The sequence below is a fragment of the Corythoichthys intestinalis genome, chromosome 16 (genome assembly GCF_030265065.1).
Source record: "Corythoichthys intestinalis isolate RoL2023-P3 chromosome 16, ASM3026506v1, whole genome shotgun sequence".
Lineage (NCBI taxonomy): Eukaryota > Metazoa > Chordata > Actinopteri > Syngnathiformes > Syngnathidae > Corythoichthys > Corythoichthys intestinalis.
Window position 1 is genome coordinate 46,617,015 of NC_080410.1, and position 72,089 is coordinate 46,689,103.

The following is a 72,089-nucleotide window of genomic DNA, read 5'->3' on the forward strand; positions in this document are numbered from 1 at the left end:
GATATAATGGGAACGGATTGGCTGCGGCGCTATTTTTTTGCCGGACCTGGAAGGAAGATACATTTTGCGTAGTTGGTAACAAGGAATCAGAACTTTTAAAGGGATTCTCTATTTTTAAGACAAGTAATTCTTAAAAGATAACTGTTAGTATGAGTTATAATAATTTGATATTAAAACCCCTCTTAATGTTTTTGTTTTAATAAAGTTTGTAAAATTATTTTAAGTGATAGGTCGCCATTCTTGTTACGTTGCAGTGCGTGACGTCACTGGTCCCGTTGACGAGATTCCAGCGTGTCATTCGTTAGCTTTCCCAACATGTCGTCAGTTCTACCCTTCCTATTTGAACCAGATCTGAAAAGTGAAGCGCAGGACAGCACTGTCGGTCGTTCACAAGACGAGCTTCAGGGAAAAATGCGTGCAGCAAATACCTGATAAGACAAAAGTTGGGTAAAACTGGTGATGCGAGAGAGTCCTGTTGGGAACTCCGGTTGGGAGCGGGAGTGTATGCTGTCCGGTTTTTTTAGCAGATATTCAAGGTAAGCATTTTGCGTTTTCAAACTTATCCCAATATAATTATGTAGATTGTTAGCATCCAGAGCTGTTGTGTGCTTTACATACAGTACAGGCCAAAGAGCACACCTTGTGTAATCCATGTCTTGTACATTGTAACGCGTGGTAGCTAGGATACGTGTATAAAAGTACCAAAAACGGGAGAAGCTTCCACTATGCACATTTATTCACAAAAAATATTTCCACCTTGACCACTCTTCACTCGGGAGCTCAGCAGTACACAAACGCGCCTTCCCTGATGAAGGTCCACGTCAGAGTCACTGTCGTCACTATTGCATGCCATAGTGCTTTAATTATTTAGTATGATTTGGGGAAAACTCCCACTAAGAATAGTCAACAAAAAAGATAGCAATAGTAATCCAAATCCGCGTTTTTTTAGGGAATTGGACCGATCCCATAGTAATATCTTAGCTGCAATCAGGCCGTCGATTCCACAAAATAGACTGATCCTAAAAGCCGCTGTGGGACCGACGAATAAAAAAAATGGACAGATTCGAAACCAATGTTGCAGACGCGGTGGGACCGTCGGATCCAAAAAAATAGACTGATCCCTTACTTGACTGAGGATCCAGGAAAAATGTTCGGGCGCCAGTTGTAACGCGTGGTGGGTAGGATACGTGCATACAGGGACCGAAAAGGGGGAGAAGCTTCCACTTATGCACATTTATTAACTAAAAATAATAATTCCACCTTGACAACTCACTTCAGTCCCCTTGTTTCCATTTGACTGGAAATTGCATCCAAAAGCAGCGCATTGTGGCTTTTTACTTCGCGAGTTTAGGCAGCAATAAGCAATTGTTGAACACGCTACACATTTGGAAAGATACCAATGACGTCATCACTGCGAGCCCGCAAACCATGGCGCCAACTAACGGTCAAAATATGGACTAAATATTATAAAATATTGCCATTGATTTAACATTTTATGTGTTTCTAACAACATATTTTTGTACAAGAGAACAATTGTGGTTTATTAGAGCCTACATGTCTTTAAGTTAGAGGATCACTTTAACAGCACGTCTGCTGCACAAACGCACACACGTGCACGCGAGGCGATAAATCGCAGCGGAAAAATTACCGCCTTCATTTGTATTTATCGTGCGATAAATGGAATGAATTGCATATTGCGACAGGCTTACATACAGTGCCTTGCAAAAGTATTCGGCCCCCTTGAATCTTTCAACCTTTCGCCACATTTCAGGCTTCAAACCTAAAGATATGATTTTTTTTTTTTTTGTCAAGAATCAACAACAAGTGGGACACAATCGTGAAGTGGAACAACATTTATTGGATAATTTAAACTTTTTTAACAAATAAAAAAAATGAAAAGTGGGGCGTGCAATATTATTCGGCCCCTTTACTTTCAGTGCAGCAAACTCACTCCAGAAGTTCAGTGAGGATCTCTGAATGTTCCAGTGTTGTCCTAAATGACCGATGATGATAAATAGAATCCACCTGTGTGTAATCAAGTCTCCGTATAAATGCACCTGCTCTGTGATAGTCTCAGGGTTCTGTTTAAAGTGCAGAGAGCATTATGAAAACCAAGGAACACACCAGGCAGGTCCGAGATACTGTTGTGGAGAAGTTTAAAGCCGGATTTGGATACAAAAAGATTTCCCAAGCTTTAAACATCTCAAGGAGCACTGTGCAAGCCATCATATTGAAATGGAAGGAGCATCAGACCACTGCAAATCTACCAAGACCCGGCCGTCCTTCCAAACTTTCTTCTCAAACAAGGAGAAAATTGATCAGAGATGCAGCCAAGAGGCCCATGATCACTCTGGATGAACTGCAGAGATCTACAGCTGAGGTGGGAGAGTCTGTCCATAGGACAACAATCAGTCGTACACTGCACAAATCTGGCCTTTATGGAAGAGTGGCAAGAAGAAAGCCATTTCTCAAAGATATCCATTAAAAGTCTCGTTTAAAGTTTGCCACAAGCCACCTGGGAGACACACCAAACATGTGGAAGAAGGTGCTCTGGTCAGATGAAACCAAAACTTTTTGGCCACAATGCAAAACGATATGTTTGTCATAAAAGCAACACAGCTCATCACCCTGAACACACCATCCCCACTGTCAAACATGGTGGTGGCAGCATCATGGTTTGGGCCTGCTTTTCTTCAGCAGGGACAGGGAAGTGGTTAAAATTGACGGGAAGATGGATGCAGCCAAATACAGGAACATTCTGGAAGAAAACCTGTTGGTATCTGCACAAGACCTGAGACTGGGACGGAGATTTATCTTCCAACAGGACAATGATCCAAAACATAAAGCCAAATCTACAATGGAATGGTTCAAAAATAAACGTATCCAGGTGTTAGAATGGCCAAGTCAAAGTCCAGACCTGAATCCAATCGAGAATCTGTGGAAAGAGCTGAAGACTGCTGTTCACAAACACTCTCCATCCAACCTCACTGAGCTCGAGCTGTTTTGCAAGGAAGAATGGGCAAGAATGTCAGTCTCTCAATGTGCAAAACTGATAGAAACATACCCCAAGGGACTTGCAGCTGTAATTGGAGCAAAAGGTGGCGCTACAAAGTATTAGCGCAAGGGGGCCGAATAATATTGCACGCCCCACTTTTCAGTTTGTTAAAAATGTTTAAATTATCCAATAAATTTTGTTCCACTTCACGATTGTGTCCCACTTGTTATTGATTTTTGACAAAAAATTAAAATTTTATATCTTTATGTTTGAAGCCTGAAATGTGGCAAAAGGTTGCAAGGTTCAAGGGGGCCGAATACTTTTGCAAGGCACTGTACATTCAACATACGGTACATAAGTACTGTATTTGTTTATTATGACTATAAATCAACAAGATGGCATTAACATTATTAACATTCTCTTAAAGCAATCCATGAATAGAAAAACTTGTAGTTCTTAAAAGATAAATCTTAATAGAAGTTATAGAAATTTTATATCAAAACCCTTCTTAATGTTTTCGTTTTATTAAAATTTGTAAAATTTTCAATCAAAAAATAAACTAGTAGCTCGCCATTGTTAATGTCAATAATTACACCATGCTCACTCCCCAAACCCATAAAATCATTTGGACCCAAGCGCCAGCAGAGGGCGCCAAACAACAAAAAACAAGTAACAAACGGACATTACACTGCTGTCATTTTAATCTGTTTGAGCAGGGCATGTGCATTAATTACGTCAAATATTTTAACGTGATTAATTTAAAAAATTACCGCCCGTTAACGCGATAATTTTGACAGCCCTAATTTGAAGCTTTTTTCCTAATCGAATTACTCCAGTTAATCGATTAATCGTTGCAGCACTAGTTGCCACTGAACCCTTTACACTCGCCTGCCGATATTTTGAAACAACCTTAAACGTCAATAGCCGTCAATGGCACTGAAACATGATCGTTCACTGCCACCGTCAATATTTTACAGTCATCCACAATTTATGAGCTTTTGCAGGCACGTTTGATTTCGTTTATTTTTAGCGCTCTCCGGAAATATGTTTATCCGTGATGCACTTCAGCTAAAACGTGCGGGCAAAAGGTCGCCACGCAAATGAGGTATGAGCCCCGTCTATTAACAGGCAACCTTTATTTAACGCGTCAGGCAAATGCCCTCATTTACCTGGGGCTGCCAGAATTGATGAAGCGAGTCTCCCTAGTGGCAGACGGGCAGGCACGCAAGCGGTCTGCCCAGTCAGGAAGCTGCCCCCCACTGCAATTACATCCATGAAGGCGGCCCGTGTAATTGCCAGGCTCCCGACTGAGGAATTGTTGTTAGCACACATCCCTGCGGGCGCTTGTAAGTGGAGCTGTTTTGTTTGGAGGGTTGGTAGAAGACAAGGAAAGTAGACACCTGGCAGGCTGAGATTGCACACATCCACTTGGCAGGCGTCGGGACAGCTTAATAATAAAGGGACAATAAAACCAGGCGCACGCGGATCTCTTTAAACCGAGAGAATGTGTGCGGGATCAAGTAAGATTTCAATGAAATCTATTCAATCAACAAAACCGATGTGTGCGTGCACATGCAATATGATCAATTATACCGTACATGTGGTCGAGCTAGTTTGATATAGACTATGAAAACTAAGATTTGGGAAGATGAGCGACAGGTTCTGAAAACAGGAACTCAAAATCTCTTGACTGCAGTGGTGGATGCTGAATGTGTGTCCGCCCGTGAGTGCTTAGTGGCTGTGGAGGCACTGCTGAGTCGGGAAAGAAACTAGAGTGCCAGAAGTCAAGTCTCCAAACACAAGTAGCTACAATTCGGCCTGTCGAGATAACAAATTTTAGTAGGCGATATATTGTCTCATAAATCATTGCTTCTGGAGTGAGTTTGCTGCACTGAAAGTAAAGGGGCCGAATAATATTCCACGCCCCGCTTTTCAGTTTTTTATTTGTTAAAAAAGTTTAAATTATCCAATAAATGTTGTTCCACTTCACGATTGTGTCCCACTTGTTGTTGATTCTTGACAAAAAAATTAAATTTCATATCTTTATGTTTGAAGCCTGAAATGTGGCGAAAGGTTGCAAGATTCAAGGGGGCCGAATACTTTTGCAAGGCACTGTATATATATATATTTTTTTAATATCACAATATAATATCGCAATATATCGCAAACCCCCAAAAAATCGCAACAATAGTTTTTTTCCAATATCGTTCAGGCCTACTATGTACACATAAAACATGTACACCGTGCGGTCAAAGATGAAATGCATACAGTACATTATTGTTTCATCTTGTTGGTTCCACTGCGAGTCGCTTGAAACACACATTAAATTGTATCACCTGGTGAGAAACCTGACTCTGTCAGCAGGTGTCATGTCAACAGCAGTGGCAGAAAATGCCTCCTAAAAACAACGAATGGCACTGCGATAATGAGCTCGCCGGCTCCATAATGTGCAAGATGTCCAATTATAACACAGTAGCACACCTTCGCGTCACAATGTACAGACGAAAAGAGTGCTGAAATTGATTAGGACGAATCTGAAGTTTCAAACAGAGACGAGAGTACAACAGTTTTGCAAAACAGATTTATTACTTCATCAAAACAACACCATTTGACCTGCTTCATTTCAATGTTCAAACAGCAAATAGGGAATGGCAATTATTTGATATTTGTATGTGTTGACTAAAACTCAACCATACGGTCTTATTTTTATCCCGTAGCATCGCTGTCTCATGCTGTCACCTGTTCTAAAAATGTTATGCAAAATGATGCATTACAGGCTTCTGGGTGCAGCTCAACTAGCTTATGAAACGTTGGCTTACAAAGGGGTGTGAAACGGCTCTTTGGAAAACAGGTGCAATCGTTCCAAAATGAGAGATGGAGCCGCGAAAAGACAAGAGACACCAACATTTTGCAGAGGAAATGTGAAATTATGATATGAATAGGGCTTAAAGGTCAGTCGTAACCTGACGAGCATTAATGGAAATGGGTTTTATTTGAGCAGTCTTGGTAGCGCCATCCGTCGGGCCTAATTGACGTGATTGCCGTATTGATCCAGCGAGCCCAGTTGACGCCAGGTCATCGGAGGCCTGCATCGACCTTACTGAGTGAGTCTACTGAGGGTCAAGCAAATGTTAAGGGGGTATTACAAGGCAGGTTGAGGTGAGAGAAGGTTAGGGACAGAAAGAACTGACATCCAACCAGAAAATCAAAATGGCGTCGCTTGACATACCCGTAACGTCAACTGTGCTTTGAGGAATTTAATTGTTTGGTCAGTATAAAGCAGCCTTGACTACTAAAGTCTGTAAAACACAAACAAAAATCAGTTTAAAGACCATGTAAAGTGAATTCAGGGATGTGGCAATTTCAGTTTCCTAGATTTTTTTGGGCGCGTAGAACACGACTTATTAGTTTTTAACAATTTTGAGGCCTCATTTACATATGTACTTTTCTTTTAAAGGGACAGACAACACCTAATTTAAGTGAAATTAATGTCAAATATGGTTGATTAAAGTATTGAACTCAATTGAAATATCATAGACCTCTGATCCATAGACTTCATAATTGTATTGACGGGTCAGATCGGTCATGCACTGCGCCTCGCATTCGAGTAGCTATTCACAAACACGCACGCAGCGATCTAACGCCGGATTTCTGTTGAAAAAGTACGAAAGCAGTACCGCATACATACAGGAAGGATTGTCTCAGGAGTGATTTGTTCGAGGATTCAAGGTAATTATTATATTTTTTTGTACCAGGCATGCATTTCGAAACGTGAAAAAAATCAATGGCAGAAATTAGCGCGACTGCATTGGCATCATAGTTCGCAATATTTATGTAAAATAAATGCTAACTGCACGTTTTTTTTTGCTATGAACCAAGAATCTAGACTGTTTTACGTCCATATCTATAAAAAAATCGGGGATTTAAGCATTTATTCACAAGAATTTTCACTGGAGAAGCAGTGCAGCCCCCCTATTTATTGGCCCCAAGTCCTGTGTCCTGTCAATACATTATGAAATCTATGTCTGATCATAAAGAAAATAATAACTCGAGCAATTTGATTTGAAAAAGGATCGACTCAAATTTTGCTGCTTCAAGGATTCGTTTTAATTAAAGTGACGTTGCAATGGTTTGTTTTGAATGTGTTGCATTTAGTTTTATTGATTTGGGTGGATACATTGTCCTCTAGTGTCAGCGGGGAAGATGCCATAACTCATCTAAAGGCTCGGTACAGCTGCTTCCTGTTAAGACCAACATAAGGGTATTCAAGTTTTTGTTTGAGCTAATCTGATTCTTTATGCATTTGTAATTTTTTTTCGAGGTATAGTTAGCAGTTTTTCTTAGGAAATGTGTGTTTGAACAATTTGTTATGTATTCGTAATTTAGTTTAGAAGTATAACAGTTTTTATGGGAATATGTGTTTGAACGATTTGTTAAGAGCATTGTTTAAATTTTTTTTTAAAAAAAGTTAGCATTTGATAGCATTTAAGATAGTGGACTTTTGCTATGCAAGTTGGCCAATTGTTCTTTTGTTGTACTTAGATCCTCATTTATTTATTTATTTATTTATTATATTTGAGGCTAACCTAAGGTATTCTAATTTACTTTAAATGCATTTATTGCTCTTGTGAAATAAAAGTAAAATTCTGCATAATTTGAAGAAACACTAGGGAATTTTATATTTCGTATTCGCAGTTAATCTTAGCAAGCCTGTGTTACATCTCCTAAAATTTATTCTGCAACCATTTAAATGTTCCCAATCTGATTACGCTATTATTCAAACTGACAATTGATAGATTAATCGAACACTTAGTAAACGATAGCTGCAGCCCTAATATTTTCCCCACCGTTACACCTCTAAAAAATGAAATTTTGTGAGATGTAAAGGTGTTGTCTGTCCCTTTAAATCATTCAATTGTATAATTTTCTGTGATGTGCCAAAGTTAGACAGCATTTATTATCACTTTACAGGGATTTTGAACACAGCCAAGTCCATTTGAAAGCGAAACAGTTGACATAATCAATTCAATACATATAATTTATATAGTCTACTATAAAATAAGCACACAGAGCTAGATGGTTGATTTGTGGGGATGACTGGCAGCAGCTGAGGTATATTTGGGGTAAAGTTTATACCCTCACCACCTCCCGACAAATTGGCGTCTTTAGCAAAAATGCCCTGCGAAAAACACAATTGTAATTATTAGAGTTGTCCGTAGCCAATAATATCGGCTGATAAAAGCATTTTAAAAATGATATCAGAGAATATCAACATCAATTTTTCATTATCGGTTTTGCGCTAACATGCATGTTGCCTTCAAAGAGAATGTAGAAGCTTGAGCTTTTGTACAAGGGCTGGTCACAGCTTAACACAGCAGTTATGCTTATTGACCATTAGATGTCTCCAAACTCAGAATCTTGGGATTTGTTATTTGAATTTTATCTTTATTAAAGAATTCAGTGGGGCGTCACAATCCAATTAGCCATAAATGTTCACGACCGCATCTATCGATATCAAATTTTTGGAGTTGGACAATATTACGATATAGGTTAAAAAGTCATTATTAGACAACTCTAGTAATTATTATACCAGACAAGACAGCGTGGGAATCCCTGATCTAGAGTAAACCTGCTTACACAACTTAGGACGTTCAAATCATAGCAATAAATTATCATAAAATAGACCTCTGTACTCTGTACATATCTGGCAAATATACTCTCTAGACCTTCTGGTTGATACAATTCTATAAAAAGCACACAAACATTCGCATATTCATCTCAGTCCCAGCCAAAATTTTGCCCAGTCATCTGGTAAAACTTCCTGTTGAAGGGTTTGTAAAACTCCCGGAGTCTCTGCACTACCTCCGGGTCAATGTTCGGATGGGTTCTGCCTTTGGTTTTGCCCAGGCAGTGGGGTTTGCTGTTGCCCTCCGGTCTCTTTAGACAAGGGAAGCCCTTGGCCGGGTTAAAGTGAAAATGCTTCTGGGTGACCACTCTCCTGAGCCCGAGAAAGTCCTGAACCCGCGCCAGCTCCCCGGCGGGGTCGGCGATGAGCCGCTCGCCGCTGACAAACAGCAGCTGCTCCATTGGGAAGTACTGGAGCCAACGTTCCAGGTGCTTGGCGTACATGCCGATCTGAAGGGCGCTCCAAGACGTGTCGATGGCGCCCGACGACGCGTTCTTAAAGGTCAGGCTCTCGAAAGACGGGATGTCGGGCTTCTTAGAGCGGGTCTGCGTGTAGTCCGAGATGGCTCGCGTCACGGGGTCTCGCACCACGACGATCAGCTTGGTGGCTTTTGACATGGCGTAGATGCGAGAGGGGACCTCCTTGGTGATGTAGTAGCTGGGTGTCTTCTCCATGGTCAGCTGACCTTCAGAGGACTTTGGCATCAGTTCCCTGTAAAAAAAGAGAATTGTTTTCATACATTGGCCATTAATTGCAGTATGGGGTGCTGACTAGGCATGTGCTGGTTACTGGTTTAAAGGTTGTCCGTGGTAGGAAAAAATCAGTTTCGAAACCACTCAAATTTTCCGTCATACTGTAGAAGTTTTATTAGCAATGTTTTATGTCCCAAAAATGCAGCGAGAAATCCGTGGCGTGGAGCGGCAGTGCTCACTGCTCCTCCTCCAGTGTTGCACTTACCTGTGTCGGTGACACTACTCTGTCGCTGAGATTTTTTCCCCCAAAAAAAGACAAAGTCGCTAGTATGGGAATACTTCGGCTACCGAAAAGAAACAGACGCCCGCGGCTTAGAGGAGGAAGGACAGCAGGACCTCCGACATGATTTCACATTTACGTGTGAAGGAGTTCGGCCCCCCCTGCCAAGCCGCGGAAACACCGCCAGCCGAACGAAGTGCCGCTCCGCTGCCGCATTAAAAGTTGTCCGAGCAAAATGTGATGCTTAGAGCTGTCAAAATAAACGATTACTCAAGGTGAATAAAATTACTCGGATCAGTTTTTAAACTCCAGTTACTCGAGTTGCTCCAGTATTCGTTTCAGCTCTATGTACTGACTCCATGTTCCAAAAGTCTGAAGAAGGCTCAGCGAAAACAGGTTGACAATTAATTCGTTGACAGTGATCAAAAAACAAGGCAAAACAGACGACAGAGGAACAACGCTGGATCCAAAACAAGGCTACATAGACATGTTCCCGAGTAACAAACGTTTGTTATCCCAGTGTCCAGTCTTTTTGAAAACTGCGGTGGAGTGGGCCGGGCCGAAGGTGTGGCTGGGTTTTGTCTTGGGATCATTCCTCTGTGGCCGGTTTTGGGCAGTTAGGTTCATGCGTCATCCTTCGTGGCTGGGACGTGGTTGCTATAGCGACCGACGCCGGTCTTGACGTCCCAAGCGCCTGCTATCAACTTGTTATCCTGGCTGGGCGAGACGCTACTTGTTTTAGGACAGAGCGCCCCTGCTCTTTGTCCTTGGAGTCGCCGGGTGAACTGATTGCGAGAGTTGGTGCATCAGTCTTGCTCATGACGCACACGTTGGGTTTCTGTGATAAGATGGCGTTGTGTATCTATTCTGCTTCTTTTCATTAAACTACGGTGTGCTACTTATTTTATATTAGGTGTTTTAGAGTAGTACAAACAATCGTACAGTACATATGAGAAACGATACTATTCCCTGATTGATTATATTAAGTGTATATTAAGTAATGCAAACAGTTATATGGTGTGTGCGAGAAAGGTAACTATTCCCTTCACGTGACCATCATCTGTCACTTTACACAAAACTTAAGGTAAATTATGAACGATTCCTAGCAGCAAGAGTTCACTCCAGCGTGTTTTGTGTGTCAAGCGATGGTTAAACAAATACTATAACGTAAGCTTGTTAACGAGGCAAATAACGTGGCTCGTTAGCATGCTTAGACGGCTTAATAGTTTTTCATCTCTATAATTATACTACTTTTGTAAAAGTCTTCCGCCATTGTAAACATCTGTTCAAAATACCATTTTCATAAAACGGCCCGTGATGTTTTTTTTCTCTCTGGCGACTTTCTCTGTTGAAAGAGGGTGGGTTTGTGTGTGTATAATGTGTAAATAATGATACGAGTCATACACCCGCGCACTGTCTCCTTCTCTAGCTCCCCATTAATAGTCAACCAATTAATATTAACTGCATGTGTTTTCCATCAAATCAATTTGATCATATATTATTTAAATCCAGTTCTTTTTTTTTTTTTATTATGTTCTTGTTCTATTGTTGATCAACCAAGCTGTGGCCCTGAGTTTAGTCTATAAGTTCTATTTATTTTGACTTTATTTAAAATATTTCAGCTATTTTTAGAGATGTCCCGATCGATCGGCATCCCGATCACGTCATTTTCAAAGTATCGGAATCGGCAAAATAATATCGGACATTTTTATATATGTATATTTTTTAATTAAATCGTTTTCTAATTGTATTTAACGTTACAGACATAATATGTTACACTCATCCAGAGTCTTTAGTTTAGGCTTAAGGTAGGGTTATCAAATTTATCCCGTTAACGGCAATAATTTTTTTTTTTTTTTTAACTTATCACGTTAAAATATTTAACGCAATTAACACATGCGTTGCACGACCCAGTCACGCATTGTCGCGTTCAATCTGTAATGGCGCCGTTTTACCTATATTTAGACCTATAAGGCAGCGTAAAATGAGTAGAGTGAATTTTGGCAGCCATTTTTTAATTGGGTAAAGTCTTACAATCCCTCTCCCTACGATTAGATATATCGTGGGAAACAATGTGGGGAAGAAAGGTAGTAATTGATTTTTTTCTTAACACCCTATGTTATTTCCCAACGCAGAGAATATATATCAATTGGTACCACTACGCACAGTATTGGTTGCACTTCCCATCATGCATTTGGGCAGAACAGATGGCTACAGTATCATTTACTGAAAGCTCAACAAATACACTAGATGGCAATATTTAGTCACAATATACAAAGTCACATTCATCCTTTAAGAATTACAAGTCTTTCTATCTGTGGATCCCTCTCACAGAAAGAATGTTAATCATGTAAATGCCATCTTGAGGATTTATTGTCATAATAAACAAATACAGTACTTACGTACTGTATGTTGAATGTATATATTTGTCCGAGTTTTATTCTTTTTTTTTTTTTTAATGCATTGCCAAAATGTATATGATCGGGAAAAATGATCGGGAATAATTGGAATTGAATCGGGAGCACAAAAGCTATCGGATCGGGAAATATCGGGATCGTCAGATACTCAAACTAAAACGATCGGGATCGGATCGGGGGCAAAAAAACATGATCGGAACAACCCTAGCTATTTTTTGTTTTACCGGCACGTGCCTAGTGCTGAAACACCCCAACACACATGTATGCACATACACACATACAACAGATTCCTTTTATAAAAATCTTTTTTATGAAATAATTGGTTGTATGCACTGCCATAGGGTTTTTTTTTTACATGACAAAAAAATACTCATAAACCCTATCCAGGGCAGTGTTGTTATATTTCGTCAACGAACAGTTTTTCTTTTTATTATGATGATGAGACGATAATGAGCTAAAACGTGTATTGGAAAAGGCCAGTTATCATCTTAAGAGACCAGAATGAGCAATAGTTTGTCACATGCTCAAAATGTGTAACGTTTTATGTATAGTTAGCCTGCATCTACCTGACTCACCAGTGTCGTCTGCAGCAGTGTTTTCGTCAACAATGATGATAAAAAGAAAATATTTCGTCAACAAAGGATTTTTTTCATGTCAATGACATCACGATGACGTGCTAGAAACGTGTCATGGGAGACTAAAACAGAACAAAACAGATGCTAATTGTTGTCTGACGAGATAGAACGAGACGAAAATTTGCCAAAGTTTCCGTTAGAGATGTCCCGATCGATTAGCATCCCGATCGATTGGGACGATCACGTCATTTTCCAACTATCGGAATCGGCAAAAAAATATCGGACATGCCTTTTTTTAATATATATATATATTTTTTAAATAAATCGTTTTCTAATTGTATTTGTTACAGATATAATATGTTACATTCATCCAGAGTCTTTAGTTTAGGCTTAAGGTAGGGTTATCAATTTTATCCCGTTAATGGCGATATTTTTTAATTTATCACGTTAAAATATTTAACGCAATTAATGCATGTGCTGCACGGCCCACTCACGCATTGTTGCGTTCAATCTGTAATAGCGCCGTTTTACCCAAATATAGTGCTAAAAGGCAGCGTAAAATGAGTAGAGTGTATTTTGGAAGTCTTTGGAGCCTTTTTTTAATTTATTAAACCCTTACAACCCCTCTCCCTACGATTAGAAACATCATGGGAAGCAATGTGGGGAAGAAAGGTAGTAATTGATCTTTTTCTTAACACCCCATGTTATTTCCCAACGCAGAGAAGATACACCAATTGGTACCACTACGCACAGTCATGGGTGAACTTCCCATCATGCATTTGGGCAGAACAGATGGCTACAGTATCATTTACTGAAAGCTCAACAAATACACTAGATGGCAATATTTAGTCACAATATACAAAGTCACATTTATCCTTTAAGAATTACAAGTCTTTCTATCCGTGGATCCCTCTCACAGAAATAATGTTAATAATGTAAATGCCATCTTGAGGATTTATTGTCATAATAAACAAATACAGTACTTATGTACTGTATGTTGGATGTATATATTCGTCCGAGTTTTATTCATTTTTTTCTTAATTCATTTCCAAAATGTATATGATCAGGAAAAATTATTGGGAATGATTGGAATTGAATAGGGAGCAAAAAAAAAATCAATCAGATCGGGAAATATCGGGATCGGATCGGGAGCAAAAAAAACATGATCAGAACAACTCTAGTTTCCGTCATAAGTATATAATGTGTGATATTTTGTTATTGTATGTGTAGTTAGCATGCATCTTAGCAGTGTTTGGTCGTGTCACGCATGTGGCGTGCTGCGCCTCACTTTCGATCCCCTGCCATTCGAGGCTGCTTTTGTGAAACACGTATGTCAGGTGCTGCTTGATAAGTTTTGTTTTGTTTTTTTATCTTAGCTATGCCATGTGCTTTAGCCTTTAAAGTTGAGTGATCATCCCACACTTAACGGAGGAGTAGCAATTTTAGAAGGCATTCTTCTCAAGAAGAACAGAAACAGCATCCAGGCAGTCTCAAAACCTCACTTCGTTGAATCTCGAAAGGGACGCCGATGTTCAAATTAACTAAATGAACACTGACAATGCCACTCCGTACAATGTTCGAGCACGCCGGCCTTCGTCAAGAAGACAAATACGGACATAATGTAAAGCATTAACAGAGTATACGCATGTTGATTGGAATGACAAGGACTCGCGTGTGAGCGCCAAGGCACGCCTAAAAGAAGACATTCATTTCCTGCTGCTGCGTTTTAATCTAGCGCGAAACCTCAATCATCTTCCAGATCTCCTATTGAAATACCGTGCACCTTCATTACCGCGCACAATGGATGGTTTAGCCTTGAATAGGTGGCATTACGCTCCTTAATGTCACGCCAAGACAGGTGACGGCGCCCACGTCTTTTCATCTCATATTTCTCTGTAATTCCGTGCAAAGATTGTCAAGATTTGCAAAAGAAGAAGAATCTTCAGAGCTGTTTAGCAGCGTGACGACGTGCTCTTCTTGACCTCGGATGCCTCAAGTTGATCATAATGTAGCCTGTTAACTCCAGCCCTGACTGGATAATGGCTCAAGTTAGACAAGGTGGATTAGGTTTAAACTAAACACGATGGTGCATTAGGACCAGACTGGGTGGATGAAAACTCCATTAATAGGATCTTAAGTTTTACTTAACGTATTTGTCAGATTTTTAAGTCGCAGTTTTTTTTTCATAGTTTGCCTGGAGGTGCGATTTATACTCTGGTAGCGCCTTATGTGGGTGGGATTATTATACATACAGTGGGGAGAACAAGTATTTGATACACTGCCAATGGGTTTTCCCGTAGGCAGTGTATCAAATACTTGTTCTCCCCACTGTACATATACCGTATATGTGTGTGTGTAAAGAGGAGGACCCTGAGGAGCTATCATGGAAGGACAAGTCTCTGCATGGTATGTACCACCGACAAATTGAGGGGGTAGCTGACATGGGAAAAACATACCAGTGGCTGGAAAAGGCTGGACTGAAAGACAGCATGGAGGCACCGATCATGGCAGCACAAGAACAGGCCCTAAACATAAGATAAATAGAGGCCTTGGTCTCACACCAGACAGGACCCCAGGTGCAGGCTATGCAAAGAGCCCCCTGAGACAGTCCAGCACATCACAGCAGGGTGTAAGATGCTGGCAGGCAAGGCATACATGGAACGACATAACCAGGTAGCAGGCATAGTGTACAGGAACATCTGTACCGAGTACGGACTGGAGACCCCAGAGTCAAGGTGGACAACACCTCCAAAGGTAGTCGAGAACAACCGAGCCAAGATCCGTGAAACTTCCAGATCCAGACAGACAAACTGGTGATGGCCAACCAGTCTGACATAGTTGTGGTTGATAGATGTCGCAATCCCGAGCGATAGTTACATCAGGAAAAAAGAACACGAAAAGCTGGAGAAATATCAAGGGGTGAAGGAAGAGTTGGAAAAAATGTGGGGAGTGAAGGCAACAGTGGTGCCAGTAGTGATTAGGACACTTGGGGCAGTAACCCCCATGCTGGGTGCATGGATCCAACAGATACCAGGAACAACGTCCAACGACTCCGTTCAGAAGAGCGCAATCGTAGGGACAGCTAAGATCCTGCGTAGAACCCTCAAGCTCCCAGGCCTTTGGTAGAGGACCTGAGCTTGAAGGGAGAGACCATACCGCCCGGGTAGGCGAGACGACAATTTTTTATATACATATTAGGGCAGTCAAAAATATCGCGTTAACGGGCGGTAATTAATTTTTTAAATTACGTTAAAATATTTGATGCAATTAACGCAAATGCCCCGCTCAGACAGATTTAAATGACAGTACAGTGAAATGCCTACTTGTTAATGTGTGTGTTTTATGGAGTTTTGCCGCCCTCTACTGGGGCTTGGGTGCGACTGATTTTATCAGCACCCATGAGCATTGTGTAAGTAATTATTGACATCAACAATGGCGGGCTACTAGTTTATTTTTTGATTGAAAATTTAACAAATTTTATTACAACGAAAACATTAAGAGGGGTTTTATAATAAAATTTCTATAATTTGTACTAACATTTATCTTTTAAGAACTACTGTCAAATGATTAATATTTTAATCGAGTTAATCACAGCTTAAAAATTAATTCATCGGAATTAATTGCAATTCAAACCATCTATAAAATATGCCATATATTTCTGTAATTTATTGTTGGAATGTAAAAGACACAAGATGGATATATAAATTCAACATATGGTACATAAGGACTGTATTTGTTTATTATAACAATAAATCGACAAGATGGCATTACCATTATTAACATTCTGTTAAAGCGATCCATGGATAGAAACGATTGTCCTAATACATATATGTATGTATCTAATGTATGTATATAATGTTGTTCCCAACGCAGAGAATATATATCAATTGGTGCCAACACGCACAGTCATGGTTGCACTTCCCATCATGCATTTGGGCAGAACAGTTAAATTGCTACAGTATCATTTACTGAAAGCTCAACAAATATACTAGATGGCAATATTTAGTCACAATATACAGTCACATTTATCCTATAAGAATTACAAGTCTTTCTATCCGTGGATCCCTCTCACAGAAAGAATGTTAATAATGTAAATGCCATCTTGTGGATTTATTGTCATAATAAACAAATACAGTACTTATGTACTGTATGTTGAATGTATGTAGTCCTCTTGTCTTATCTTTCCATTCCAACAATAATTTACAGAAAAATATGGCATATTTTAGAGATGGTTTGAATTGTGATTAATTACGATTAATTTTAAGCTATGATTAACTCGATTAGAAAATTTTAATCGTTTGACAGCCCTAGTATATATCCGTTTTGTGTCTTTCCATTCCAACAATAATTTACAGAAAAATATGGCATATTTTAGAGATGGTTAGAATTGCGATTAATTACGATTAATTAATTTTTAAGCTGCGATTAACTCGATTAAAAATTATAATCGTTTGGCAGCCCTAATTTTAACTCTTTATAGCCATGTTATATTATCCTACCAGGCATGTTCTCAATTCGTTGTTTATCCATCATGAAATGTTAGTGTACGTTATACTTATTCAGTCTGTTGTTCTCTATTCTGATTCTATTCTATTTTAAATTGCCTTTTAAGATGGCTTGTCTGTTCTAGCTGTTGTATTTTATTAAATAAATGTTCTTTTCCTTTCAGTATGAAAAATACGGTGTGTATAATCTTTCCATTTGGAAAATTTGAAGGTAAAATACTGTAGTTTAATGGAAAATGGCTTAACATAATCTTACATAATCTTGGCTAGTGCGTTTTACAGTCCGAAAAATACGGTACTTTACTTTAAAAACTGGCGCGGTTTCAGCTCCATGGCAGGAACATTCCTGATCTGTCACCTTTGTAGTGTTAATTTTAGCCATAAATCAGAAAGTGATGTGTTTATGAGCTTAGGTTTCTAGTGTGCCAGATTTTTCAGAAATTCAGTCATTCTATAATGACTTTAATTGTTGCTACTTTTGATACAGAGTTAATGATCAACAGAGCAGGGAGTAGAGCCGAGTGATTATGGTGATTAACTGTCATTCATAATTATCTGTCAGTACACGCTCAAGCAGCGTCAGTCCCTCCACTTCAAACAACAAATTTCATTTTGAAGATCTTATTTCACCTAACTGAGAATTGTCTTTTTGCCTGAATGGGAATAAACATGCATCAAACGTGTAGGGTGTAACACGAGCAAGGGCGGATCCACCAGGGTGGCAAATGCCACACCAGTTGCCATCTCAGTCGGCACCGTTGGAAAAACAAGTTTTAACCCCTTCAGACCTGCATTTTTTCTGCTGGGGAAAAAAAAAACACGCTGATTTTGATTCAACTCAAACACCAGAGCAAAGTGCAAATTTTTTAGTCGGGGATATTTCATGCTTTTATTGGTTATTTTAATGTTAATGTGTTTTTAATGATAAATGAGCAATTTACGTTCCCCTATTTGTATGAATAAATAAATGTATATTGGAATAAATAAATGTTGAAATAGATAAATAAAAATGGAAATAAAACTAAATAATAAATAATTTGAAATAATTAAATAAAAATTGAAATAAATATAAATTGGAATAAGTAAATAAAAAGTGAAAAATATAAATAAAAAATGAAATAAGTAAATATAAATTGAAATGGATAAATAAACATTGAAATAAAAATTGAAATAAATAAATATAAATTGGTATAAATAAAAAAAAGTGAAAAATATAAATAAAAATTGAAATAAATATAAATTGAATAATAAATATTGAAATAAAAATTTAAATAAAATTTGAAATAAATATAAATTGAATAATAAATATTGAAATAAAAATTTAAATACAATTTGAAATCAATATAAATTGGAATAAATAAAAAGTGAAAAATATAAATAAAATTGAAATAAATATAAATTGAATTGAATAATATTGAAATAAAAATGTAAAATTTGAAATGAATATAAATTTGAGTGAAATAAATATAAATTGAATAATAAATATTGAAATAAAAAATTTAAATAAAATTTGAAATAAATATAAATTGGAATAAATAAAAAGTGAAAAATATAAATAAAAATTGAAATAAATACAAATTGAAATAAATATAAATTGAAATAAATAAATATTGAAATAAATAAATGTTGAAATAATTACTGAAATAAATGAATAAATATTGAAATAGAAGCGATTTAATGACTTTTTAAAATGATTCATTATGCACTCCTGGTCCTCCATATTTTTGAATTTGCATTTGGTCAGCCATTTTCAAAGAGCCAAAAATAGCAATGAGGGCTTGCCAAAACTTATGATTTGATTTGGATGGGTAAATTTTCATCCAATCATCTCCCTGAAGTGGCAATAGCAACTAAATTCAAAGAATTTTTTGGTATAGAGACGCAAACGCATATGTCCTTCAGCAGCATGCTTAGGTCTGAAGGGGTTAATTAAAGAGGTGTGTTTTTGCAATGAATCTTTTATTGCTTTAGGTAAATTGGAAGCGATTGTGTTCAATGTCTTCATAATTTCATACTGAATCAATTGAGGGCCCTCTAATTGTCGCAGAGTAATCTATCATTGTCCGAAGAATCGATGATAAAATATCAAATATTTGCCTCTCTCAAAAAGTCCCTGCCTGCCTCCCACCAACCCATAAATGTTTTTCTCCATCCGCCCTTGCACACGAGGGGTGTGCTGATCACCTGTGGCACTTTCCACTTTTTCATAAGTCCATAGAGACCTCTGTGGTCTTTTTCCTATCCGGGGAGCGTCAGCCACTCGTCGTCATGGCAAATCCAACCAAGTGTGAAAGGCGCAAACAACCATGAGGCAATTATCATTTTATCGCGATGCCGTAATGTCAGTCAGTAAAAACAACAAACTGAAACAATTTTGTTCAATTTTTGACATTTACTTACACTTTGAATCTTTTTTTTGTATTGAAAAATGACTTGGAAAAACATTTTAAGAAGGTGACGTTATATTGCATTGCAATAATATTTGAATACATCTGATGTTTTGAGATGTATGTAACTGAAATACACATTGTTCTGAAGCGCTTGCTCAGCCATGGTGTCAATCAAAAGGATATGAAAAGCATAAGATTAATTTTTCACAACATGTTTGCAATTTGGAACATCAACATGAATATAATGTCAAATAACAAAAAATAAATAACTGCAATATTATAAATAAAACTAAAATAAAAAAAACTTATAGACTAAACAATCAGCCACAGCTCAAGTTGCTCAACATTAGAACAGAACCCTTGGTAATAATGAACTGGACTTAAAAATTATATGATCATCTACTACTACAATGGATATGAATTAGTTGAATATTAATGGAGAGCGAGAGCAAGAGAATTAGCGCCTGTGTATAACTCGTATCTAGGGCTGCAGCTATCGATTATTTTAGTAGTCGATTAATCGATGAACTAGTTAGTTCGAATAATCGAGTAATCGGATAAGGAACATGAAAAATTAAAATACCTGGGATGAGCCTCAAACGGTATGAAAAAAATAAATAAATGAGGATCTATGTACAGCAAAAGAAGAATTGGCTAACTTACATAGCAGAAGTCCGCTAGCTTAAATGCTATAAAATACTAACTGTTTTTTTTTTTTTTTTTTAACAATGCTCCTAACATATAGTTAGGTCTCATGTTCCCACAAAAAATGACTAAGTATACCTTTTAAATAAATTACGAATGCATTAAAAAACATTAGCCCAAACAAAAACTTAGCTTACGTTGGTCTTGACAAGAAGCAGCTGGATTCAGCCATGTAAAATGAGGCAGACCAGAGGGCAGTGTTTCCACCCTAATCTATAAAACTAAATGTAAACACTTTCAAAATAAACCATTACAATGCCACTTTAATTAAACGAATACTCGAAGCAACAAAATTGAATTCGAATATTTTTTTCTTATCGAATACTGGAGTTAATCGATTAATCGTTGCAGCACTACTCGCATCATTATTTACAAATTATACACACACACACCCTCTCTCAACACAGAAAGTCACCAGAGAGAAAAAAACACCACAGGCTTTCTTATGAAAATGTTATTTTGAACAGATGTTTACAATGGAAGAAGACTTAAATAAAAGTAGGCTAACGGTAGAGAGGAAACTAGCTAGCCGTCTTGGCATGCTAACTAGCCACATTATCTGCCTTGTTAACAAGCTTACGTTATAGTATTTGTTTTACTATCGCTAGACACAATAAATACGCAGGAGTGAACTCTCGTAGCTGGTGGGAAAGGTTAATGACAGCGTTTAATTCCCTTGAATTTTGTGTAGCTCTGTGTGACGTGAAGCACCGCTGTGGAGAAATTCCCGCCCCGCAAGTAAATGTCAGATCGCTGTCAAGCACCTGTGTAATAGAAGCCGAGTAACGCCCTCTATCGCTTACGAGCGAAGTGAAAGTGAAACAAGAAAGAAAAGAAATAGCTATGGCGAGCGGAGGAATAGAGACCGAATTTTGAGGAAGCACCGGCTTCTTTCAAATCTGCGGTGTGGCAACATTTTGGTTTCCCCGTGGACTACAATGCGGAGAGAGAGAAAATATTGCGAAAAAAAAATTTGCAAGCATTGCTCAGCGCTTGTTCCCCGTGCTAATGGCAACACTTTTATAACATGGCTCCGGCACCTCAGCCAGCATCACCCACAGATATCACTTCCTCAGGGTAGGACAACCCCGAAGATGACACGAGTGAAAACACACGGCGGGCTTTGTTAATTTATTTGCAACGCTTGACCCGCGTTACATTGTTCCCTCGAGGACATATTTCTCCAACAACGTAATCCCCGACATTTATGAAATGGCACGTATAGCCATCGAAGATGATTTCGCTAAAGCACATAGTTTCACCCTGACCACTGATAGTTGGACGTCCCTTGCTACAGAGTGCTACTACCTAACTGTGACGGTCCACTATAATTCATACCTGTCAAGTTGTACGGTCTTGTCGTAATTTGTACAAGTGAGCACTCATTTTTAAATGTGTACGCCGTACGTTACGTTCAAAATCTGCACGTTTTTCGTGTTCGTTTTTTTTTTTCCATCCGTTCGGATTTGGTCACCGTTTCTGCAACGTGACAATGTTTGTTAATACGTTGGTTAAATGGCGCGAGAAAAGTTGGAGAGTGAAGAGTGTTTGTTGAGACGCTGTAGCAAACGCGATGCTAGGCTAGGTGGCTCCAATATTTCCTGATTTAGCCGACAGCATAAAATCTACGCCTAGATACCTCATGCATATAGAACCAGTGTTGTTAATAACAGCGTTACTAACGGCGTTATTTTTTTCAGGAGTGGGTAATCTAATTTTATTACTTTTCTCATCTTGGCAACGCCGTTACCGTTACTGAGGACGGAAAGGCATGCGTTACTATGCGTTACTATATTGGTCGAAAAGTCTGAGGGAGACGGACTCACCGAGACGACAGAGCAGAGCAGGAGTAGGGAGGAGGCAAGAAAGTTGTGACGCCGAGCAAACGCGATGCTAGGTAGCTCCAATAGCCGATAGTCGATAGCCTACAAACTACGCCCGCATGTTATGGTAGATATGGTAGACATGGTAGATATCACATGTACTGTACAGAGATATAACTAGATGCAAAATGACAGACACGGCACTAAATGAGTTAGTAGACAGCCGCCATCTTAAAGCAGTAGACTTTTTAGGACGGCTCTGTTGTAGAGAACCTTCCTAGTGAACCTAAGTAACTTTTAATCTAAAATACTTCTAAATCGGCAAAATCTTGACTTGAATCTATCTTTAAATGATGAAACAGTTTTAAAACTTTCATATGTCGAAAGTAGAGAGAAGGGAACTAATGCAATAATGGGAGCAATTTTAACAACTTTTAACAGTTGATTCAGGGTAAAGGGTAAATTAGGGTAAAGAATTGGGATCGGGCCAATTGTACCAAAAACCTTCACAAAAAACTTCACATAGTGTGGCCAATGTTTATTTATTTATTCATTTATTTATTTATTTTGGGAGGAAAAAAAAAAAAAAGTAATTATCACCAATTACTTTTCCAAGTAACTAATTACTCTTACATTCAGGTAATTGAGTTACTAACGCAATTACTTTTTGGGAGAAGTAATTTGTAACTATAATTAATTACTTTTTTTACATGCGAAATGACAGACCCGGTAGCGTTAGTAAACAGCCGCCATTTTAGAGCAGTAAACTTCTCAGAAAGGCTCTGTTGTAGTAAACCTTACGAGTAAACCTAAGCAACTTTGTATCCAAAATACTCCTAAATCGGCAAAATCTTGACTTGAGTCTATCTTTAAAGGATGACACAGTTTTAAAATTTTCACGTCAAAAGTAGACAGAAGGTAACTAATGCAAAAACTGGAGTAATTTTATCAACTTTAACGGTTGATTCACAACATTAAATAACCTCCAAACATAGCAAAGTTTACTATGTTTTTGGGTTTTTTTTTTTTTAAATGGAAAAAAAAAACATGAAAGGTATCACCAGTTACTTTACCAAGTAACTTTTTACTACTGTGTGTGTCCTTCAGTAGTCAGTCACTACACTAGCCAAAGAGCTAAGAGGCAGTCGAAAATGTTTACATTTCAAGTGTTTATTTCATTTTTTTAAAGCAAACTAAGGGCAGTTTGAAAAAAAAAAGGCAAAACCGAAACCGACCCGAAACCGTGATCCCAAAACCGAGGTTCAAACCGAACCGTGGGCTAACTGAACCGTTGCACCCCTAGTTTCCACCCCTAGTGACCACTCAGTGTCCTCGGTTGTATAACATTCCAAAGTTCCAAACAAAGCATCCAAGAAGACTTTGGCTCATACCAAAAAATGCCATTTAGGGCTGTTAACGAAGGACCTCACTAAAAGTTACTACAACTTTTAGTTTATGTGCTCTAGTCTGGTTGGTGTATGTTGATACTGCACATAAACATCCTCCACCCTCTTAACAGCCCCTTAAAGGACTTTGAGATAACAGTGGAAGGCAGTTAAAAGGAGTAATGCAATACAAGCATTGAGGATGAACTTCTTAGAATACAGACAACAGACGCAGTGCTAGGAGTGGCTTTGTTGTGTGTGGCTGTTTAGTCTAGCTGCAGTCAGGTGTAACCATTAAAGCTTTTGTTTGCATTGAGCGCTATCAGGAAGGCAGGTTCAAAGGTAGGCCTACAAAGGTTCAAACATCAGGTACTGTGTGACGACGCCGTTCGTAAAGTCAAGATCTGATTTGCCGATTCTGATTTCAAGCCTTTAACAAGCTCTTAATTGCCGTCAACTTTCCGCTCATTGTCCGGGTAATGGCAAACATCGGCAAAAACAAAAGCCAGAGCGTAATATAATGTCCTGATGAGTTCTAGTCTTACACTTCTCCCAGTGCTGCGAGGGGTTGAGTCAGTGGCGCCACCAGGGGGTGGCCAGGGGTGGTTCAACTCCTGTCATTTTTCTCCACGTGCTGTGGGAGAAATGACAAAGCTTTTGCCAATTAAAAGCACGGCCCCAATGACTGCTTATATCTACTCCACTCACTTGACACTGCCTCTTATCTCTGTATATAAGTAAAACAGCGCCATTGTAGGCTGTTTGCAGCAATGCGTGAATGAGTCGTACTGCGAATGTGTTAATTGCAATGAATATTTTCACGTGATTAATCAAAAAAAAAAAAAAAAAAAAGATCGCCCGTTAACGCGATAAATTTGACAGCCCTACATTTAACCAAACAAAATGAATGCATTCATTTGGGATGAAATGCACAACTGGTGCTACAACAATCTAATGATATAGTGGCAAGCCGGGTGGCCAGTGGGGTGGCCAACCAATTTATAGGGGTGGCCGTGCAATATTTTGCATTTATACGGAGACTTATTTACACACAGGTGGATTCTATTTATCATCATCGGTCATTTAGGACAACATTGGATCATTCAGAGATCCTCACTGAACTTCTGGAGTGAGTTTGCTGCACTGAAAGTAAAGGGGCCGAATAATATTGCACGCCCCACTTTTCAGTTTTTTATTTGTTAAAAAAGTTTAAATTATCCAATAAATGTTGTTCCACTTCACGATTGTGTCCCACTTGTTGTTGATTCTTGACAAAAAAATTAAATTTCATATCTTTGTTTGAAGCCTGAAATGTGGCGAAAGGTTGCAAGGTTCAAGGGGGCCAAATACTTTTGCAAGGTACTGTATATACTGGACTGTCTCAGAAAATTAGAATACACAATATTCTAATTTTTTGAGACAGTCCTGTGTATATATACAGGACTGTCTCAGGAAATTAGAATACACAATATTCTAATTTCCTGAGACAGTCAGGAAATTAGAATATTGTGTATTCTAATTTCCTGAGACAGTCCTGTATATATACACAGGACTGTCTCAAAAAATTAGAATATTGTGTATTCTAATTTCCTGAGACAGTCCAGTATATATATTTATACCTAAAAATGCCGTTACGTTTGATAACACACGTCACTTAAAAGTTGTTGTCCAACATGCCTCCGAGCATGCATTGCAGCGCTACAGGCAAGGCAAGGCAAATTTATTTATATAGCACAATTCAACACAAGGCAATTCAAAGTGCTTTACATCACATGAAGATCATAAAAATCACATTTAAATCAACACAACGTAGAAACAAAGACAAAAGATCGCATTTAATCACAGAATAAAAATAAATAAATAAAATAAAAATAAAACAAAAACTACTACTAATAATAATAATTGAAATCAGCAATGGAGATAAAAACAAGAGGAATAGAAAGCAGGTAGATTGAAATATATAGACAGTTATAGATATGCAGTGCTAAACAAAAGCGTTTTTAGCCCTGATTTAAAAGAGCTAACAGTTTGAGCATACTTCAGACGTTCGGGTAACTTGTTCCAGAGGTGAGGAGCATAATAACTAAATGCTGCCTCACCCTGCTTGGTTCTTGTTCTTGGAACATGCAGAAGACCGGTTCCAGACGACCTTAGGGGTCTAGATGTCTCATAGGACTCTAACAAGTCAAGCATGTATTTTGGTCCAAGGCCGTTAAGTGTTTTGTAGACGAGCAGTAGTATTTTATAGTCTATCCTTTGACTTACTGGAAGCCAGTGTAGCGATTTCAAAACTGGTGTAATGTGGTCCAGCTTCCTTGTATTTGTGAGGACTCTGGCTGCAGCATTCTGTACCAGCTGCAACTTCCTGACTGATTTTTTATCAAGACCTGTAAATATACCGTTGCAATAGTCCAATCTGCTGAAAATGAATGCATGCATAAATTTTTCCATGTCTTGTTGAGTCAGAAGCCCCTTAATTCTGGTTATATTTTTTAGGTGGTAATATGCGGATTTAGTGACGGACTTTAAATGGCTATCAAATTTTAGGTCTGAGTCAATAATTACGCCAAGGTTTCTGACTTGATTTGTAGCTAGTACAGATGTAAATAACAATCAAGATTCACGTCCTGTGCTAAATATTTCTTCAGTTGATGTTCCAGTTGTTTCATTAATTGCTAGTTATGGTATTTGGTAAGACATTATTAGACAGTGGTGCCATAAGACTATCATAATTATGACATGACACTGTCATGAGCATTTATGAATGCTTATAACAGATGTCATTTAGTGGTATCCGGCAAATTATCTCACTTTTGAATGGATGTAAAAGATCCAAGCTGGACATAAATGGAGTTATTGACATAATTTGCCGGATGTCACTTCACAACATAAGCATTCAGTAATGCCCATGATACTGTCATGTCATAAGTTTGAATGACGGTCTTATGACAATGTTATGATGGCGCTTTGTAATAAATTGATACCTATTAACCCCAATAAATCTTCAAATAAGCCGCACTGGACTATAAGCCGCAGAATTCAAAATGAAGGAAAAAAGTAGCGGCTTATAGTCTGAAAATTACGGTACTCGGATCAGTTTTTAAATTCGAGTTACTCGAGTTGTTCGAGTATTCGTTTCAGCTCTAAACCCATGATCTCAAAACTTTGAGGTAGACGTGCTAACCTCTCATCCAGCGTACAAACTTCCAAAGCTAAAAATCTACATTATTTACTTTCCACGGTTTCCAACTGTGTTGTTCGGGCTTCCCTTTTAGTGACACTGTAAATCCATCTTTCTCCACTTTTTGCGAGCGTAAAGCCAGCGTGCGGGCACAGTTGCGTGCCGGCCCGGAGCGCCAGCGAAAGCAAACAACGGCATCAAAGTGAGCAAACAAAAAGATGGCTGCGGCAGATCGTTGCTTTCTAAAGTTGTTCTGACGTGCTGTCAGGGAGTCTCCGGTGGGGAGAGTGAGATACAGCTGCAGGAAGCAGGGTATTCTCTCTGAAGATACTACAAAAAGACAGAGATGAGGGAATGGGAAATAACTCTGGGGGGTGCTGAAGTTGAGTGAACTTCAGCGTTTCCAGACTGCCGAAAATGACAAATTGCTTCAAGCAAAAGCCCAGAGGCCTGTTGTAGATAGAAGAAAGAGCGGAGCTGCGTCTTATCATTATTGACAATCTGCGCCGCTCGCTTCTGGGAAATGACAGCGCGCCGTCTGTTTTTAAGGCTCCTAATGCTTCTGGAGATATTTCAGGGAGAACGCATTCACTCAAATTGCTGACGAGTTCATGTGGAGAGCTCGCCCGCACTTTCGCCATTTAGCTTTAATGCCGGCCAAACTGCCGAGCAAGCGAAAGTGGAGCGGACCGGGATGAAGTCAAAACTCCCCGAAAGCAAGGAAGCGTCTTTCCGCTCAATGACCCCATTGTGGCGGCCCCCCGCCGATTGTCGTCAAAGGGCACTTTCACCCTCCCGAGCCCATTTGCATACAAAGTGAAGGCGGCCAAAACAAGTTTCACACTAATTGTCTTCTCCTTTATTGAGGGGGTTAATGTAGACCTCAGGGGTTCTCTGGAGTCCTCTTTCATTCGGTTCCTTAATGCCGTTGCGCTTTTCTAAAGATCTGCTCTAAATTTACTGCCCTCTATCTGCCACTGGCTGCCAGTGTGCCTCCCCGGGGGGCTCGGAGGAGGATTAGCCCGTCCTCGGTAAGTTAGTGCGAAGGCCGCTTATTGTTCAATGTGTGTGTCCTCAAGGAGTAGAACACGATTTGAGCAATTAAGTCACATCAAGGGACAAGAACTCCATTCCTTAACTCGTTGGCTGTGATTAGACTAACTAGAGATGCTCTGAAAATGAACAGTAACTTTAGCATTTTATAACAACATAACAAAACACATCAACAAATTTCTTAGGCTACGTTCATGCTCCAGGTCTTAATGCACAAATCCGATTTTTTGATGTTTTACTGACTCGAGTGACGCATTAACTCAGTGCTTCTCAATTATTTTCTGTCACGGCCCCCCAAGGAAGACGTAAATGTTTCGCGCCCCCCCCCCCCCCAAACTCTCTGCCGCCACTGTAAATAGTATCATTTGTCTATAAAATTACTATTATAAATAGGCATCTGCCTAACATTGTGTCCTTTTTTTTTCTAATAAAGAAAAAAAGTAACATAGATCAACTTATAATAATGTGTAACTTTATTAACATTGTTTTGTTTGTAACAGAGAAGACTTGACGTGCATCAATTTGCCTGAATTTAAAAAAAAAGTCACATCCAAACTGTAAAAAATACACTCAAGGTACATTTTTGACCATTTGATACAGAAAAATAAAATTTAATAAAATCAGTAAATAATAACAAATTAAAATTGATTAGAAACATTCACTCATGAGGACAATATGCCAAAAAATTTGACCGAAAGAACAAAACTGAATAAAAGAAGAAAAAAAAAGTGTCCTTGGACAGGACAGTTTTTATTTTTGCTGCTCACAGTATTTACCTCCTTTGCAATGGTGTGAAGTTATTTTGCAATGAGCATGCTAACAATGCTCACTGGTTTACTGATATAACACTGACAAAGCAGGACGATTGTTGGCAATATTCGGCACGTTTTCACTGAAAAACAATCAAGTGGCTTATCAATGAGATTGGGGTCTAATGTCTTTAAGTGGCGTCTTAATTGATTTGGCTTCTGGCTGTCCGCTATAATTATTTTTAGACACAGTAAACAGTGGTCTTTCCTCATCACCCACTGTCTTAAAAGTCAAAGCTAAAAGGCAAACGGTACGAAAAAAGCGCATTCTCGGCGGCCGAGGTAGAACTGTAGGTCAGGGATCGTTGTGACGATCCCAAGCCGAAAATGGCACTTCTCGGGCGGCAACGTGAGAACCGGACAAGACAGTGGGTCGCTGCGTGAGTGAGTCCGGTCGGAAACGGCTTTCGAAAACGGCGGTGGCACACTGCTCTTCATATCTGTTTTCTGTGTGTGCTGAGTGCTCTTCCTTAGTTCAAAAATACTGCGCGCACTCTGAAAATGAGAGCGCCACTGCCACCTACTGAGTGGATGTGCAAGTACACTTTATTCCAGTACGGCAAAAAAACAAAAAAAAAAGCATGTTCCCCGAGGTCACATGCGCCCCCCCTGGCATCGCTCTACGCCCCCCCAGGGAGGCGCACCCCACTATTTGAGAAGTACTGCATTAACTTGACGGTCTGAACGTGACAAGTCGCACAGAACTGGACCATTTCGAATCCGATCTGGGTCACTTTCGTATGTGGTTCAAATCCGATCTGGGCCACATTTTTCCCAGACTGTCGCGGTGGTCTGTACTGTCCAGTCTCTCAAATCGGAATTCATGCAGCAATTACGTCATCAAAAAGCGAGAGAGACGCTACGGTAGCGGTGCAGCTGTGCGTTATTAGCACCTAGCTTGCCTTGAACATGGCTTTTTAGGCAGGGTCGGACTTGACAAGTCATAAAAAAATTAAAAATGGGTTGAGGATAAACCTGAGAATAATCGGTTTTCTGTCTTCTCCATATAAGCAATATTTCAACATTGTTTACACGGCCGATAGTCGGGGCAAACTGCACGTATATGTGTGGGTGACATGCACGGACAGTGTGTGAATGCTATCGATCCATATACTTGGAATATAAGCCTAGACGGGGATTATTTATGTCTGTTATTTGTGTCCTATTTTTAAAAAGCAAAATATGATATCCCTGGAATGACGGATGACAGCCAGCATGTGTGGTCATTTGTTTTGATGCTTCTGCGCATGCGGGTCGTCTTGCTCAGCGCGTGTCGGACTGCGAATTAGTGCGCATGCGTAATACTTGAATGGTCTCAACGGACAAAGGCAGTCTGAACGGGCACGCCAAAAAAAAAAGATATGACACAAAATCGGATTTGTGCATTAAGACCTGTAGTATGAACCTAGCCTTAGTGTTCTCATTACGGTTGTAACGAAAACCAATACTTTGTTGCCAAGTCGATACCTAAACTCTGAAAATGTGATGGTACTGCCTTTTCTGCAATACCCGAAGCAGCAATTGTCAACATGAGTAAACCTCAACCATGAGGGACAGAAAGTGTGTGTGTGTGTGTGTGGGGGGGGGGGGGGGGACAGAACATCACATTGTTTGATTTTTAAAGAATTATTTCCAAATTAGAGTGGAAAATAAGTATTTGGTCACCTACAAACAAGCAGGATTTCTGGCTGTCAGAGAGGTCTAACTTCTTCTAACGAGGACTAACGAGACTCCACTCGTTACCTGTATTAATGGCATCAGTTTTAACTCATTATCGGTATAAAAGACACCTGTCCACAACCTCAGTCAGTCACACTCCAAACTCTACTATGGCCAAGACCAAAGAGCTGTCGAAGGACACCAGAGACAAAATTGTAGACCTGTGCCAGGCTGGGAAGACTGAATCTGCAAAAGGTAAAACGCTTGGTGTAAAGAAATCAACGGTGGGAGCAATTATTAGAAAATGGAATGCATACAAGACCACCGATAATCTCCCTCGATCTGGGGCTCCATGCAACATCTCACACTGTGGCGTCAAAATGATAACAAGAAGGGTAAGCATAAATCCCAGAACCACACGGGGGGATTTAGTGAATGACCTACAGAGAGCTGGGACCACAGTAACAAAGGCTATTATCAGTAACACAGTGCGCGGCCTGGGACTCAAACCCTGCAATGCCAGACGTGTCCCCCTGCTGAAGCCAGTACACGTCCAGGCCCGTCTGCGGTTCGCTAGAGAGCACTTGGATTATCAGAAGAGGACTGAGAGAATGTGTTATGGTCAGAAGAAACCAAAATAGAACTTTTTGGTAGAAACACGGGTTCTCATGTTTGGAAGAGAAAGAATACTGAATTGCATCTGAAGAACACCATACCCACTGCGAAGCACGGGGGTGGAAACATCATGCTTTGGGGCTGTTTTTCTGCAAAGGGACCAGGACGACTGATCTGTGTAAAGGAAAGAATGAATGGGGCCATGTATCCAGAGATTTTGAGTGAAAATATCCTTCCATCAGCAAGGGCATTGAAGATGAGACGTGGCTGGGTCTTTCAGCATGACAATGATCCCAAACACACAGCCAGGGCAACAAAGGAGTGGCTTTGTAAGAAGCATTTCAATGTCCAGGAGTGGCCTAGCCAGTCTGCAGATCTCAACCCCATAGAAAATCTCTGGAGGGAGTTGAAAGTCCGTGTTGCCCAACGACAGCCCCAAAAAATCACTGCTCTAGAGGAGATCTGCATGGAGGAATGGGCCAAAATACCAGCAACAGTGTGTGAAAAGCTTGTAAAGAGTTACAGAAAACGTTTGGCCTCAGTTATTGTCAACAAAGGGTACATAACAACGTTTTGAGATTAACTTTTGGTATTGACCAAATACTTATTTTCCACCATGATTTGCAAATAAATTCTTTAAAAATCAAACAATGCTATTTTCTGTTTGGTTTTTTTTCCACATTCTGTCTCTCATGGTTGAGGTTTACCCATGTTGACAATTACAGGCCTCTCTAATATTTTCAAGTGGGAGAACTTGCACAATTAGTGGTTGACTGAATAACAACTGAAACAACTTGCAGCCTTATGTGGGCCAAAAAAAGAGCACAGCTATCCTTTATCCATGTCAGATGTCTGAGTCTGAGTCTCAATCATACAAAGTGACAGTCCAGCCAGACCCAATGCTGCCACCAGAGGGCAGTGTATCCTCCATCCTTACACAAAATACAATACTTTTGAACTGTATGGATAGTTATTTTGAAATAAACTTGAAGGGTTAATTCTAATTTAAGTCGAAATTCGGGTTGTGTCGCCTGCGTAGGAACGGGACTCCTTCGTAACCCGGAGTCTACTTGTATTAAAGCAGAGGGGTATCACTATTTAAAGGAGACACGCAAGTCAGGCTCAATTTATAAACACTTTTATTCACAGAACACTCATGCTGGTCATTAATTCACCAGCTATGTAAAGTCATGGTGCCATTCGGAGGGTACTAAGAAAGTGAGCCTGACTTGTTCTGCTTTCTTTGGGGCAGCAAAATTCCTTTGTTAAATCTCGTTAGCACCATAATGTGTTTTAGTAAAATACTCATGCTTTATTTTTAAAACTGAGACTCATCATGGGGGGAAAAAGAGCCACATGTGGCTCCGGAGCTGGCTGTCAACTGATCAAATGTTCATTTGGTGTTAGCCCTCCTAGTCCAAATTGATTGGAGGTCTATCACCATCACTGGAACTGAAACATGATCGTTCCATGCTAGCCATCGAGGAAATGGCCAGGGCGCCACTTAATGCCACCGTGAGAGCCGATGAAACCACCCAGTAGAGCGATTCCTCCTCCTAAGCTTTCTCCGTTTGTCCATAGAAGGTGAAGTGAAACCAGCTAATTATTGCCTTTCCATGCAAGCATGCGTGGCGGGCAACAAGCTCTGTATAGTTCTGCGTGATTGGATCAACTTATTATAAGACTCCTTATCAAGAAGCATTGTTTTTTCTGTCGTTAACGCAAAAAGTTAGTGGGGGTGTCTTTGTTGATGGGGGGAATACAATATTGTGCCGATAATTACAAAATCGGCCACGATTCGACTTGATCCAAGGACTTTTGATTGATCTAATACGATATTATGTACACATTTAGCTTAATCAGTTGCATTTCACTCACTGTTTTTGCCAATTTTGTTGCTGAATTTTTTTTAGTATTTTGAATAAAAATCATAATGATGACAATGTTCATCAATGTTTTATGTTTCAATCGATTTGATTGGGTTGTTACTTAACTAATCCACGTATCCTCCCTGAATTGTAAATTAGATCATTACAGACATTACATGGCTCATAACCAGTGTTGTTAATTTTACTTTAAAAAAGTAATTAATTACAGTTACAAATTACTTCTCCCCAAAAGTAAATGCGTTAGTAACTCAGTTACCTGAATGTAAGAGTAATTAGTTTCTTGGCAAAGTAACTACTGCTCATTTTCATGTTTTTTTTTTTCTAAAAAAACAAAAAAAACACAATGTGAAGTTTAAAGGGGTTTGGGGACAACTGGCCCTAGCCCAATTCTTTACCCTCCACTTAAAGGGTATTAAAACACTAAGGGGCTGTGAGATATCAATAGAACCGTTATGTGGCAAGATAACAAATATTAATAAAGTTAACAAAAAAATAAATCTCATTCATGAGCAATTATCGAAAATAGATCGAAAATTACGAACATTTCCGAAAGTATTCCGGAAACATCCGAATGGGGCAAAGACGTCATAACAAGGAAACGAAAGGTCGAGGCAGGTGCCATCGTTGTTTATCGACGAGAGAGATGCGTTCGTGTTTTATCAAAACATCGCTAAAATGGTTCAAACCTGTCATGCTATGTGGTCTACAAATAGCCATTTGTCACAATGTAGTACCCATGAGTTCCCGAACGCGAGAAAAAGAGCTGGACTACGACGACAATGAGTAAAGTTCGTCCATGCTAAGAGGGCTAATTTTGCAGACCCAGCCTCCGGCACGGTTTTGTTTGGTGCACATTTTACACCTGAAAGCTATTCGAACTATGGACAAATGAAATCAGGTTTTGCTAAGAAATTGCTGATGAAAGCAGGCACCATACACGCGCAGCCACCTAAATGTCCCGCGATATCAAAAAGAGGACGACTGGCTCTGATGAGACCACCCCAGGCTAACCAAAGGAGCGGAGCAGCCAAGCTCTTTTATAATAAAAACATATCACGCATTGGATATAGGACTGGACACGTGTAAATTATCGCTCGTAAAATATATATAACAAATCCTCGAATCCCATTCATATTTGTGTCTGTTGACTGAGCGAAAACCTATGACAGTAAATGATAATTGTGTATCAGCTTCACAAAAAGAAATGCAAAACAAACCATTCGGTGTTTCCCACACGATGTTGCCGGTGTTTCATCAGTGTGATTGCTCCTCTCAATGATCCTTTCATTAGGCTGCATTGGCTTTCGTTTAGGCTCAAATTGATAACCCAAAACACCAAAGAAAGGTTCATAACTCTCCTCGTCACCATTAGAAGAATGTTCATTACGTCGGATTCGTCGCTGCAACTGGAAACAAAATTGTCCGCTATCATCGCCGCACTTAGTAAGCACTTAGCCGGTTGTTTCCTTGTAGTGACGTCACGCACACAATATGCTAGATTTCCGGGATCTCGTGGGCGGGTCCTTTTAGCTTGACAATCGATCCACATTTCTATCATTTTCTTAGTGTTGCGATGTGTGTAATTACACGAAGTGGCATGATATGAATCCAAAAGGCATGCGTTTATGGATAAATGATGGAATATTAGCATTTCCCCAGATGTTGTCATACCCTTTAACTAGACACAAGGGTATTGCGATAACTAGATAGTAACCCATGCTATGTGTGGAAGTCATTTAAAGTTGTGAATCCACTGTTAAAGTTGTTAAAATTGCTCCCATTATTGCACTAGTTCCTTTCTGTTTACTTTCAACATGTGTAAGTTTTAAAACTGTTTTATCATTTAAAGATAGATTTAGGAGCATTTAAAAAAAAAAAAAAAAAAGTTACTTAGTTTCGCTAGGAAGGATCTCTACATCAGAGCCTTCCTGAGAGGTCTACTGCTTTAAGATGGCGGCTGTTTACTAACGCATGTAGTCCTTAAAACATTTTGCCAATGCAGCCGTGTCTGTCATTTGCATCTAGTTCTATAATATGTGATATCTACCGTATCATGTGGGCGTAGTTTGTAGGCTATGGCTACAATCAGGTATTATTGGAGCCACCTAACATCGCGTTTGCAACGGCGTCTTCCCCACATCTGCTCTGCTCCCTCGTCTCCTTGAGTCTGTCTCTCTTAAGACTTTATTTATTCAACCAACTTAGTAACGCATAGTAATGCACGCCTTTCCCGCCTCAGTAACGGTAACGGCGTTGCCAAGATGAGAAAAGTAATTAATTAGATCAGGGTTCATGAATTAAAAATCCTCTGGGTCCGAAATTAAAAAATTACAACAATCTCGGGGCCGGAAATATTTTTCATTAGAGATGTGATGCCGATCGATCGGGTCCGATCACGTCATTTTCAAAGTATCGGAATCGGCAAAAAAAATATCGGCCATGACTTCTTTAAATTAAAAAAAAAAAAAAAAAATTTAATTAAATCGTTTTCTAATTGTATTTAACGTCACAGACATAATATGTTACACTTATCCAGAGTCTTTAGTTTAGGCTTAAGGTAGGGTTATCAAATTTATCCCAATAACGGCGGTAATTAATTTTTTAAAAAATGTATCATGTTAAAATATTTAACGCATTTAATGCATGCGCTGCACGACCCACTCATGCATTGTCGTGCTCCATCTGTAATGGCGCCGTTTTGCCTATATAGGGAGCTAAAAGGCAGCGTAAAATGAGTAGAGTGAATTTTGGCAGCCTTTGTAGCCTTATTTTCATTGGCTAAAGCCTTACAATCCCTCTCCCTTCGATTGGAAATATTATGGGAAGCAATGTGGGGAACCAAGGTAGCAATTGATCTTTTTCTTAACACCTTATGTTATTTCCCAACGCAGAGAAGATATATCAATTGGTAGCATTATGCACAGTCATGGTTCCACTTCCCATCATGCATTTGGGCATGGCCTTCAGTATCATTTACTGAAAGCTCAACAAATACACTAGATGGCAATATTTAGTCACAATATACAAAGTCACAAGTCTTTCTATCCTTGGATCCCTCTTACAGAAAGAATGTTAATAATGTAAATGCCATCTTGAGGATTTATTGTCATAATAAACAAATACAGTACTTATGTACTGTATGTTGAATGTATATAATAGTCCGAGTTTTATTCATTTTTTTCTTAATGCATTGACAACATGTATATGATCGGGAAAAATTATCGGGAATAATAAGAATTGAATCAGGAGCAAAAAAAGCAATCGGATCGGGAAATATCGGAATCAGCAGATACTCAAACTAAAACGATCGGGATTGGATTGGGAGCAAAAAACATGATTGGAACAACCCTATTTTAATGCTTTTTCCAAAAAATACAAACGTATCTTTACGTGGCCATGCTGATATTTACAACATTCAAAAATGTAAATAAAATATAGAAAATACATTTATAGTAAGTAATAAATAATATTTAATAATAATTAGTAATAAATAATAAAGCGATCATATTGAGCCCTTAATTCCGCTATTTTTTGAGAACGGATGGCAGAGTTCTTGGGAAACTGCGAAAAAACTGCTTGCTTCGTCTCACAGTGCCTTTTCAAATTGCTGCTTTTTACAAGCGCTACCATTGTTTGGACATTCCTTACTATGCGGCGAAACGTCTACACAACGCTCAGGCCGCTTGCGCAAGCATCCGGACGCATGCGCACATCGGTCACAAGCGGCGAGTACTCACTATTTTTGTTTTTATTTAGTTTTTTAGAACCTTTTCATTGCCTCAAAAATACTTTTTGCATGTATTACCCTCTCATACTTTTAACCATTGTGGTTTTAGCTTTGAAGCAGTTGACCACATTAGTCACGTAGCGTATTTAAACCGTCCTTATTTGGTATAACTGCATTTAAGTATTTTCTTAAGGCATTTTTAGTACGTTCTGCCTGTATGCATCCAAACAAAACAAGTTTAGCGCGCACGGTAGTACTTTGGGTGTCAAATTCGACTGATGTAGGACATTTCGCAGATGTAGCAGATTTTGGCAGAACACCGTCTCTGAACAGATGAGGCATAATGGTCTTGTGCTGCCGCCAGGCAAAAATGTGTTGGTCTACTCCTCCTTAAACACTCTGTTTTCTGCATCAATCTTGCGTAATTTTGAGCACGCCATTTGCCGTACCTTTTCGCCTCTTCCTCCAACTTCATTCGTTTCAGTTTTTGGCTGTCACTCCGCGGAGTCTGGAAAGCGAGTGTGAGACATGCTGTTCTAAAAATAACTTTCAAATGCTTCACTCCCATTGGCTGGCTCACGCGCGTCACCGCTAAGGTTTTTGTTTGTTGCCCACCTCCGCTCTGCAAACCCGCAGAAAAAAATGTTTTTTGCTGTTGCAACGTGTATTAGTTCCGACAGCTTGAGATCCGGTCCAGACGGCTTGGGGGTCCGGAACCGAACCGAGGTCCGCGGTTCCGTGACCTCTGAATTAGATTATTCATTACTGAAAAAAATAACGCCGTTAGTAACGCCGTTATATTCTAACGCCGTAATTAACAACTCTGCTCATAACAAATCAATCTAGTGCTGCATCGATTAATCGATTAACTCCATTGATTCAATTAGGAAAAAGCTTCGAATCAAATTTTGCTGCTTCGAGTGTTCGTTTATATTGGTGTTGTAATGGTTTCTTTTAAAAGTGCTTGCATTTAATTTTATTGATTTGGATGGATACACTGCACTCTAGTGGCAGCGGTGAATATGACATAACTCATTTAATATGGCTGAATCCAGCTGCTCCCTGTTAAAACTAACATTAGGTATGTTTTTGTTTGAGCTAATGTTTTTTTTAAAATACATTTGTAATTTAGTTTATAGGTATATTTAGCCGTTTTATGAGGGGATTTGTTTTTGAACGCTTTGTTGCTAGCACTGTAAATAAACTTTAGCATTTTATCGCATTTAAACTAGCTCACTTTTGCTATGTAAGTTAGCCAATTGTTCTTTTGTTGTACTTAGATCCTCATTCATGTATTTATTTATACCGTTTGAGGCTAAGCTCGAAATTTTTCATGTATTTTTTAAAGAAAGTGCAATCCTGCATAGTTTGAAGAGAAACTCAGGAATTTTATTTTGTATTCGCATTTAATGCTCTTTTGAAAATGCGATCTATGCAAGCCTTTGTTTTAAATCTAAAATTTATTCTGCAATGCATTAAATGTTTCTAATCCGATTACTTGATTGTTCGAACTAACTAGTTGATGGATTAAACAACTACTAAAATAATCGATATTTCCACACAAAAAAACTGCTAAATATACTTCTATACTAAATAACAAATGCATAATCATTTTAGCTCTAACAAAAACATACTTTATGTTGGTCTTAACAGGGAACAGGTGAATTCAGCCACGTCAGACATGTTACGGCGTATTTACTATTGCCACTAGAGGGCGGTGTATCCACCCAAATCAATAAAATTATGCAACAGAAACCGTTACAATGTCACTCTACCTAAATAAATCCTCGAAGCAGCTAAATTTGATTTTTTCGAATCAAATTACTCAAGTTAACCCATTAATCGTTGCAGCACGATATAGTAGTATTATATTTTTCATAACAGACGATCGGCCAGAATTTTAACTCATTATCTACTATTTATGGTGATAGATGTCCAATCAATTTTGAGTGGGAATCGCTGCCATTCACGGATCGGACATTTCTCGCCGTTAATGGAGTAAACGGGTTATTGTTCTTCGTTCTCAGTTGACAAAATCCTCATCCGTCTGACCCCTCGAAACTTAATCTCCACATTCTGACTATAATTTAGTGGCGGTATGAAAAGATAAGTAAAGTTTGTGGCATTTCTGGGAAGAGAAGCAAGTTTAAAGCAAATGTTTGCATAACGGAACCGAGTTAAAAGGGAGCAACTGATCCCTGATCTGATTTCTCGTGCCTGCTCGGGGTGGAAGATGAAAACAAATGGCTGACAACGGATCAATAGAAGCGCAGATTAATCTGCTTGAATCATGTCCTCGGTTGCCGAGGGATGACAACGTGATGCGCTTTGCCCAGTCCCGCATTTCACTTAATAATTCATGACGCAACATATTGTTAATGAACACTCTGATTTCTTGGATGGAATGCTTCTAATGGAACACTGGTGAAGGTTGTGCAAATAAGCATGCTATCACTTAGTAAATAATCCTGATAGGGAACAAACATTTCTGGTGGGGTCGGTGCGTTGACATGAAAAGCTTGCTTATGCAACTACAAAGTTCTTTTTGACATGATAACCACTTCCCGCTGAATGCTGTAACTAATGGCTTCGTTTTAAAGTGTGCAACATGATCTGTCAGATGAGCACCTTTTCATACATCACCCAATTCAGGGTTCTTCCACCCTTTTAAAAGTTGAATTTAATGCTTTTTAAGTCATTTTTAAGACCTCAAAATATTATTCAAGACCAAAACATGCCGCAGCAATTTCTGCTAAAGACAAAAAACTCATTTTTTTCACTGTAGCTGGTGTTTTTCTCCTCTTACGAGCAACTCGACTGCTTTGAAAAGAGATAGACCGATGTATCGGACCGATATTTGGAAATCTGACGTACATCGGTATCGGCTTTTTTTTTTCTTTTTTTTTTTTTATCCGACTAATATGAAAAAGATTTTTCAGATGATCGGAATCAGGTGAAAAGGATCGGGTTTTTAATTTGAAAAATACAGTGGGGCAAATAAGTATTTAGTCAACCACTAATTGTGTCCACTAATTGTTCTCCCACTTGAAAATATTAGAGAGGCCTGTAATTGTCAACATGGGTAAACCTCAACCATGAGAGACAGAATGTGGAAGAAACGCCACAAAATCACATTGTTTGATTTTTAAAGAATTTATTTACAAATCATGGTGGAAAATAAGTATTTGGTCAATACCAAAAGTTCATCTCAATACTTTGTTATGTACCCTTTGTTGGCAATTACGGAGCCCAAACATTTTCTGTAACTCTTCACAAGCTTTTCACTTACTGTTGCTGGTATTTTGGCCGATTCCTCGATGCAGATCTCCTCTAGAGTAGTGGTGTTTTCGGGCAGTCGTTGGGCAACACGGACTTTCAACCCCCTCCACAGATTTTCTATGGGGTTGAGATCTGGAGACTGGCTAGGCCACTCCAGGACCTTGAAATGCTTCTTACGAAGCCACTGCTTTTTTGCCCTGGTTGTGTGTTTGGGATCATTGTCATGCTGAAACACCCAGCCACGTCTCATCTGCAATGCCCTTGCCGATGGAAAGAGATTTTCACTCAAAATATCTCGATACATGGCCCCATTCATTCTTTCCTTTACACAGATTAGTCGTCCTGGTCCCTTTGCAGAAAAACAGCCCCAAAGCATGATGTTTCCACCCCCATGCTTCACAGTGGGTATGGTGTTCTTCGGATGCAATTCAGTATTCTTTCTCCTCCAAACACGAGAACCTGTGTTTCTACCAAAAAGTTCTATTTTGGTTTCATCTGACCATAACACATTCTCCCAGTCCTCTTCTGGATCATCCAAATGCTCTCTAGATAACCGCAGACGGGCCTTGACGTGTACTGGCTTCAGCAGGGGGACACGTCTGGCAGTGCAGGATTTGAGTCCCTGGCGGCGCATTGTGTTACTGATAGTAGCCTTTGTTACTGTGGTCCCAGCTCTCTGTAGGTCATTCACTAGGTCCCCCCGTGTGGCTCTGAGATTTTTGCTCACCATTCTTGTTATCATTTTGACGCCACGGGGCAAGATCTTGCGTGGAGCCCCAGATCGAGGGAGATATACAGTGGTCTTGTATGTCTCCCATTTTCTAATAATTGATCCTACAGTTGATTTCTTTACACCAAGCGTTTTACCTATTGCAGATTCAGTCTTCCCAGCCTAGTGCAGGTCTACAATTTTGTCTCTGGTGTCCTTCGACAGCTCTTTGGTCTTGGCCATAGTGGAGTTCTGCGTGTGACTGACTGAGATTGTGGACAGGTGTCTTTTATACCGATAATGAGTTAAAGCAGGTGCCATGAATGCAGGTAACGAGTGGAGCCTCGTTAAACCTCGTTAGAAGAAGTTAGACCTCTTTGACAGCCAGAACTCTTGCTTGTTTGTAGGTGATCAAATGCTTATTTTCCACTCTAATTTGATATAAATTCTTTAAAAATCAAACAATGTGATTTTCTGTTTTTTCCCCCCACTTTCTGTCCCTCATGGTTGAGGTTTACTCATGTTGACAATTACAGGCCTCTCTCATCTTTTCAAGTAGGAGAACTTGCACAATTGGTGGTTGACTAAACTTATTTGCCCCACTGTACATGTAAATCATTCGAACCAACGTGTGTTAAACAGCGCAACTCTATCATTGTTTTCCAAAACAAAAAACAAATGTAAATATTTCTGGTTGCAAAGATCGTATGTTTTCATCAAAGACTATAGGAAAAAAAAAATTCTCTAAGATACTTCAAGATTTTTAAGTCAACAATATTGATTAGTCATTTATCATTGCAGGCCTATTCAAAGATAAATATAATTTATAGTAAGGATGTAAATCACCAATTTTATGACCATACGATGTCCATTTTTTTCAACAATGATGTGCTGTAATTATAAAGACTGCCATAGTTTCAATTGCAATCGATAGATTTGATATCCACAGTTAACACAATTACTTCACCTCATGCAAGAAAAAAAAAAAAAGCAAAGCATATTATGTGACAATTTTGTCGCTGAAACACTTCAAACTTTTTACCGAAAACCGGCATAGTGATGTGAGCGATGTTTTGCATTTTGATCGATTTGATTGGATCGTTGTTTGACCAATCGGTGTATTGATCCGAATTTACATTACTTATTAAAGATGTCCAATGCCAATCGATCGGATCCAATCACGTCATTTTCAAAGTATCGGAATCGGCAAAAAATATCGGACATGCCCTTTTTTAAAATATATATATCTATTTTTTTTTTTTTATTAAATCGTTTTCTAATTGTATTTGACGTACAGACAAGATGTCTTACACTCATCCAGAGTCTTTATTTTTGGCATAAAGTAAGTCTATCAAATTTATCGCATTAACGGCGGTAATAACATTAAAATATTTAACACATTTAACGCATGCACTGCACTACCCACTCCCGAATTATAGCGTTCAGTCTATAATGGCACCATTTTACTTATACATAGAGCTAAAAGGCAACGTGAAATGAGTAGAGAGAATTTTGCCAGCTTTTGAAGCCTTTTTTTAATTGGCTAAAGCCTTAGAGTCCCTCTCTCAACAATTAGAAATATCGTGGGAAGCAATGTGGGGAAGAAAGGTAGTAGTTGATCTTTTTCTTAACACCCTGCATTATTTCCCAACGCAGAGAAGATATATCAATTGGTACCATTACACACAGTCGTGGTTGCACTTCCCATCATGCATTTGGCCAGAAGTTAAATGGCTACAGTATCATTTACTGAAAGGTCAACAAATACACTAGATGGCAATATTTAGTCACAATTAAGCCTGTCGTAATATGCAATAATTCCATTCATCGCACGGTAAATAAAAATGAAGGCGATGATTTTCCCGCTGCGATTTATCGCCTCGCGTGCACCTGCGTGCGCGTGTGCGGCTGACGTGCTGTTAAAAATTTGGCTTCCTTGTTACCAACTATGCAAAATGCATTTTAGTTCTGTTTTTAGTTTAGTGCAGTTTAAGTGTAGTGCAGGTGGAGAAAAAAAGAAAAGGTGACGCTTACCATTGAAATGAAGATGTGAATGATAGCAAAATATAAGCATGGTGTGTGCATCCATGAACTGGGTCGTAGAATGCCGATCTCGGCCGGCAGTCCCCCTCCGTTCGCCAGTCTTTATAAGTTAAAGTGACCGTTCTTATTGTGCTAACGTCGCCTAAGAAATCGTCAGCTTCGTCAGGTTTCAAATCATTTATTCCATCAACTCGCCGAGTGTCCACTGCTGTTGACGCCAGGATCGAAACAGAAAGTAAAATAGCGCTCTCCTGCTCACCGTCAGCCCCACGGTGCGTTCAGGTACAGCAAAAAAAGTCCGCCACATTCAGACCCGATTCGTTACATTATTACAGGTACTGTACTGTATTATTGTTATTATTGTTATTATTATATTATTGTTATTCTGATTTTTATTCATATTTTATTTGTTTTGCTCTTTGTAATTGCTATTTGCAATAGTAACAGCAGTATTTATTCAGGATGTAGTGTGGGTTTTTGGGCTGTGGAACGAATTATTGGAATTATAATGTATTCTTATGGGAAAATCCTGCTCGACACACGACCATTTCGACTTACAAACAAGCTCCTGGAACGAATTAACTTCGTATGTAGAGGTACCACTGTGTTACACATGAAACGCCATAGCAGAAGCTATGAGGGGTAACGTTTTCATTTGCCTAGATGCTTAAATTATTTATTTTTCTTTAAAAAACACATTTTATTTCTTCTGTGTTTCTGTGCAGTTGTAATATTGTTGTCTTTTACTTAAAAGAGGCATGGTCTATTGTTTTTAGTTGTGATTTCCTAAAAAGTATTTTTGAATTTAAGAGTAAGCACTTATTGCGTTAAAATGGGTGTACATGATCTATTAATATATACTGTATTCTCACAGTGTTGTTGTATTTTTTTTTTAATTGGGGGGTGCAATAATATCGCATGTCGCAATAATTTATGAAATAAATTATCGCACACTAAAATTTCTTATCGCGACAGGCCTAGTCACAATATACAAAGTCACATTTATCCTTTAAGAATTACAAGTCTTTCTATCCTTGGATCCCTCTCACAGAAAGAATATTAATAATCTAAATGCCATCTTGAGGATTTATTGTCATCATAAACAAATACAGTACTTATGTACTGTATGTTGAATGTATATATTCGTCCGAGTTTTATTCATTTTTTTCTTAATGCATTGCCAAAATGTATATGATCTGGAGAAATTATCGGGAATGATTGCAATTGAATTGGGAGAGAGAAAAAAAAAAGCAATCGGATCGGGAAATATCGGGATCGGCAGATACTCAAACTAAAACGATCGGGATCGGATCGGGAGCAAAAAAACATGATTGGAACAACCCTACTACTTATACACTTACACTACTAATAAATAGACACAATTGATTACTGTACAAGAGATGGAAGGTACTTGGTATGGTTGGAGCTCCTATATTTCATAAATGGCTCTTTCAGTTCATACAACGGGTTATAACTTCTCAATTCAAAATGTATAATTCGTATGTCTATGACATGATCAGTATTTGTGGGGTTATGGAATTTTGTTTAGGATTCCTCTATATATGCCATTTATTTCTTGGAGTCAAATGAAACACTTCATCGCGACTTAGGTTTAACACTTAAACATTTGTTCATTTTCCGTCGTGGAAATGTTTATACTTTAAGTAAATTGTCGGCATGAAGTACCTGTACCAGTCGAGTCCCTTGTCGTAGTTGCGGTCAAAGAAGTGCGGCTCTGCCCCCGCGGCGCTCACGTCCGGATGCAGCCGCAGGAACTCCAAGAGCGCACGCGTCCCCCCTTTCTTCACCCCGATGATGATGGCCTGAGGCAACTTTTTACTCTCCGACTCATTGAGAAAAGCCGACGCGGCGTTTAAATCGTTTTCCTCCCACTCGTCCCCTCTGCTGTCCACTTCGTTGTCCGCGTTGTTGTTGAGCAAGTCCCGGGAGGGACGCGCGCCGCGCGGAGGTTCCACCAGCGACGCTCCTACGCGCTCGTACCCGAATCCGGGCACGGTTGAGCCGTAGCCCAAGCAGCAGTAGATCATGTAGACCCACAGGGACAACATGATGCAGAAGACGAACAATTTGTTCTTCACGTGGGGTGGTGGCACAACATGGAGACCGTGGAGAGAAGGACTATATTCCATAAGAGACACTGTGCGTCCAGGTGGCGGGCATCTTGGCAAAGCACACTTCGTTGCTTAACTTTTAAAGTTCGCCAGACATCGTGGCCTCATCCCCCAGAACAATGTAAATAAACGTATGATGAGCTCCTCAGGTGAGCGCGCGTCACTGCCCGTGCGGCTTGTGAGCGCACACCAGCGCCAGAGGGAGAAGTTACCATAGTGTGAAGCTTTGTATGGTAGATAAGCAGCAGGCTTCCGGTTTACTCCTTTAAAAATAAAAGCAAAACGGAGGCAACGCGGAAATGAACGTTTTTAGGGACAGCGGTCACTATACAACCCCTAGCAAGAAGTATAGAATCACCAGTCTCGGACGAGCACTCACTCAGACATTTTATCATATAGAACAAACTCAGATCAAAAGCTTGAAAAAATAATGAATTAGTTCAAAAGTGCAACTCTTTAGCATTCAGAAACACTAAAAGAAATGAATAGAAAACATTGTGGTGGTCAGTAAATGTTACTTTTATAGAGCAAGTGCAGGGAAATATATTTGGAATCACTCCATTCATTCAATGGAATCATGAGAAACAAACAAAGAAATACTCAAAACACATCTCTAGTATTTAGTAGCACCACCTCTGGCTTTTATGACAGCCTGCAGTCTGAGGCATGGACTTGATGAGTATTCGCCATCAATTTGGTGCCAACTCTCTTTGATTGCAGTTGCCAGCTCATCTTGGCAGGTCGGAGCCTTGCTGTGGAGCATTTTTTTCAATTTCCACCACAGGTTTTCAATAGGGTTGAGATCTGGGCTATTTGCAGGCCATGACATTGACTGGATGAGTCTTTCTCCAAGGAATGCTATAACAGTTTTAGCTCTGTGGCATGATGCATTGTCATCTTGGAAAATGACAAACATATTTTCAATTGAAGGGATAAGAAAGCTGTCTAAAATTTAAATGTAAACTTGTGCATATATTGAAGATTTAACCGCAGCCATCTCCCCAGTGCCTTTTCCTTACATGCAGCCCCATATCATCAAGGACTGAAGGAATTTTGATGTTTTCTTTAGGCAGTCATATTTGTAAATCTCACTGGAACAGCTCCAAACAAAAGTTCAAGCATTATCACCTTGTCCAATGCAGATTGACTCTTGATAGATATTAGCTCAAACAAAAACGTACACCCTTATGTTGGTCTTAACAGGGAGCAGCTGGATCCAGGATAGTCATTGTTGCCACTAGAGGGCAGTATATTCACCCAAATCAATAAAACAAAATGCAAATACTTTCAAAACAACGAACGTTCCTTTGGCTCCCAAAGTCAATGGGACCAAATGAGTTATTCGCTGCCAGCCATCCAAGTTCAAATGAATGTGGTGTCTATTGCCTCACTTGCAGCCATTAAGTTTAAAACAAAAACAAAAAACCCAATGACAAAGCGCCCTTTTTTGATCGCTGCCAGTCCAAATGGATTAAACGTCGATCGCTTTCAGTGGTGCAGGCACATGATCATCATTCATTAAGCGTGATTTTATTGCTGTATATAATGACTAAATGTCATGGTTTATTTCAGTGTAAACAGTGCTCCGTTAGTCGGAACGACTCGAGATATCAGGAAAGACTTCAGCGTGACTATGACTATTACAGTTAATAATTCAAAGAGTAATTGTTCACAGCAATATGAATAATTAAACACATTAAATGTAAATCTCACGTGGAACACGGACCTCTTGGTTTAAAACGTCAGCCAGGAGCATTCACATAATTTGCATTTCCATTGCATACTGTATGGAACGTGTTCCATATGTTTCTCAAATGTTGATATTAATAGGGGTGCATTGATCACAATTTGCTGGTTCAGTCTGCAAATCCCGACACCCCTCCCCCCCAAACAATTATTATCCCAATCATTGTTGTTTGAGTGTAACTTTACCGGTGTAATGGCTATTTTTTTTTTTTTTTTTTATAACTGCAAATGCAGTGGTTAAAAAACATATTAATTTTCTGAAGAGGAGACCTATTCAATTATATCAGGTTACTTTCAGTTTTTTTTTCGCATACAAACACCTTTTTTTCTAGGACAGTTTGAATGTGAGCCAAATGTGACCTTTCACTAAACAGGTATTAGCCGCTTGAATTAATTCACAAAGGAATTGCATGTGTAATGCGTTCCATACGTTCCTCAAATGCACTGATCACAATTATCTGCCCCCCCACTCTAGTTAAACGAATCCTTGAAGCAGCAAAAGTTGAGTCGAAGCTTTTTTTTTTTTTTCAAATTACTCGAGTTAATCGATTAATTGTTGCAGCATTATTTTAGTTTTATACTTCGTTTGAGTTGCTACTGGTTGCTTCGAAGCGGTACCAAATTGTAATCGTACCAACCATATTTTTAGTGATGGGCCAATAACTTTTCCACCAAATTTATGAAATTGGACCCCTTGGCTGATTGACTTGTGAACCTTAATTATTATTATAATTATTATATTGTATTCTTCTTATTATAATTATTATTGTAATTATGAACTAATTTTTATACATCAACATTTTATTTTCAATGTTTGTTTGCGTGTTCTCTCCGATTGTACTCTTTAATTTATTTTATTTTGACTGGCAGTTTCATGAATGTAATTACAGGGGCATGGAAAAGTATCTGAACCTTTTGAAATCTCTCACATTTATGCATAAAATCACCGTCAAATGTGATCTGATCTTTGTCAAAATCTCACAGATGAAAATACAGTGTCTGCTTCGACTCAAACCACCCAAACATTTATGGGTTTTCATATTATAACTAGAAACTGCAATTTCTGGAGAAATTACTCTGGGTCTTTGCTGTGTGGCTATACAGATCTTAGCCCCCCCAGGGCTATCAATAGAATGGACTAACATGCCAGTCTATGGTGCTACACAAAGTAAATGCCATTAGAAATGAATGGGAAATTTGAACGTACATGGCCGTCAATGGCAGCACCCTCCATAAGCGTCAATGGAAGCGGGGAAGTTTGGGGGACACGTCCTATTGATATCTGGTCATTTCCTATTGATTTGGGGACATTGTTTTTTTTGCCATTGAAAATGAAAGGGAAATTTTTTTGGACGTCCATGGCTGTCAATAGCATCCACTTACATAGGCATCAATGGAATCCAAGTATATCGGCATCAATAGAATGGACAAAGGTGCCTGTCAATGGCATTAAACAAAGTAAATGCCATTAGAAATGAATGGGAAATTTGGACGTCCATGGCCGTCAATGGCAGCACCCTTCATGAGCGTCTATGGAATCGGGGAAGTTTGGGGGACATGTCCTACTGATATCAGTTGATTTCCTGTTGATTTAGGGACATTGTTTTTTTTCCCATTGAGAATGAATGGGAAAAATTTTGAATGACCATGGCCGTCAGTGGCATCGAGCTACATAGGCGTCAATGAAGTCCAAGTACATTTGCATCAATAGATTTGACATGCATGGCCGTCAATGGTATCAATGCAATGTAAATTCCATTGGAATTCCCATTGGAAGTGAATGGGAAATTTCCCCATTAGAAATGAATGGGAAAGTTTTTCCGGGGAACAGTAAATTTTATCCAAACTTTTATGCCCCTCACCGTCCCGGAATTTTTGATGCCCAAATTATGTGATTTGGTCAAAAATTGTAGGACTAGATACATTTTGAAACTTTTTTTTTTTCCGGAAAATTGCCGTTTACGGGCGAACGGAAAAATTTTCGGGGTAATTTGAAAAATTCCCTGCATCGCGTGAAAATTCCGGTCGTGTCGATCCTCGAATGGTGCTGATTGGTGCAATGGTTCGGGCTGCGCGGCGTGCCGAAATAACGCAACAATAAAGTTGCAGAATAACACTATCTGGTCTTTTTCAAAGATCCTGATAATGACGATAGCATGCAAACAATGACTGAAGGGGAAAAATAAGTAAGTCAACCCTCTGCCTAATGATACTTAAAGAGCAGTTGAAGCCAATTTTTACCAAACATTTTAAGTCAGGTGTGTGCCCAATCACTGATGAGCGGTTTAAAGCTGCCCTGCCCACGATAAAAAACACCTGGTAAGAAATGTCTTGATGAGAAGCATTGTCTGATGTGCATCATTGCTTGGTCAAAAGAGCTGTCTGAAGACCTGCGATCAAGGATTGTTACTTTGTATTAAGCTGGGAAAGGATACAAAACCATCTCTAAAAGTCTGGATGTTCATCAAACAACAGTCAGAGAAGTTGTCTACAAATGGAGAGAGTTTGGCACTGTTGCTTCTCTCCCAAGGAGTGGCCGTCCACCAAAGATGACACCAAGAGTTCAGCACAGATTACTCAGACAGGTAAAAAAAGAACCCTAGCGTGTCTGCTAAAGACGTACAGAAATCACTAGTACAGTCCAATATCTCTGTGCACACATCAACTATATGTAAAACTATGGCCAAGAATGGTGTTCATGTGAGGACTCCACGGAGAAAGCCATTGTTGCTCGTGTAATGTTCACAAAAAGGCACTAGGACACTCCACAGAAGTTTTGACAAAATGTTTTGTGGACTGATGAAACCAAAGTTAAATTGTTTGGAGTAACACACAACATCATGTTTGGAGGAAAAATGGAACCCCTCACCAACATCAACACTTCATTCCCACCGTAAAGCATGGTGGAGGAAGCATCATGATTTGGGGCTGTTTTGCTGCCTCAGGGCCTGGACAACTTGCAGTCATTAATGGAAGAATGAATTCAAAAGTTAATCAGGATAGATGGATGGATGCTGCAACAAGGCAATGGTCCAAAACACAGAAGTAAATCACTTCAGAATGGTTTCTGAAGAAGAAAATACACGTTCTGGAGTGGCCAAGTCAAAGTCCAGACTTGAACCCCATTGAGATGCTGCGGCCTGACTTAAAGACAGCGACTCATTCCAGACATCCAGACAGGAATCTCACTGAACTACAGCAGTTTTGTAGAGAAGAATGGGCCAAGACTAGTCCTGATCGATGTGCCAGACTGATCTGCAGCTCCAGGAAGCGTCTGGTTGAAGTTATTGCTGCCAAAGGGGAAAAATATATTTAATATTAATAATAATAATAATATTAATATTAATATACAAAATATTGAATGTGATGGTTCACTTATTTTCCCCCCTTCTGTCATTGTTTGCATACTATCCTCAATAAAATATGAAAACTCGGGCTGTCAAAATTATTGCGTTAACGGGCGGTAATTAATTTTTTAAATTAATAACGTTAAAATATTTGACGCATTTAACGCACATGCCCCGCTCAAACAGATTAAAATGACAGCACAGTATAATCTCCACTTGTTACTTGTGTCTTTTGGTGTTTTTTTCGCCCTCTGCTGGCGCTTGTGTGCGACTGATTTTATGGGTTTCAGCTCCACATGAGCATTATGTAATTATTGACATCAACAATGGCGAGCTACTAGTTTATTTTTTGATTGAAAATTTTGCAAATTTTATTAAAACGAAAACAGTAAGAGGGGTTTTAATATAAAATTTCTATAACTTGTACTAACATTTATCTTTTAAGAACTACAAGTATTTCTATCCATGGATCGCTTTAACAGAATGTTAATAATGTTAATACTGTACTGTACTGTAATAAACAAATACAGTACTTACTGTATGTACCGTATGTTGAATGTATATATCCTTTCCATTCCAACAATAATTTACAGAAAAATATGGCATATTTTATAGATGATTTGAATTGCGATTAATTACGATTAATTCAATTTTAAGATGTAATCAACTCGATTAAGAATTTTAATCGTTTGACATCCCTAATGAAAACCTATAAATGTTTGTTTGGTTTTAGTTAAAGCAGTGACTGTTTTTTCATCTGTGGGATTTTGACAAAGACGAGATGACATTTGAAAGGTATTTCATACAGAAATGTGAGAAATTTCAAAAGGTTGATACTTTTTCATACCACTGTATACTGTATGTCATGGATAAACTGTCTTTGTGACTTTAATTTTTGACATGACGTGTTTCCTGGTTTCCTCGTGTTATGTTCTGAGTATTCCAGTGAGTCAGAGGTAACCGGCCTCTTAATAGCCCCGGATTGCCCGTCAAAACACGTTGACTGCACTGTGTACAGTATTTTAGCGCATCTCACGGAACCATAAATGTTAATGGCTTATTGTGGAAGAAGGGTGCGGCGCAGCCACTAGAAGTCACGGTGAGGACACGTGACTTGGAGATCTGAGGCCTTGTCGGCAGTGTGGTAGCTAGGTCTGGGCCGTCTTGGGGCGGGGGGTCACAAGCCCGTGGCTCCAGTGCACCCCTGAGTTGGCATAGGATTAGCAGGATTACCCCTGAGTAGCCATGTCAGTCAGCGTTTCAACAGGCCCCTCCTTCATTTAAGCCCCTTATCTCATCCCTCAGACAGGAGTATGAGATACTGTATGTGCGCACGGGTCACTGCATTAAGTGCATTTGTACGATACAAAAAGCCGCATGGAAACAGGCTTGAACATTTTGCTGTTGAAATATTCAATATTACTTCATAAAAAAATATACATATCACATAAATCGAATGAACCACAAGTCAATGAAAATCGATAGTGTGATACAGTATGATGTACTCCTATTGTGATGATTATTCATTGTGTTTTGTGTAGGGCTGTCAAACTATTGAAATTTTTTATCGGTTAATCACAGCTTAAAAATTAATTAATCGTAATTAATCCCAATTCAAACCATCTCTAATTCAATTCTCTAATTCATCTGATTCAACATACTGTACATAAGTGCTGTATTTGTTTATTATAATAATAAATCCACAAGATGGCATTAACATTATTATCATTCTTCTGTTAAACGGATCCACGGATAGAAAGACTTGTAGTTCTTAAAGGATAAATGTTAGTACAAGTTATACTAATGTTATATTAAAACTATGGAGGTAGATTTGTGTCTTTATTATTCAATCCAAAAAAAGTTGCTTCAATCAAAAAAAAAAAGTTGCTTCAATCAAAACATATATTTTCAATCAAAGAAAAAGTCACTTCAATTAAAAAAAAATGTGTTTGAATGCAAAAATAAATTTGAAACTCCCAAAAATGTATTTGAAAACTATTTTTCTTTGATTGATTGATTTTTTTTTTTTTTTTTTTTTTTTTTTTTTTTTTTTATTGAAACAACATTTTTGATTGAAGTCATGTAATTTTGCGTTTGGACCACATTTTGGCTAGGACATTTATGTCTTTATTATTCAATCAAAAAATAAGTTGCTTCAAACAAAAAAATATTCTTCATATATAATATACTTCATATTTTTTAATTTGAAATATATATATATTTTATTGAAGTGTCACTTTTTTTTGAAAAGCAAAAAGTTTTAAAGTCTTTATTTTAGATTTTTATTTCGATTAAAATTTTTAATCGAGTTAATTACAGCTTATAAATGAATGAATCGTAATTAATCGCAATTCAAACCATCTATAAAACATGCCACATTTTTCGGTAAATTATTGTTGGAATGGAAAGATAAGACACAAGATGGATATATACATTCAACATACGGTACATAAGGACTGTATTTGTTTATTATAACAAGATTGCATTAACATTATTAACATTCTGTTAAAGTGATCCATGGATAGAAAGACTTGTAGTTCTTAAAAGATAAATGTTAGTACAAGTTATAGAAATTTTATATTAAAACCCCTCTTAATGTTTTCGTTTTAATAAAATTTGTAAAATTTTCAATCAAAAAAATAAACTAGTAGCCCGCCATTGTTGATGTCAATAATTACTTACACGATGCTCATGGGTGCTGAAGCCTATAAAATCAGTCGCACCCAAGCGCCAGCAGAGGGCGGCAAAACTCCAAGTGGGCATTTCACTGTACTGTCATTTAAATTAAGATACATATATATGTGTATATATATATATATATATATATATATATATATATATATATATATATATATGTTAGGGCTGTCAAAATTATCGCGTTAACGGGCGGTAATTAATCTTTTTTATTAATCGCGTTAAAACATTTGACGCAATTAACGCACATGTCCCGCTCAGACAGTATTCTGCCTTTTGGTAAGTTTTACAGCAAGGCTTTTTGTGCTGTCTAACAGCGAACTCTTGTGGTCGCTTTGCGACATGGTTTATTGTTTTCTTGCCAGTTCAATATGGCTGCACGACGTCTCGGGCTGACGCCTACGTTGTAATGTTGTGCTTATATGATCCTTGGACAAGATTTGTCCGTAAGTATGGTTGTTGTAAAGAATGTACATATTATGTTAGTAAGCGAAATGTTCTATTTTTTGTATGAGACGCTTTTTGTTTATGTTTAGTGAATCTGTATAGCATACTAAGCTAACGTTGTTGCTAATGCAATGCTTGTGTACTTTTTTTTTGTAGTTTTACAACGGTCTAAAGAGGACAATGGTTTGAGGCCATTTTATTAATAAATCAGATGAAAAAGGAAGAAGTCTGATTATTAAGGCGTCATTCACTAGCTGTCTAGCTTTGGAAAAAGTAGACGCTTCGGAGTGAGGACAGCGTAGACAGATTTAAATGACAGTAGAGTGAAATGCCCACTACAGTCCTTATGTACCGTATGTTGAATGTATATATCCATCTTGTGTCTTATCTTTCCATTCCAACAATTTATTTTATAGAATATATATATAATTTACAGAAAAATATGGCATACTTTAGAGATGGTTTGAATTGCGATTAATTGCGATTAATTACGATTAATTAATTTTTAAGCTGTAATTAACTCGATTAAAAATTTTAATCGTTTGACAGCCCTAATATATATATATATATATATATATATATATATATATATATATATATATATATATATATATATATATTTAATAAGATCTAAAAGTTTTTGGAGTGAAAGCAGTGAATTGGTCTTTTTTTTAATCTAATCACATCTGAGAGGCAATTGTTGGCTGTTTTCAACAATGTACGAAGGGTATTCAAAAAGTAATGCACCCAACTTTATTATGTATAAACAAATTATAATAGCAACATGTATTATGCATCAATAGAAAGGTACAAGTGTGAGGATTACATTTTTACTCCACCACATAGTCTCCACCTCTCTCAAGAGCTAAGGTCCACCTATGAACGAGGGCATGTACAGTATACCAGTGTTGTAGAACTCAGCTGGTTGATCTCTAAGCCAATTCTTGACAGTTTTCACTTCGTCGTCATTGGCATATCGGTTGCCCCGGAGTCCTTTTTCATTGGACCAAAGAGGTGGTAGTCTGAGGGTTCCAAATCAGGAGAATATGGTGGATGTGGTATGATGGCCCATCCAAATGAAGTGATGACCTCCATGGTCCTGATGCTTGTGTGAGGACGTGCATTGTCATGCTGGAATAGCACATTTGCCATGTCCAAGTTCAACACATCGAATTCTTGCTTTGAGCTTCCTAAGAGTGTCAATGTATACCTCAGGGTTAATGGTTTCCCCCTTTGGTAAAAAATCCACAAGGATTACACCTTGAGAATCCCAAAAAACGGTGGCCATAATTTTGCCAGCTGACTTTTGGGCCTTAAACTTTTTAACGAGCTTCAAGAGGGGCAGCCATTTTGGAAGCTAGTTTAAGTTTTAAAAATCTGTAAATAAGAAAACATATAAAAATCGCAAAAAGGTGTGTCCTATCATGTTTGTGCCAAATATAAACAAGATTGGTAAAATCCTGTACGAGCAATGTACTTGAGTGCCTTACTTTTTGAATGCCCCTCGTACATCGAAAATAAAGACATTGATGGACTGAAAAGGGTTCAATATCAGATGAAATGTCTTGTTTACTCATGTATATTTAGGGCCCGAGCACTAAGCGTGTGAAGGCCCTATTTTTTTGCAAAGGACTTTTTTTTTTTCTTTTTTTTTTAATTAATTTCTTTTTTTTTTTTTCAGGGCAAATGAAAACGGTCAATTTGGAGGCCTGAACATGCACGAAAAGTCACCAAAATACGTGCGGAAAATTAATTATAGATTTCGATAATTTTGCAACATTGCAAAAAAATGTAACAAAATGGCTCAGTGGCGCCCCCTTGAAATTTTAAAATTGGCCTATAACATTAGATCTGTCAGCATAGAGCGATGAAATTTGGGGAGTCTATACCTTGTCCAAAACTGCTCCAAAAAAGCATTTACACCCATATTCCAAACCCAACAGGAAATCAGTTATTTTGGATCGAATATGAAATTTTTATCGATTTACAGGGTGCACATTTGAGACCTTTTCGCCAAGGGAGTTAGTTGGATCATCTTCAAAATTGGTGAGAATTGATGAGATCTTAAGTTTTTAATATGGTGCGTTTTCATTCACGGGTCTGACCTGAGCGTGGTGCCAAAGTCGGCCATTTTTTCGGCAAAATGACAAATTCAGTAAATGACTAATAGTTCCTTAACACAACGTTCAATCTTTTTCATGTCTGGCATGTATGTGCAGTACCCCACCCTTAACACTAGTGCATTGAAATATTACCCATTAGGCCTAGCGCCCCCTAGTGAGAACAGGAAATGCCTTTTTTTTTTTTTTTTACGAGACAGGTTCCTCCTCCAAGGGAAAAAAATCTGTTTACCTCAAATCTGCATCAGGGGAGCCTTAAGACCTGTGTTCAGGTGCCTGATGAAAAATATTGAGGTTTCGTTGAAGCGGTGGGGTCCAAACAGGAAAGTGAAAATGACCGTCAACAATTTGTCTCGCAAAAAATTTTGAACAGTCATAACTCAGCAGATATACAACCAGTGTTGTTAATCTTACTGAAAAAAAGTAATTAATTATAGTTACAAATTACTTCTCCCAAAAAGTAATTGCGTTAGTAACTCAATTACCTGAATGTAAGAGTAATTAGTTACTTGGCAAAGTAATTGGTGATAATTACTTCTTTTTTTTTTTCCCCTCAAAAAAAAAAAAAAAAAAAAAAAAAAAAACATTGGCCACACTATGTGAAGTTTTTTGTGGAGGTTTTTGGTACAACTGGCCCGAGCCCAATTCTTTACCCTAATTTACCCTTTACCCTGAATCACCTGTTAAAAGTTGTTAAAATTGCTCCCATTATTGCATTAGTTCCCTTCTCTCTACTTTCGACATATGAAAGTTTTAAAACTGTTTCATCATTTAAAGATAGATTCAAGTCAAGATTTTGCCGATTTAGAAGTATTTTAGATAAAAAGTTACTTAGGTTTGCTAGGAAGGTTCTCTACAACAGAGCCGTCCTAAAAAGCCTACTGCTTTAAGATGGCGGCTGTCTACTAATGCATTTAGTGCCATGTCTGTCATTTTGCATCTAGTTATATCTATATACAGTACATGTGATATCTACCATGTCTACCATATCTACCATAACATGCAGGCGTAGTTTGTCGGCTATCGGCTACAACATGTATTATTGGAGCTACCTAGCATCGCGTTTGCTCGGCGTCACAACTTTCTTGCCTCCTCCCCGCTCCTGCTCTGCTCTGTCGTCTCGGTGAGTCCGTCTCCCTCAGACTTTTCGACCAATATAGTAACGCATAGTAACGCATGCCTTTCCGTCCTCAGTAACAGTAACGGCGTTGCCAAGATGAGAAAAGTAATTAATTAGATTACCCAGTACTGAAAAAAATAACGCCGCTAGTAACGCTGTTATATTGTAACGCCGTTATTAACAACACTGTATACAACATATCTGCGCCAAACTTCCCGTGCTTGTTGAGAGTCATACCCTGAAGGGTCTTGTAAGGGTCATTTGCATCAACTCTACAGTGCCAACTAGTGGCGACAGAAAGTTTTAAAACAGGCCTTTCCTATTGGGTTTTTTCAACGTAGAGCAATAAAATTTGGGGAGTCCATACCTTATGCAAAACTGTTCCATTTAGTCTCTTGCACCCATTTTCCAAATCCAACAGAAAATCAGGTATTTTGGATCCAATGTGAAATGTTTATCTATTTGTAGTATAGTTTACATTTGGAGGCCTGAACATGTACGAAAACTCACCAAATTTTGCACATACATGCGGCTTTGCATGGATTTTGATAATCTTGTGACGTTATAAAAAAATGTAACAAAATGGCTCAGTGGCACCCCCTTGAATTTTTCAAAAAGGCGTTTCCTATTAGGTTTTTTTAACGTAGAGCAATGAAATTTGGGGAGTCGATACCTTGTGCAGAACTGCTCCAAAAAGTCTCTTGAACCCATATTCCAAACCCAACAGGAAATCGGGTATTTTGGATCGAATGTGAAATTTTTATCAATTAACAGTGTGCACATTTGAGACCTTGTCACAGAGGAAGTTAGTTGGGTCATCTTCAAAATTGGTGAGACTATTCAGGAGACATAGGAGATCTAAAATTTTCATAATGGTGCGTTTTCATTCATGGGTCTTACCTGGGCGTGGTGCCAAAGTCGGCCATTTTTTCGGCAAAATGACAAATTCAGTAAAAGACTAATAGCTCCTTAACACAATGTTCAATCTTTTTCATATCTGGCATGTATGTGCAGGATCCCACCCTTAACACGAGTGCATTGAAACATTACCCATTAGGCCTAGCGCCCCCTAGTGGGAACAGGAAATGCCTTTTTTTTTACTAAACAGCCTCCTTCTCCAAGGAAAAAAAAATATTCACCTGAAACCTGCATCAGGGGAGCCATAAGACATGTGTTCAGGTGCCTGATGAAAAATACTGAGGTTTGGTTGAAGCAGAAGAGTCCAACAGGAGAAGTGAAAATGACTGAAGCCATTTCGTCTCACCATAAGTTTTGAACAGTCATAACTTCTACAACATATCTGCGCCAAACATCTCGTGCTTGTTGAGTCATACTCTGAAGGGTCCTGTAGGGGTCATTTGCATCAACCCTACAGCGCCAACTAGTGGCAATAGAAAGTCACTGATTTTTCCAATATATGTCCAGTTCTTTTCAGGTTGGTCATTGTAGTTTCAAGACCATTTGAAATACTTATTTTACGGCCCATGTCCACATGTCTCTGTCTGTTGCCGTGACGCCCCTTTATTCGCTCCTTTTTTGTAGTACTCTCTCAAATAGGGGTTTTTATCTCTTAGGTGTATGAATGTAAAGAGGCGACTTTCGAGCATGTTAGGTACTAATGAGATGATTAGAGAGGACGATCTGCCATCACCCTGACCTGCACACTGTCCGAGGTGCGCTAGATCGCGAGGGCCCGTTCAGTCCTGCTTGCAGGCCTAGTTATAATTGCTCTTTACCTAAAAAAAATTTATGTTTTATCCGATTACTCGATTAAATCGATAGGATTTTCAGTCGATTACTCTATTACTAAAATATTCGGTAGCTGCAGCCCTAATTCAGAGTAAGTAACGCACCACTTTTGACCGTCAGTAACGGTAACAGCGTTGTAACGGCGGAAAAAATAATTAGTTAGACTACCCCGTTACTGAAAAATAACGCTGTTACATAACAGCGTTATTCCCAACACTGCTGACATCCCTCCTAGTTTAAATGAATTGAACATCCATCACAAATCTCAGTGATAAAACTTTTCATATGGATGTGAAAATGCTGCCAGTAGAATGGACGGACACGGCACGTTATCAGCTTGTACATGATGAAAGTCCAGTATTGATTTTTAGTTTTCGGTAAATACGCAAGGTCGCGACCACCTCTTAGTCGATATGAGGAAACGTACTGTTGGAACATGTATTCACGCATTCATCATTAAAAACAAATTCGAGCTACTGAATTATATATTTTTTTTTTCAAAAAACGGGGACACGCATTTGCCTTCATAGAGCCTTTATTCACTTTGTGAGCCCTCCAGATTAGTTCCATCTGTTATGCTTGATGGTGCGTGAAGATGAATGCACCCATTAGTCATTTCTTTATAGTCAAATGGACACACTGTAACACTTCATTTGAACGCAAACGCAAACAGTATTCTTAGCATAAAAACAGTTGGCAAACAAAAAACTTTTCAAAAGAAAACAAGCCTGAATAGCAATTACGGACTCGTGCTGATGTATTCAGGACACCTTTCTGCTGGATAAGATAAACACTTTTTTTTTTTTTTTAAACACCTAACAACGACATGTGACCTCCCACGCGAATGTCGCGCTGTTAATAGCGTTGTCTGCCTGCTCCTCACCTTGTTCTGTTGACGTGTCATCGCTCGGCAACCACCACGTGAATAACACTGCAATTAAATGCAAATGTAAGCCGCAGGAGTGATCTTGTTTCAAGCTGTTATGTTTGTGGTAAACTGAAAAAAAATGACATTGTTACATCGCACCCCTTTGCTGTTTGATGTGCTTTTTTTTTAGGACTGTTGAAACCGCAGATAGTAATGATTCATGATTAAATGCAAAACTAAAATTTCCAAGGGTGTAAAAACAAAGCAACTGTGTTGCTAGGCAGAACACGCCCAATGTGAAAAAGTCAGCCAAGACGAATGATTTTTGCGCTACCTTGACTTAGGAGTTCTTTGACTGAGCTTGCAACTCAATTCATATATCAAATAAGATTTCTTCATTCGAATTGTTGAAATTCGCCTCCCCGGTCAAGCCGCACGGAAACAGCGACAGCCAAAACAAGTGCCGCTCGGCCGATGCTGCCTCGCGTGCGCCAACCGGGAAGGCGGAACTTCGCGCGTTCTCTTCTTATTTTAACCCTTTGTACTGACTCCATGTTTCAAAAGTTTGAAGAAGACTCACCGAAAACAGGTTGACAATTTATTTGTCGACAATGGTAAAAAACAAGGCTAAAACAGACGACGGAGGGAACAATGCTGAATACAAAGCAAGGCTACATAGCAAATGTTTCCGAGCAGCAAATCTCAGTGTCCAGTGTTTTTTAAGTCTGTGGGCCGGCCGAAGGTGTGTCCGGGCGTTGCTTTGGGATCATCCCTCTCTGGCCGGTTTTGGGCTGTTTAGGTTCGTGCGTGAATGGGATGTGGTTGCCACAGCGACCGACGCTGGTCTTGACGTCACAAGCGCCTGCTATCAACTTTGTTATCCGGGCTGGCACTACTTGTTTTAGGAAAAAAGCGCGCTGGTCTTTGTCCTTTTTCGTTTGTCGGGAGGACTGATTGCCAGAGTTGGTGCGTCAATCTTGCTCGTGGCGCACACGTTTGGGCTTCTGTGATAAGATGGCGTTGTGTATCTATTCTGTTTCTTTAAACTATGGTGTGCTATTTATTTTACATTAGGTGTGTTAGAGTAGTGCAGTCCTACAGTAAATATGAGAAATGATACTATTCCCTGATTGATTATATTACGTGTGTTCGAGTAATGCAAACAGTTAGACGGTGCCGACGGTACCATTTTTCCTTTTCCCCCTCATGAGCGCCGATAAGGTGATTCACTTTACTGTGTTCAAGGCCACTGAGGGAAGTCTGCCTAAACTATAGTTAAATGAATGTGTTATACTAATGCAAACAATTATATGGTGTGTGCGAGAATGGTACCTTTTCCCTTCAGATTGAATTGAAATGCCTCTTATCCTTTCTAACCCTATACCAGGGGCGCTGCCAGGGATTTTGGGCCCCATGAAAAGATATCACTTTGGACCCCACCCATAGGCGGATCTACTATTCAGGCGAAGTAGACGATCGCCTTAGGCCCCCAACCAGTAGGGGGCCCCCAACAAGCTGCCCTTGCCCCAACGAACAAGGGCTTGGGCCACTGGAGCCAGCAGCACCCCCAACTATTCGTCATGTATAATTATGTCAGCATACCAAACAAACAAATAGCAAAACAAAAAAGAAAGCCATTTGAATGCTGCATTTATATTATCTCTCCCTACCACACACGCACTACAATGGACTGCTCCACGACGACGGACAGAGTATCAGTCGCTTAGCTTCATTTAGCGCCGTTTAGCATCACTTAGCTCCGTTTAGCTGTTCGTTAGCTTCACTTAGCTCTCCCACGGTTTTCACGCCACTAAGCTTTCTATTTTTTTAGGGCTGTCCCAAACGACTAATTTCCTCCCGATTAGTCAGCCGACTTTTTTTACAATTTGTCGACTAATCTAAATTTTTTTTTTTTTTTAGTACTTTAATAATGACATTTTTGTTGAAGCTTATTAATTCACGAAAAACATTTTGGAACACCTAAATTCTTTATTAACTTGTAAATAAATAACATAAATATTGATAATAAATCACAAACAATGAGGTCAAATGCTGCTGGCATTAACTAGTGCAAAAAAAATGTAAACGGAAACACTGTGACTTCACCTTTTTAACAGGAGTCAAACAATTCTTACTTTTTTTGTGGTATGTCTATAGTGTTCTAAATGTTAAAATGAATTGCAATGCCCCGGACAACCATTTTCAGAATACTCTGTATGAGTTCAGATGCTTTATCTGGTGTGCATTCCGCATTTTTGGGGGAAGGGAAAAAAACTGTTCAACTTTTGTTTGTTTTAACCTGAAAATAGATAAAGTAGAGGGCACATTATTCTGAATGAAAGGCACACATACTCACAGTAACAAAAATATATAGTATTAATTTTATAGTATACGACGATATGTATATACACAATAATACTTTATAATATAAAGTAAATAACATTAGTGCAGTCATGGATTACAGTAAGCAGGCCAGTGCTGTTTCCATATATATATATTTTTTTTTTATTATATTATGTATATACAGGATATATGTATATATTTTCCCCAAGTGGGAGCTTCCATGATCCTAATAAATTTAATAATAATAAAAAAATATATAATTATATTTATTTTTATATATATATATATATATATATATATATATATATATATATATATATATATATATATAATATTAATTATTTTATTAAATAAAAATGCACGTTGATACGACGCACATAAAGGCAACTTCCATGGAAAAAAATCGTGAGAAAGTTGTATGGACTTACCATCTGCTAGCTTGTTGTTTCTTGTTGTCTTCGAAAATTACACTTGGGTGACGGCGTTTCAAGTGTCTGTTCATAGCCGACGTGCCACCATGGTATGCGAGCTCAGCTTAGCAAAGAGTACACACAGTGGCACCCTCCATATTTTCCTTGAAATAATTCCAGGCTCTGGCTATTCTGGTCCGCTTTTTTGGCTTTATGCCGCTTTCACGTGTTACCAATTCTGCCCTTTTTGGTAATTGGCGGTGTTTTCAACTCCTCGCCATAGTGAGGAGTGAACCGGCAATTCACTTGGCTCGTTGTCGTCGGTTCGTCCGATTTCCTCCTCAGGAAGGCGGCGGCGTGCATAAAAACACCGAGAGGCGTCAGATGGCTCTTAATGGATACTTTTATTGACCAAAACAAAACGTGGGGGATGCCAACTCCACGCTACCCACGCAATTTACCAACTCACCAATCTCGCTCCCTCTCTCTCTCTCGCTCGCCCACTTTCTTCCTCTTTGCTCAATCTGACAATGCCGGTCACATTGAAATAACAGCGGCCCCCTTGGGGGTGCCAGTACCAACCGCTTGCATCGCGAGCGCCCGCCATTCTAAACTATATCCACATGTGATTTTTTTTTTTTAACCCGTCATTACCCGTCGACGGTATGTTTTGCCTGTCGACGCATTTACGTCATCGATGACGTCGACAACGTCGACTAGTCGGGACAGCTGTACTATTTTTACAGCTCACTTGCTGCTTTGCACGTCAGCTATCGTTTATTTCGAACACATGAGCGAACGTGCTGTCCATGAGAGCCAAAGTGCAGTGAGGGAGAAGTTGAGAACAGGCTTCTAATGCCTCTTTTAACTTTCATCTTCTTCTTCTTCACAGCGAACATAAAATACACGACAGCATACCCTGTGGTGAAACAATGTAGTACAGTTCCAATCAGTCATACAATAACACTCAACAGCTGGTTAACAGCAAAAGCACGTCATGTTTGCCATATAAATAATGATTTCTGGAGTTAATCCCACATACTTCAGAATTAATATTATAATATGTTAAGTGAATACTACATAATACAGATTCTACACGAAGAATAGCTTTCAAATGACACTCTTCATGACAAATATGATTGGCAATGAATAGTTATAATTATTATACTCCTATTATATATCGCACTATACTATAATAATATTGCTAGAATTTTTTTTAAGAATTGTTTTGAAAAATGTTGGAAAGGCAAAGTCAGAGTTCTGAATCTGTTTACTTTCCATTCCTTTGCACTAGTAAATGCTATCAGCATTTAACCTCATTGTTTATTTGTGATTAATTATTGTTATTTATATGACTATTTGTACTTTCATAAAGAATTTAAGTGTTCCAAAATAGTTTTGTGAATTAATAAGTGTCAACAAAAAATTTAATTGCTAAATTAGTAAAAAAAAAAAGAAAATTATTAGATTAGTCGATTAATCGTAAAACTAGTCGGCTGACTAATCAGGAGAAAATTTGTCGTTTAGGACAGCCCTAGTGTACTAGAACATATTTCCTCCACACCCTTCTCACCTTTTTAACCCAGACCCATGAAGAGCGCCACTGGATATGTTCGCTTTAGGCCCCAAAATTGCCAAGTCCGCCACTGTGCCGGGACACAAACACACATTTAGAGTATCAGCTATGTAATTTCCTGCATACTAGTGAATCTTTATACACTAATTTGTGTATTTTCTGCATTAAGATGATAATATATTTATGTAAACGTACAGCGTATAGAGCAATAATGACTAGACTGATATCTATAAGAAATGTACTGAAGGCCATCTTTTACAATCTAAATATATTTTTATTAGAAATATTTTCAAAGCAAATACCATAATGAATGACTTAGAATAAATGTTTTGTTTTAACTTTACTACAGTATACATTACAGTTTACAGAGTATACAACTGTTTTAGTATGAAGAGCTTGCTATGGGTTTGCCTGCTGTACTTATTAAATGAAATTAAATTTAAAACGTAATGCTCGAAAAACGTACAGATTTTGAACGTACGGCGTACACATTTAAAAATCAGTGCTCACTTGTACAAATTATGCCAAAACCGTACAACTTGACAAGTATGACAATGTGTGACAATTAGAGATGTCCCAATCGATCGGGATGCCGATCGATCGGGTCCGATCACGTCATTTTCAAAGTATCGAATCGGCAAAAAAATATCGCCATGCCTTGTTTAGGCTCCAGGTAGGATTATCAAATTTATCCCAAAAACGGCTGTAATTTTATTTTTTTTTTAAATGTATCATGTTAAAATATTTAATGCAATTAATGCATGCGCTGCACGACCCACTCACGCATTGTCGCGCTCCATCTGAAATGGCGCCGTTTCAGCAATATAGAGAACTAAAAGACAGCGTAAAATGAGTGGAGTGAATTTTGGCAGCCTTTGGAACCTTATTTTAATTGGCTAAAGCCTTACAATCCCTCTCCCTACGATTACAAATATCATGGGAAAGCAATGTGGGGAAGCACGGTAGCAATTGAGCTTTTTCTTAACACCTTAAGTTATATTCCATCGCAGAGAAGATATATGAATTGGTAGCACTACGCACAGTCGTGGTTTCACTTGTCATGGTTCCACTTCCCATCATGCATTGGGCATGGCCTTCAGTATCATTTACTGAAAGCTCAACAAATACACTAGATGGCAATATTTAGTCACAATATACAAAGTCACGAGTCTTTCTATCCGTGGATCCCTCTCACAGAAAGAACGTTAATAATGTAAATGCCATCTTGAGGATTTATTGTCATAATAAACAAATACAGTACTTATGTACTGTATGTTGAATGTATATATTCGTCCGAGTTTTATTCATTTTTTTCTTAATGCATTGCCAAAATGTATATGATCGGGAAAAATTATCGAGAATGATTGGAATTGAATCGGGAGCAAAAAAAAAATCAATCGGATCGGGAAATATCGGGATCGGCAGATACTCAAACTAAAACGATCGGGATCGGATCGGGAGCAAAAAAACATGATCGGAACAACCCTAGTGACAATGGTATGTGTAGTTAAGCTGCATTGTAGCAACAGAGAAAATAGGCCATGTTGCTTTAGCCTTTAAAGGTCTGTGCTGAGTGATCATCACACACTTGATGTAACTCGTAGCATTAGCATAGCATTTGCGTTTGCACAATCATTAGGCTAATGCTAAAGGCGAGTGTCTTCTTAAACTCTTTACATACAGTTCATGGTGTCCGGGTTGGTATAATTCATTGAAATAATGTACTGTTTTCCTGGTGAGTGTGTATTATCACCTGATAGATTTGTAGATGCTAAACTACGTGCTATCAATGCTCATTCAAAATTGTTGGAAACCTATATTTATTTTTGGAACAAAATATTTTACAGAGGAAAACATTCTGCTCATAAACCTCCTAAAAGTGCCTGATTTCTTATGTAGAGTACGTCAGATGTCAGAGATCTTAAGAGCGCTAATTGGGCTTGAGTGGATGAGCTCATCTATCCCAGCGAAAGAGCAAACAAATCCTAACAAGAGCAGCAGGACCTAACCAGGTCGGAGACACGCAAAGCCCTCTGCCTGACGGCGAAGTTATCGGCCAAGCCGAGACGCAGATCAAGACGCCGCTCGGACTCGCTTAAGGTCTTTAACTACGGCTAAGGCCTTTCAAATGTCTATAAATTCTCCATCTATCCTCTGTTGGGAAGAAGCTGCGTATAGCTTGAGAGGATTTCCTCTCTTGATCCCGTAGAAATGGTTTTATCCCTGGCTGGCTCTCCTTCTGGACACGAAGGCAGGAAACCCGGTGGCAGGTTGCAAGGCTCAAACGGGCTTAGCGGTTGCGCTTCCTGCCAAAATCTGGCATAAAACCCAGGTGAGCCTGAAGCGGCGCTTGTGTGTCGGCTCACGTGAAGACTCCGATGACTTTTTAGGAGGGCTCCGTGAGCTGGATGTTGTCTAGAATGGGCTTTATTCCCTTCCTTAAAGTGGCGACGCTAATCCAGATGAGGCACTTTAAAGGCACAAATCCATTTAGACGAACAGGAGCTGTAACTGGTAATTTGATTGGCCTGAAAGGGTTTGTAATGATCTTACTTTGGCTTGCCCTATTTTTATGACCTTTCTTGTTCACACAACTTTAGTTTGCAACTTTACAAAAAAGATGACGCTTTGTTGTTTTTTTTATAGTTTGCATTGACAGCGATAGACCATTCATTTTAACTGGGAAGGCTGGCGAATGATCATTCCATCATCAGCCAGAGAGTTAAAGGGGACGTTTAAAATTTTTGACATTAGGCCTTATCTTAGAGATAGCGTGGGTTAGGCCTGAACGATATTGGAAAAACTATTGTTGGATTTTTTTTTGGGTGGTTGCGATATTATATTGCGATATTCATAGGTGGATCTACTATTCAGGCGAAGTAGGCAATCGCCTTAGGCCCCCAACCAGTAGGGTGCCCCCAACCAGCTGCCCTTGCCCCAACGAGCAAGGGCTTGGGCCACTGGAGCCAGCAGCACCCCCAACTATTCGTCATGTGTAATTATGTCAGCATACCAAACAAACAAATTTAAAAAAAAAAAAAAAAAAAGAAAGCCATTTGAATGCTGCATTTATATTATCTCTCCCCCACATACCAGCACTACAATGGACAGTTCCACGACGACGGACTGAGTATCAGTCGCTTAGCTTCATTTAGCTCCGTTTAGCTTCGCTTAGCTCCGCTTAGCTGTTCGTTAGCTTCACTTAGCTCTCCCGCGTTTTTCACGCCACAGAGCTTGCTATTTTTACAGCTCAATTGCTACTTTGCACGTTGGCTATTGCTTATTTCGAACACATGAGCAAACGAGCCAAAGTGCAGTGAGGGAGAAGTTGAGAACAGGCCGCTAATGCCTCTTTTAACTTTCTTCTTCTTCACACCAAACATAAAATACTCGACAGCACACTCTGGTGAAACAATGCTGTACAGTTCCAATCAGTCATACAATAACACTCAACAGCTGGTTAACACCATTTGCTAACGAAAAAAAAAAAAATCTATTAGTGACACCGCAAGCGATGACAAAGAATGTTTTTTTACGGAGTGTAAAGCTTTTGGTTAGCGGTTAAGCGAACGTACCTCAGGTGAACATTTCAAGATAAAAGCACGTCATGTTCGTCATATAAATAACGATTTCTGGGGTTAATCCAACATACTTCAGAATTAATGTTATAATATGTTGGGTAAATACAACAGAATACAGATTCTACACTAAAAATAGCTTTCAAGTGACACTCTTTATGACAAGTATGATTGGCAATGAATAATTATTATAAATATTATACTACTATTATATATAGTAGTATACTATAATAATAATGCTAGAATTGTTTTTCAGAATTGTTTTGAATAATGTTGGAAAGGCAACAGTGTTCTGAATCTATTTATTTTCCATTCTTTTGCACTAGTAAATGCTATCTGCATTTAACCTCATTGTTTATGTGTGATTAACTATTGTTATTTACATGATTATTTGTACTTAATAAAGAATTTAAGTCTTCCAAAATGGTTTTGTGAATTAATAAGCGTCAACAAATTTTCATTGATGAATTAGTAAAAAAAGAAAATTATTAGATTCGTCGACTAATCGTAAAACTAGTCGGCTGACTAATCAGGAGAAAATTTGTCTTTTAGGACAGCCCTAGTGTACCGGAACATATTTCCTCCACACTATTCTCACCTTTTTAACCCCTGACCCATGAAGAGGGCCCCTGGATATGTTCGCCTTAGGCCCCAAAATTGCCAAGTCCGCCACTGGCGATATTTCAAAAATATATGGTGGAAAACACAGACAAGACTGAAAAAGCAGTTTTCTGCTCTTGCACTCCTCTTTAAAAGCTGCTGTATTTTAAGCTAAAACAACTGTTGTGTTTGATAGAATAATATGTCTATATGCTGCCATAGCAGATTCATGGCGCATTAAGCCCCCGAACTTTTTTCAATTTGTCCGTTTTACCCTGAAAACCCCTGTTTACAGACGTCGCGCAACCGCTTTTGTTTCAACCCAGCCATAAAACGAAGGTAATTAATTACATTTATAATTCAAAATGTGTGTCGTTTTTAGCTTGGAATCATTAATTGATGTCTCATATTACGTTTAAAAAAAAAAAAAAAAAAAAAAAAAAAAAAAAAAAAAAAAAACGACTTAAAAAAAATTTTCACTCACATATTTTAAACTTTCAAACGAATTATGTCACAATGAAAAAAATGGCGTCCGTAAAAAAAGTCACGGATATCTACCTCATAACTATCGCTTAATTGTATTTTTTTGTTACTGTCGCATTTTCTCTGATGTTAGATGATAAATAATCAATCCAAACAAAAAAAAAAACAAAAAAAATGGAAAAAGATATTTTAAAGGGTCAATATATAAAAAAGAAAATCTCGATTTCTTGATTTTCGAATTCTACGATTTCTGCATCGCGACCCCTGTAGGTAGTTTTTTTTCTTACTGTCGCATTTCCCCCATTATTTTAGATGATAAATATTGGATCCAAACAAAGAAAAATTGAAAAATAACGTCTCAAAGGGTAAATATATGAAAAAACAAATCTCAACCTCTCCTTGTTGTCTGCGATTTTTACATCGCGACCCTTGTTACATCACCATGTTTCACCCATAAAATCCCCCCAAAATCCGGCTGTGGCCATTCACAGCTGTGTTTTTACACTTGAAGATACATGCTACATCGAGTTTTTGGATAGAAACATGGTGAGTATGCGATAATGTCTCAGTAAAATCGTGGCATCTTTCATTCTGCTCTCGCTTCTACTTAGGGTTTTGCTGTTCAAAAAAAAAAAATTTTTTTTTTTTTTTAAATGCACAATGTTCAATGTTCAAAATTTTTCTTCCCCCGAAATATATATCTCCACCATATATATATATATGGGGGAAAACACTCAGGTGACTTGAAGCTCTGCTCTGAGACCCCCAATTTTGCCAACTTTCAAAATTGTCCGATATGCATTTGTGATACATCATTGGAAAGCTTAAAATCTCAATTTTCCGGGTGAAGAAAAATTTTGAACAGGAGGGCATTTTTTAAAAAAAAAATGTTTTTTTTAAACAGCAAAACCTTATCTGGAGGTGAGAGTACGCGAGAGCAGAATTAAAGACGCCATGACTTTAACGAGATATTATCGCGTACTTAACTTGTTTCGATCCAAAAACTCCATGTAGCACGTGTCACTGAGTGTCAAAACACAGCTGGATTTTGGGGGGATTTTATGGGTGAAACATGGTAATATAACAAGGGTCGCGATGCAGAAATCGTAGACATCAAGGAGTGATCGAGAGTTTCTTTTTCACTCACTCAAGCAAGCATTTTTCTACAATATTCTTGTAACAAAATAATATATATTATAGATAATATTTTACCAGAAAACTCTTAATTTTAAAATCGTATAAAGGAAAGTCAATTACATGCAATGACACTTTTCGGCAACAGGTGGGGCCTGCTCCCCCTTAAACTCTGTGTATGACAGCAACCTGTGAGAGGTGTCAATAATGTGGTCCAGTCTGAACAGGCACAGATCTGATTTGGACACTTGCTAAACGATAAGTGTGAACAGTCAGGCCTAAGAATAAGATTTCAGGAGGAATTCAATTAAAATCTTATGCGCCTGCGGTCTGAACATAGCCTAATGGGCTCCATCTTGTCTCAAATGATTCTAATTGTATTGCATTTTGATTGGAGATAATTGTTCAGTATTTAATTGGTTTTAATCAGGTTAATCAGAGTTCGTGTTGCATTGTGCACAATTCCCCAGATAACTGAAACCGGCCTTGATTATATCACTTCATAATTGAACTTAATCATTTTGTAACTTGATAACTGGTGCGGATAATGTTAGATTTAATTAAAGTGTACAGTGGATTGCATTTCACACCAAGACGGTTTACCTGCTCATTAACGAGTTTTAACGAAAGCATGTGCTCCCACTTCAGACTGTTTTCATGTTTCCAAACATCTGTTTTCTTGTAACATCAACATATTTGTTGTTCGGCGCATCCTTTGTTCAAAAGATATCAGTGTCCACAGCTAATCTAGCCCGTTTAGACCCAAATACCACAGTTGACTAGGGTGAACAAACGTCCTCTTTTGCCCAGACAAGTCCTCTTATCATGTGCTCTCAGGAGCGTTTGGCCGGGTTTCATAAATTCATGAAAATGTCCGGTTTTTATTATTTTTCACGGGACCAATTTGAAGAGAATCCCGCCGGCCGCCAGGGGGCAGTGTATGCCTGCGTTGACGTGGCTCCTACAAGTAGGGGCGGGAGAAGGAGTAGATCTTCTTGTTTTTTGTTGGAAGTTACCCTATGTTTCATGGGGAATTATCACCACCTACTGACGGTCTGGCGAGAGATTAGACTACAGTAAGGAGTTCAATAAGTAGGTCGAAGACATGGCTCCGTACACCTTTCTGTAAGTTTATCTCCTTTTGATGTCAATCATGTGACTTCTGTCGTATATTGGGTTATACAGTGCCCTCCATAGTTATTGGCACTCCTGGTTAAGATGTGTTCGCTTCCAAAGGCCCTGGGAACCTTGTTAGGGTGCATGGAATCATGAATGCTTTGAAATACCAGGACATTTTAAATCAAAATCTGTTGCCCTCTGCCCGAAAGCTGAAGATGGGTCGTCACTGGGTCTTTCAGCAAGACAATGATCCTAAACATATGGCCAAATCTACGCAGAAATGGTTCACCAGACACAAAATCAAGCTCCTCCCATGGACATCTCAGTCCCCAGACTTTGCTTTGTTGGCAAAAGGGGGTTGTACAAAGTATTAACACCAGGGGTGCTAATAATTGTAACACGCATTATTTGATGTCAAATAATTATTTCTTTATGTGGGATTTTTTCCCTGCTGAATAAATGCACTTGTATTGAAGGTTGGATTTTTCTGTTTTTTTCCATTAAGGTCCCATATTATTTGAATTTAAAAAATATATATATTAGAAGCTAAAAAACACATCTTAACCAGGGGTGCCAATAATTATGGAGGGCACTGTATGTGTACACAGAGATGCAGTACATTGTATGAGTCTTTTAATTGTTCTGCGTTTGTTTATTTGGTTGAATGTTAGTATTATATTCTAAGTAGCTGTGTTTCTTTTTTTTGTGTTTTTTTTTTTATTTTTTATTTTTTACGATAAATACGTATCTAATGGCAACTGTTGACATCTGTCAGGGATTTGTACTGGCGTAATCTGTAACATCCTGTTTGGTGTCGCATCGTTGCGCTGCCGATGAGTGTAAACTTTTATAGCAAAGTTTGATTTTGCCTCGGCTCCCGGTACTCGCTAATAGGGTAGCTATTAGTGAGTTTAGCCGCGCTAGGCATTATGGGCAATGTAGTTTTGAACTGCTGCGTTTGGAAAGATGCTGGTTGAATAGCTTGTCAGTTCATTTCGGTTATTATTTGCGTACAATCTAGAACATTGAATCAGAATAAAAATTGAGTGGGAATAACAATTTGTCAATGACAATTGTCGTGATAGTAATTTATAAAAATGTTGAGTTGGCACATAGCCTACTGTGTGTGTGTATCGACCGGACTACATTTCCATCGGTCTGCATTATATTATTATTTGTAATCATTTTTGTTTGTTTTTAATTTTTTTAATTGTTTGATTATTTTTTTAGGAAGAATCAAGCCTGTTGGGTAACCAGTTGCGTAAAGAAAAAAAATTCCATATAGTACATGATATATACTATATGGCAATAGGACTATGTTTTTTTTTTTTTTTTTGTTTTTTAATTTAACTGAATTTTTCTATCCAGGCGGAGGAAGCTTACTTTAAATATATCTAAGTGATATAGGCATCTTTGAGTGAACTTCGAGTAAAATTTTAAGTATCTCGAGGCTGGGCCGAGTGTCCTCTTTTTTGGAAATCCAAATATGGTCACCGTAGTGTACAGTGGATTGCATTTCACACCAAGACTGTTTACCTGCTCATTAGCAGTTTTAACTATAGCATGTGTTCACACCTCACACTGTTTTCATGTTTCCAAACATCTGTTTTCTTGTAACATCAACATATTTGAAAGAAAATAGTTAGGCGCATCTTTTGTTCAAATGATATCCGTGTTGCGCTAGCTGTCCACAGCTAATATAGCCCGTTCAGACCCAAAATACCACAGTTGACGTACGCATGTTCGAGCAATAAATGGGCAACAGCAGCAAGTAGATCTTCCTCAAGGCCGAAACCTTGAAGACTTGCCGTCCTTGAAGGGGTTTATCCAGGATGAAAACATAAAACTCATTATTTGTGTCCAGAACAGGTGCTTTCAAGCAAGAACACTGTATCATGGCAGCCCTTGTGGGATGAGATTTGGGGAGTTATCAAGGTCAAGGAATTGACGGCGGATAAGCATTTTGACAAAGCACAGTTCCGCCTTAAGCCGGGGAGGATTGCGGTTGTGTTCCTGCAATTTTAGTTGTGAAGACATGTTAAAAGGACGTATAAATGACATTCATATACCGAATATTCAACAAAACAACTAATCAAGAGACAAAGAAGCTATTTAAGTCCTTCTGCTGTAAATTGGAATGAGTTTATCACTAGTAGACATCCAATCCATTTGAACTACTGTAGGAGTTCCTCCCACGTCGAACGGA

General features: G+C 38.7%; 1 protein-coding gene across 1 annotated transcript; it reads right to left on the reverse strand.

The window, feature by feature from the left end:
• Nucleotides 1-5,561: 5,561 nt before the first annotated feature.
• Nucleotides 5,562-44,733, reverse strand: hs3st3b1a (heparan sulfate (glucosamine) 3-O-sulfotransferase 3B1a). The gene is made up of 2 exons (XM_057861252.1): nucleotides 44,104-44,733; nucleotides 5,562-9,392 (listed from the first exon to the last, which is right to left on the reverse strand). The coding sequence occupies exons 1-2, from the start codon at nucleotides 44,565-44,567 to the stop codon at nucleotides 8,774-8,776; spliced, it is 1,083 nt and encodes a 360-aa protein (XP_057717235.1). The 5' UTR covers nucleotides 44,568-44,733; the 3' UTR covers nucleotides 5,562-8,773.
• Between the last annotated feature and the right edge of the window lie 27,356 nt (nucleotides 44,734-72,089).

Excerpts from the sequence above, each read along its gene's own strand:
- hs3st3b1a (XM_057861252.1), bottom strand. The coding sequence starts at position 44,567 with ATGGAATATAGTCCTTCTCTCCACGGTCTCCATGTTGTGCCACCACCC. Across the intron at positions 9,393-44,103 it reads AAGGGACTCGACTGGTACAG|GGAACTGATGCCAAAGTCCT; the intron begins GTACTTCATGCC and ends CTTTTTTTACAG.